Below are 72089 nucleotides of genomic sequence, written 5' to 3'. Positions count from 1 at the left end.
CATGTGTGATGCTAGTGATCATGCTGTAGGAGCTGTTCTTGGACAAAGAAAAGACAAGAAGTTGCTTGTTATCTATTATGCAAGTCGCACATTGAATGATGCACAATTAAATTATGCAACTACGGAAAAGGAACTGCTAGCTATTGTTTTTGCTTTTGACAAATTCAGGGCATATCTAATTGGAGCTAAAACAATAGTCTACACAGATCACTCCGCCATCAAATACTTGCTGGAAAAGAAAGATGCAAATCCAAGACTCATTCGTTGGGTACTTCTATTGCAAGAGTTTGACCTAGAAATTCGCGACAAAAAGGGGACCGAGAACCTCGTTGCTGACCATCTTTCCAGGCTTGAATTGGGGGAAGAAGACACAAGCGAGCTACAAATCAATGAAAGCTTTCCTCATGAGCAACTTCTTCTAGTGGCAAATGCTCAAACCCCCTGGTACGCTGACATTGTTAATTATCTTGTTTGCAAAATTCCTCCTCCCAATTTTTCTTACCAACAAAGAAAAAAATTTTTTCATGATATCAAATTCTACTATTGGGAGGAGCCATTTTTGTTCAAGTATTGTAGTGATCAGCTCTTCAGGAGATGTATACCGGAAACTGAAATAGAAAGTGTCCTTAAATTCTGCCATTCAATGGAGTGTGGAGGCCACTTTGGAGCAAACAAGACAGCTGCACGTATACTAGAAAGTGGTTTGTATTGGCCTAATCTTTTTAAAGATGCTTATAACTATGTTCGTCTTTGTGATCGTTGTCAAAGGTTAGGTAACATTTCGAAGAGACATGAAATGCCCCTGAACAGCATCCTTGAAGTCGAAATCTTCGATGTATGGGGTCTGGACTTTATGAGACCTTTTCCACCATCATATTCAAATCAATACATTCTAGTGGCGGTGGATTATGTGTCAAAGTGGGCAGAAGCTGTTGCTCTTCCAAATAACGATGCCAAAAGTGTGATGAGCTTCATCAAGAAAAACATTTTTACAAGGCATGGAACTCCCAGGGCGATAATCACGGACGGAGGTAAGCATTTTTGTAATAGATATTTAGACTCCCTTCTTGCAAAATATGGTGTCACTCATCGTGTAGGTACTCCATATCATCCTCAAACCAGTGGACAAGTAGAGGTCACTAACAGAGAAATCAAAAAGATCCTCGAAACCACTGTTGGACAATCGAGAAAGGATTGGTCCAAAAAGCTAGACGATGCTCTATGGGCCTACAGAATGGCATTCAAAACGCCTATAGGTATGTCTCCATATCGCATGGTGTATGGTAAGGCTTGTCATCTTCCTGTAGAGTTAGAACATAAGGCGTTTTGGGCCATTCAATTTTTTAACTTTAATGCAAAGGAGGTTGGTCAAAAGCGATTGCTATAGCTAAACATGATGGATGAAATGCGCCTTCACGCTTATGAAAATGCCAAAATATACAAAGATCGCACTAAACAATGGCATGATAAGCGCATTATCATGAGAGATCTAAAGGTAGGCCAGCAGGTGTTGCTCTATAACTCTAGACTTCGGTTATTTCCTGGTAAGTTGCGCTCTAGGTGGTCTGGACCATTCACAATCAAGGAAATCTTTCCTCATGGCGCGATTGAGATAGTGGATGGTAAGTCGAATCGAAGTTTCAAGGTAAATGCTCAACGTTTGAGAAGCTATTATAATGAAACCTTTGAACCCATCAAGACTACAATTGGTCTTGCTTAGCCTAAATTAAGATAAGTGCGTCGAACTTAACGACGTTAAACAAAAGTGCTCATGGGAGACAACCCATCTATTTTTATTAAATTTTCGTCCATTTATTTATTTTTATTCCCTATTTTATTTGTCAAAATCCCAAATTTTCTCCATAAGTGTTCTTTTGTTTAGTTAAGAGTTTTTGTAGGAAAAAGTGGAAATCCAGAACCAAGCACGCCCTAGCCGTGCTGGGTGGCACGCCCGTGCCATGAGATGAGAAGCCAGCCCACCCAGGTGTGCCCCGAAGCACGCCCGTGCATTTTTTCCAAGGTGTTGATACTTGAAGGTCAGAGAAGAGCACGCCTCAGGCGTGCCCATCAGCACGCCCGTGCCATAGAAAAGAGATTAACACACTTGAAGGTCAGAGGAGAGCACGCCCTAGCCGTGCTAAGTGGCACGCCCAAGTCGTGCTACGAAGCAAGTCTCAACAAAGAAAAAATGCCCAAGTCGCGAGAGCGACATTCACAAGCGCGAGCGCGACAATTGGAAAAGAGAGTCAGAAGATTTGCAAGAAAAACTCGCGAGCGCACCTTCCATATGCACGGGCGCGAGCTGAAGTCGCGAGCGCGACATTCATATACACGGGCGCGAGCTAAAGTCGCGAGCGCGACATTCATATGCGCGGGCGCGACAAGCAGATCTGAGTGTCAGAAGCAATTGGACCAGAAGACGCGAGCGCGATATTCATATGCGCGGGCGCGAGGAAGCACCTTTGAGAGGCAGAAAGTTTACCAGCAAAATACGCGAGCGCGACTTTCATATGCGCGAGCACAAAAAGAACTTGAGAGGCAGAGAAGAGCACGCCCAAGCCGTGCTATGTAGCACGCCCGTGCCAGGTACGCCACTTTTGTTGTTTTGCAGGTCAGAGGGGAGCACGCCCAGGCCGTGCTCATCAGCACGGCCGTGCCACGATCAGACCAACTCATTTATTGGCGCCCCTATTTAAAGAGCACGCCTCCAAACCTTCTCTTTTCCATCTCGCACGCCCTAGCCGTCAACTCCTTTCTCTCAAACTTTCTCTTTTCTTCTCCCTTTTCTCTCAAATCAAACACTCTCCACCCAAAATTTTCACATAATCAACTCCAACAATGCCTCCTAGATACAAACGTAGCAGACCCGCATCATCCGTTGCTGCTCGGAAGCATTCGACCACGCGATCCTCCACGGCTCCTCAACCTCCTTCACCTCCTGAAATTCCATTCGAATTTGCCTCATCCGATCAACAAGAAAGGTACACAAAATTATCTCTTCGGCCTATTTTACCGAATAGATTTATCGATGAGGCTGCCTTAGCGCAAGTGGGTCTTAGGGATATTGTGTTAGACCCTCTTAAGAGAATAGGATGGGGGGAATTTATTGATATGAAGGACTTAGTCTATGCCCCTCTAACTCTAGAATTTCTGAGTTCCTATCGCGCTTTTATTCCGTTATTGCCTAATTCACCACCAAGCAGGGTTAACTTTAGGGGTCTTAGTCAAGACTTTGAACTAACTGTGAATGAAATTAGCCACATTTTTGGGTTTCCTATAGACAATAGCCAGATACAAATATCTAGTGATTTTAGTGCGCGTAATACTTGGCAAAATTTGACAGGTGAAGTGAATTACAATCCTAGATATTCTAAAGCATCCAAATTAAAAAAACCTTCATTGCGCTACATTCACAAATTCTTATCTAATTCCATTTTGGGAAGGAGTGAAAGCGATGGGGTGCTAAGTTTGAACGAATTATATTTTCTGTGGGCTATTGAGAATGGGGTTTTATTGAATGTTGGTTATTGGCTCTGCCAAAAATTTGGAAAGGTGGCTGGAGCCGACAAGGGGCCCATAATGGTGGGATGTTTTGTAACTCGGATTGCTAGATACTTACAGGTTTGGAACCCGACTAGGCCAATTTATGATTGTGTAGGAGGAGGGCGTGGTACTAGACTGGACCTAGATGTTATGATACATATGAAACTGATTGAAAAAGTCGGGGATACATATCAAGTAGTGGGCGCCCCAGAAGCTAATCCTGATGATACAGGAGCAGAAGCAGCCGGTGGAGCTAAAATGGAAGAGGATAATCCTCCTCCTTTTCCTTCTTCTTTTGGTGCAGGTACTTCCGGTGTCGGTCCATCGTTCCAAGGCACAGCCAACATGTCGAACGATGAAGTCCTTGCAAGAATGATGTCTCGGATGGACCTCTTTGACACGCGCCTTAAATGTATGGAAACGATGATTGCAGACCGTTTCCAGTCCATCGAGATTATGAACGGCAGTCTTGATTCTCGGATGGACACCATGCAAGGCCAACTCCAGACCATCCTCTAGCTTCTGCAGCCACCTCCACCACTAGAGAATTGACAGATTTCTCACTTTTCTTTATTTTATTTTTGTTTATTTGTTCTAATACATTGTCTTGGTTGCTTTCACTTTAGTTTATTTATTATTTGAATTTTTATAACTTTTTAGTAGTTTGTTTTGTTCTTAATGTTTAGTTGCTCTTTTAGCTAAGACTCTTCCCACACCCGTTCTATTGTATTGTTCAATACAATGTTGGTAAGATTTCTTCTTCTCTCTTACTGCTTTCCTTCTAGTAATGCAATAAGTTTGGGGAATTTATGCACATTGGGACAATGTGATTGATTGAATTGGGGGAAGGGAATTTTGGCAAAAATTTTTGTTTTTGTTTAACATTTTTGGAATGATTAGAAGTAAGCTTGAAAGTTCTCATGTAACACCCCTTCCCGGTCCACCCGTAAACCCGAATGAACTGGACCGAGACGCTACAAACTGATTGACTGTATGGTCTGACATGCTGAAGTCATAATGTATATTGAATATAATAGCATGCTGATGTTGTATACAAAAATAATGTAATTTATATTTACAAAACATGATACTAGTTTACAAAATGGAATGGGCCCAACTGTGTGCCCTGTACATGCCATAAAAAGGGTAGACAAAGATACATAGTAAAATGAGTAGCTACCCTGAAGACTGAGTCTTCTACAGATGAATTGCAGCAGTTGTAAGCCGACTCTCTACGGTCCAATCTCAAAACCTGCGAGTTAAACAGGTAACTCGCTGAGCAAATAAAGCTCAGTGGATATCTCAACATATAAAGAAACAATTAAACACATACATGTATAGAAAGAACCATGTAAACACATATGGCACATATAAGCACACAAATCATGATACTTTCATGATACCTTGATTATCTTTTGTACTGTTTATAATACTGTATAATTCATGAAATGTTATGTCAAGATATCTGTATGGCTCCATAAGGTTATAGTGAAACCGAAGTGATAAGAAAAACTATATGAAACTGGATGAATACTGTATGCTTGGCTGCTATGGCCCATATATAATCATATCCACTCAACGGCCTGTAGTCGGAGTATCAAACTGTATGAGGTGCAGATCTGCTATCCTATGTCACGACATAGTCTTATCTACATGGTTTCTACCTAACCTCAATGGAGCATAATGTTAGTATGTCAATAATATCACACAACATCATAGTCATAGTTCATAACTTCATAATTCATAATGTTTATTTGATTTCACATCATTTGCATGCTTGCATGTTGTTTTGATACATGTTCTAATGTTGTATTTGATGTTAAAATGATTGGAGGCATATAAGTGAAGTAAAGGAATACAATTGCATTGAAAAAGAAGTCCAAAAATGCATGAAAACACAAGTCGCGAGCGCGCCTTGCAAGGTCGCGAGCGCGTAATGCACCAAATGAGAGACAGTGAGTTATCGGGCACAAGTCGCGAGTGCGTACTTGAAAGTCGCGAGCGCGAGAAGTGCCAAATGAGAGACAGTGAGTTCTCAGGCTAAATTCGCGAGCGCGCGATGAAGGTCGCGATCGCTTACAGGCCAAGGGCCAAGTATGCGAGCGCGTACTTCAAAGTCGCGAGCGCGAGATGTGCCAAATGAGAGTCAGAGAGTTTGCGTGCACAAGTCGCGAGTGCGTACTTCAAATTCGCGAGCGCGAGAAGGCAACGCGAACTCGTCATGCAATTCGCGCGCGCGCTTCCAGCCTGCACTGTCTGTACTCTTTTGGTCATATCTCTCAATATACAACTCCAATTTGAATGATTCAAAAACCCATGTAAAGCTAACACATAGAGGAACAAATAACTATTCTATGACACTTCCTAATTCCATCATTAAATGGGGTCAAAATAAAGATGAAGTTACTGGTAAAATTTCCAGCAAAACCTGTTTCAACATAACTCACTATTTACTTCATTTATTCAATACTTCCCCTGTTTTCCCCTGTTTTCTCACCATTACCAGTCCTCCCACTCAACATAAAGCAATATTGTCTCAATAGCAACACACCACACAAATCTCATACAAAGAAAATGGAAAATAACAAGAGATATCAAACCTTTACTCCAAAGCTTGAGCTCCTCTTTAGCTTCTTTTCTCTACACTCTTTGAACTCCCTTCACCTATAAATAAGAATTCTTATGAATTCTAAAACAATAGCACCAAATGTTTCACTTATGAACTTCAAGAAGGTTTACTTACTTGGATAGAAGAAAAATTGAAGTTAAGGCTTAACTACCATGAAAATTGAAAGTAAGGTGGAAGAGGTAAGGAAGAAAATGAAGAAGATGAAGATAAACATGAAAATGGGAAAGTGAAAATGAGTATTACGGGTAGGCCATCAAAAATCAAAGGATTTTATGTAAAACTTCCTAACTGGTACCTCAATTGTAAACAGGCTACAACTTAATACCCAAGCTCAATCTTTTAATGCAAATCAATCCTCACCTATATGCTTGATCTTTTTCTCTCACTAAAGTAACTCCACTTAATAACCCATTCTACCCCAACTGGGTTTGGTTCAACTCGACTCCATGAAATGACTCGACTCAGTAGGATGTCACAATTCTCCCCTCCTAAATAAAAACTTCGTCCCGAAGTTTACCTGTTGTGAACAACTGCGGATACTGTTGTCGCATGGTGTCTTCAGATTCCCAAGTTGCTTCTTCTGTCTTATGATTCCTCCAAAGAACTTTTACCAATGCTATTTTCTTGTTCCGCAATTCCTTAATTTCTCTGGCTAAGATCTGAACTGGTTCTTCTTCATAAGTGAGATCCGGCTGAATTTCAATCTCTTCTGCTGATAACACATGTGATGGGTCTGATCTGTATCTCCTTAACATGGATACATGAAAGACATTATGAATTCGATCTAAGGTTGAAGGTAACGCTAGGCGATAGGCTAATGGTCCTACACGTTCAACAATCTCGTATGGACCAATGAACCTAGGGCAAAGCTTACCCTTTCGTCCAAACCTTAGGATCTTTTTCCATGGTGAAACTTTCAGAAATAACTTATCACCCACCGAGTACTCAATATCCTTTCTCTTTAAATCAGCATAAGACTTCTGTCGATCACTTGCTTCTTTCAGCCGTTTCCTGATGATTTCCACTTTCTCTTCTGTTTCTCTAACCAAATCTGGACCCAAAATCTTCTTCTCACTCAGTTCTGTCCAACACACAGGTGTCCTACATGGTTTACATACAATGCTTCATATGGTGCCATCTTGATGCTTGATTGGTAGCTATTGTTGTAGGCAAACTCCATGAGAGGTACATATCTGTCCCAACTGCCTTCAAATTCTATAACACATGATCTCATCATGTCTTCTAGAATTTGAATGACTCTCTCTGATTGGCCATCTGTTTGAGGATGAAATGCAGTGCTGAAATGCAATCTCGTCCCTAATGCTTCCTGCAGTTTACCCCAAAACTTCGATGTAAACCTTGGATCACGATCAGATATAATGGATGATGGAACTCCATGTAGTCGAACTATTTCTCTCACATAAATGTCTGCTAACTTGTCCAGAGAATAGTCCATCCTGACTGGTAGAAAGTGTGCGGACTTAGTTAATCTGTCCACAATCACCCATACTGCATCATGCTTCCGCTGCGTCTGAGGTAATCCAGTAACAAAATCCATCGTGATCTGATCCCACTTCCATGTTGGCACTGTTATTGGATGAAGCAACCCAGATGGCAGTTGATGTTCTGCTTTTACTTGTTGACATGTTAAACATCTTGTTACAACATTTTCGATATCTTTCTTCATGCCCGGCCACCAATAGCCTTTCTTCAAATCTTGATACATCTTGGTACTACCTGGATGCATTGTATATGGACTATTATGAGCTTCATGCAGAATCTTTTGTCTAAGCTCCCCTATTTGTGGTACAACAACTCTGTCTTCATAGAATAAGACTCCACTGTTATCCAATCTGAATTTCCCACCATGATCTTCTTGTACTTGTTTCACCCATAGTGCTGTTTGTGCATCTTTCTTCTGTGCTTGTGCAACTTCTTGAACCCAAGATGGCTGTACTTGCATCTGTGCTAGAATAACTCCCTGCTGTTGCAAGTCCATGCTAATTCTCATTGCTCTCAAAGCAAATAATGATTTCCGGCTAAGGGCATCAGCTACCACATTAGCTTTGCCCGGATGGTAATTAATGACATAATCATAATTAGCCAGAATCTGCATCCACTTCCGTTGTCTTAAATTCAAGTCCTTCTGTGTCGGTAAATACTTTAAACTTTGATGATCTGTGTAAATGTAACACTTTTCACCGTACAAATAATGCCGCCATACTTTGAATGCTAGAACAATGGCTGCCAACTCTAAATCATGGGTTGGATAATTCAATTCATGTGGCTTCAACTGTCTGGAGACATAAGCTACCACTTTCCTGTCTTGCATGAGTACACATCCTAACCCAATATGAGAGGCATCACTGTAAATCTCAAAGTCTTTACCTGACACTGGCTGAGTCAACACTGGTGCTTCAGTCAACTTTTTCTTCAAAGTGTCAAAACTCTGCTGACATCTATCATCCCATTGGAATACAACTGCTTTCTTCAATAATCTTGTTAAAGGTGATGCAATGATGGAGAATCCCTTTATGAACCTTCTGTAATAACCGGCTAAACCCAGAAAACTTCGAACTTCTGTGACGTTTCTGGGTGGTCTCCAATCAACAATAGCTTCAATCTTTTTAGGATCCACTCTGATACCCTCCGATGACACCACATGTCCTAAGAAAGAAACTTCTTCCAGCCAAAACTCACACTTACTGAGCTTGGCATATAGCTGTTTATCCCTCAGTGTCTGAAGTACAATCCGCAAATGTTTATCATGTTCAACCCTGTCTCTAGAGTAGACCAAAATGTCATCTATAAACACCACCACAAACTGATCCAGATATGAATGAAACACGCGGTTCATGAGATCCATGAAAACCGCTGGTGCATTTGTGAGACCGAATGGCATGACTAAAAATTCATAGTGACCATATCGGGTCCTGAATGCAGTCTTAACGATATGTTCTTCCTTTATCTGCAACTGATGGTATCCCGACCTAAGGTCGATCTTAGAAAACATACCTGCACCTTTTAACTGATCAAACAAATCATCGATTCGAGGCAATGGATACTTATTCTTAATTGTCAGTTTGTTCAGCTGTCTGTAGTCAATGTACAGTCTGAATGATCCATCTTTCTTCTTTACAAATAATACCGGTGCTCCCCAAGGTGATACACTGGGTCTGATAAAGCCTTTATCCAATAACTCCTGTAGCTGAATCTTTAACTCTTTTAGCTCGGCTGGTGCCATTCTGTAAGGTGCAATTGATACTGGTGCTGCTCCAGGATAGACATCTATGGTAAACTCCACTTCCCTCCTTGGTGGTAACCCTGGTAACTCTTCTGGGAATACATCTGGATAATCACACACTGTTGGTATATCTTGCACTTCTGACTGTTCTTTCTCTGCTTGTAATGCACATATCAAGTATGCTTCACAACCCTTCTGAATTAATCTCTTTGCTGCCATGGCTGATATCACATTACCCAAAAAATCTCGCCGCTTCCCGACTACTGTAATCTCTTCCCCTACTGTTGTATATAGTGTCACCCTTTTCTTTGCACAATCAACTATAGCCTGATGTCTGGATAGCCAATCCATACCCAAAATAACATCGAATTCTCTAAATGGCAATTGGACATCCTTGACCACTGTATGAGTTTTTACTACATCTCCTAATGGATTTGTAACCAACATACCCTGATTCACATATGCAACTTCTAACCCTTTAACCCAAGGTTTAGGTACACTAATGTATGAATGAGATGAGCCAGGATCAATTAAAGCATAAACTGTATGATCACATAAGGAAAACTCACCAACTATTACATCTGGAGCTTCCTTATCTTCTCTGGCTCGCATAGCATAAACCCTGGCTGGACCTCTAGTCTCAGGTCTGTCCACAGTCTCTGACTGCTGTCTCTGCCCTCCGGAGCTCTCACCTCTACCTCTGCTTGCTATGAACTGTGTAGGAACTTTTGCCCTCTTCGGACAATCCTTCTTCTGATGGTCTGATGCTCCGCATATCCAACATTTACCAGTCACCAACCAACAATCTCCACCATGTCGTCTGCCACAATGCTCACAAGGTGGAAAAGTATAACCGACTGACTCTGCACCTCTACTGGTGCCTCTACCAGTCCCTCTGCCTGAACCTCGACTACCACCGGCAGAACTAGCAACAACTGATACCGCTGGCACGTTAGCACCCCTAGCTGTGCCTTGGCTAAAGGAAGGTCTAGCACTAGCTGAACTACTAGCACCTCTGAATCTCTTGCTTTCTGACTGATAGGTACTGGGTGCACTCTGAGTCTGATCTCTCCTCTGCTGAGACCGCTGGCGTTTGGTACACTGACTGGCCTGGATGCGCTCTATCTCCTGAGCTGCCTCTACCAGAGCTGAGAACTCTCTGAATCTAGAAGCTACCACTCCCATTTATCGTTCAGGCCTTCCTGAAACTTTTTACACCTCTCGGCTTCTGTAGCCACTATCCCTTTACCATACCTGCTGAGTCTGGTAAACTCTCGCTCATATTCGGCAACTGACATTCTGTTCTGCCTCAGGTATAAGAATTCTTTCCTTCTCGCATCTAGGTAAGCCTCTGTGATAAACTTTTTCTTGAATTCATCCAAGAAGAATTGCCATGTACGCTGCTCTGCTGATACCCGCTGCTGAACAGTAGTCCACCATGTATATGCTTCATCTATGAGCAATGATGTGGCACAAACCAACTTGTCCTCTGGTGTCCATTGTAATTGTTCCAGAACTCTCGATGTCCCATCTAACCAATACTCAGCTCTTTCTGGACTATCATCCTTGTTAGCACTGAATTCTTTCGCCCCATATTTCCGAAGCTTCTCTAGTGGGGGCTTTCTTTCTCTTTCTACTACTATTGGTGCTTGAGGCATCACCCCTGCAATCTGTCGAAAAGTATCTGCAAGTTGCTTTAACAACACCTCTTCACCTGGTGCTACTGGAGCCTCACCCTCCACTGCTCTGGAGGCGTGTGACTCACTCTCACCTTCTTGTGACATCCTCCTAAATGAACAACAACTGCTTAGTTCATCAGGGTAGACATGGCATGTACACTATACTGACTTATGAATGCAAGCCCGGGGAAACTAAACCTAGGGCTCTGATACCAAAATTTGTAACACCCCTTCCCGGTCCACCCGTAAACCCGAATGAACCGGACCGAGACGCTACAAACTGGTTGACTGTATGGTCTGACATGCTGAAGTCATAATGTATATTGAATATAATAGCATGCTGATGTTGTATTCAAAAATAATGTAATTTATATTTACAAAACATGATACTAGTTTACAAAATGGAATGGGCCCAACTGTGTGCCCTGTACATGCCATAAAAAGGGTAGACAAAGATACATAGTAAAATGAGTAGCTACCCTGAAGACTGAGTCTTCTACAGATGAATTGCAGCAGTTGTAAGCCGACTCTCTACAGTCCAATCTCAAAACCTGCGAGTTAAACAGGTAACTCGCTGAGCAAATAAAGCTCAGTGGATATCTCAACATATAAAGAAACAATTAAACACATACATGTATAGAAAGAACCATGTAAACACATATGGCACATATAAGCACACACATCATGATACTTTCATGATACCTTGATTATCTTTTGTACTGTTTATAATACTGTATAATTCATGAAATGTTATGTCAAGATATCTGTATGGCTCCATAAGGTTATAGTGAAACCGAAGTGATAAGAAAAACTGTATGAAACTGGATGAATACTGTATGCTTGGCTACTATGGCCCATATATAATCATATCCACTCAACGGCCTGTAGCCGGAGTATCAAACTGTATGAGGTGCAGATCTGCTATCCTATGTCGCGACATAGCCTTATCTACATGGTTTCTACCTAACCTCAATGGAGCATAATGTTGGTATGTCAATAATATCACACAACATCATAGTCATAGTTCATAACTTCATAATTCATAATGTTTATTTGATTTCACATCATTTGCATGCTTGCATGTTGTTTTGATACATGTTCTAATGTTGTATTTGATGTTAAAATGATTGGAGGCATATAAGTGAAGTAAAGGAATACAATTGCATTGAAAAAGAAGTCCAAAAATGCATGAAAACACAAGTCGCGAGCGCGCCTTGCAAGGTCGCGAGCGCGTAATGCACCAAATGAGAGACAGTGAGTTATCGATCACAAGTCGCGAGCGCGTACTTGAAAGTCGCGAGCGCGAGAAGTGCCAAATGAGAGACAGTGAGTTCTCAGGCTAAATTCGCGAGCGCGCGATGAAGGTCGCGATCGCTTACAGGCCAAGGGCCAAGTACGCGAGCGCATACTTCAAAGTCGCGAGCGCGAGATGTGCCAAATGAGAGTCAGAGAGTTTGCGTGCACAAGTCGCGAGCGCGTACTTCAAATTCGCGAGCGCGAGAAGGCAACGCGAACTCGTCATGCAATTCGCGCGCGCGCTTCCAGCCTGCACTGTCTGTACTCTTTTGGTCATATTTCTCAATATACAACTCCAATTTGGATGATTCAAAAACCCATGTAACGCTAACACATAGAGGAACAAATAACGCTTCTATGACACTTGCTAATTCCATCATTAAATGGGGTCAAAATCAAGATGAAATTACTGGTAAAATTTCCAGCAAAACCTGTTTCAACATAACTCACTATTTACTTCATTTATTCAATACTTCCCCTGTTTTCCCCTGTTTTCTCACCATTACCAGTCCTCCCACTCAACATAAAGCAATATTGTCTCAATAGCAGCACACCACACAAATCTCATACAAAGAAAATGGAAAATAACAAGAGATATCAAACCTTTACTCCAAAAGCTTGAGCTCCTCTTTAGCTTCTTTTCTCTACACTCTTTGAACTCCCTTCACCTATAAATAAGAATTCTTATGAATTCTAAAACAATAGAACCAAATGTTTCACTTATGAACTTCAAGAAGGTTTACTTACTTGGATAGAAGAAAAATTGAAGTTAAGGCTTAACTACCATGAAAATTGAAAGTAAGGTGGAAGAGGAAAGGAAGAAAATGAAGAAGATGAAGATAAACATGAAAATGGGAAAGTGAAAATGAGTATTACGGGTAGGCCATCAAAAATCAAAGGATTTTATGTAAAACTTCCTAACTGGTACCTCAATTGTAAACAGGCTACAACTTAATACCCAAGCTCAATCTTTTAATGCAAATCAATCCTCACCTATATGCTTGATCTTTTTCTCTCACTAAAGTAACTCCACTTAATAACCCATTCTACCCCAACCGGGTTTGGTTCAACTCGACTCAACCCGACTCCGTGAATTGACTCGACTCAGTAGGATGTCACAATTCTCCCCTCCTAAATAAAAACTTCGTCCCGAAGTTTACCTGTTGTGAACAACTGCGGATACTGTTGTCGCATGGTGTCTTCAGATTCCCAAGTTGCTTCTTCTGTCTTATGATTCCTCCAAAGAACTTTTACCAATGCTATTTTCTTGTTCCACAATTCCTTAGTTTCTCTGGCTAAGATCTGAACTGGTTCTTCTTCATAAGTGAGATCCGGCTGAATTTCAATCTCTTCTGCTGATAACACATGTGATGGGTCTGATCTGTATCTCCTTAACATGGATACGTGAAAGACATTATGAATTCGATCTAAGGTTGAAGGTAACGCTAGGCGATAGGCTAATGGTCCTACACGTTCAACAATCTCGTATGGACCAATGAACCTAGGGCTAAGCTTACCCTTTCGTCCAAACCTTAGGATCTTTTTCCATGGTGAAACTTTCAGAAATACTTTATCACCCACCGAGTACTCAATATCCTTTCTCTTTAAATCAGCATAAGACTTCTGTCGATCACTTGCTTCTTTCAGCCGTTTCCTGATGATTTCCACTTTTTCTTCTGTTTCTCTAACCAAATCTGGACCCAAAATCTTCTTCTCACTCAATTCTGTCCAACACACAGGTGTCCTACATGGTCTACCATACAATGCTTCATATGGTGCCATCTTGATGCTTGATTGGTAGCTGTTGTTGTAGGCAAACTCCATGAGAGGTACATATCTGTCCTAACTGCCTTCAAATTCTATAACACATGATCTCATCATGTCTTCTAGAATTTGAATGACTCTCTCTGATTGGCCATCTGTTTGAGGATGAAATGCAGTGCTGAAATGCAATCTCGTCCCTAATGCTTCCTGCAGTTTACCCCAAAACTTCGATGTAAACCTTGGATCACGATCAGATATAATGGATGATGGAACTCCATGTAGTCGAACTATTTCTCTCACATAAATGTCTGCTAACTTGTCCAGAGAATAGTCCATCCTGACTGGTAGAAAGTGTGCGGACTTAGTTAATCTGTCCACAATCACCCATACTGCATCATGCTTCCGCTGCGTCTGAGGTAATCCAGTAACAAAATCCATCGTGATCTGATCCCACTTCCATGTTGGCACTGTTATTGGATGAAGCAACCCAGATGGCAGTTGATGTTCTGCTTTTACTTGTTGACATGTTAAACATCTTGTTACAACATTTTCGATATCTTTCTTCATGCCCGGCCACCAATAGCCTTTCTTCAAATCTTGATACATCTTGGTACTACCTGGATGCATTGTATATGGACTATTATGAGCTTCATGCAGAATCTTTTGTCTAAGCTCCCCTATTTGTGGTACAACAACTCTGTCTTCATAGAATAAGACTCCACTGTTATCCAATCTGAATTTCCCACCATGATCTTCTTGTACTTGTTTCACCCATAGTGCTGTTTGTGCATCTTTCTTCTGTGCTTGTGCAACTTCTTGAACCCAAGATGGCTGTACTTGCATCTGTGCTAGAATAACTCCCTGCTGTTGCAACTCCATGCTAATTCTCATTGCTCTCAAAGCAAATAATGATTTCCGGCTAAGGGCATCAGCTACCACATTAGCTTTGCCCGGATGGTAATTAATGACATAATCATAATTAGCCAGAATCTGCATCCACTTCCGTTGTCTTAAATTCAAGTCCTTCTGTGTCGGTAAATACTTTAAACTTTGATGATCTGTGTAAATGTAACACTTTTCACCGTACAAATAATGCCGCCATACTTTGAATGCTAGAACAATGGCTGCCAACTCTAAATCATGGGTTGGATAATTCAATTCATGTGGCTTCAACTGTCTGGAGACATAAGCTACCACTTTCCTGTCTTGCATGAGTACACATCCTAACCCAATATGAGAGGCATCACTGTAAATCTCAAAGTCTTTACCTGACACTGGCTAAGTCAACACTGGTGCTTCAGTCAACTTTTTCTTCAAAGTGTCAAAACTCTGCTGACATCTATCATCCCATTGGAATACAACTGCTTTCTTCAATAATCTTGTTAAAGGTGATGCAATGATGGAGAATCCCTTTATGAACCTTCTGTAATAACCGGCTAAACCCAGAAAACTTCGAACTTCTGTGACGTTTCTGGGTGGTCTCCAATCAACAATAGCTTCAATCTTTTTAGGATCCACTCTGATACCCTCCGATGACACCACATGTCCTAAGAAAGAAACTTCTTCCAGCCAAAACTCACACTTACTGAGCTTGGCATATAACTGTTTATCCCTCAGTGTCTGAAGTACAATCCGCAAATGTTTATCATGTTCAACCCTGTCTCTGGAGTAGACCAAAATGTCATCTATAAACACCACCACAAACTGATCCAGATATGAATGAAACACGCGGTTCATGAGATCCATGAAAACCGCTGGTGCATTTGTGAGACCGAATGGCATGACTAAAAATTCATAGTGACCATATCGGGTCCTGAATGCAGTCTTAGCGATATCTTCTTCCTTTATCCGCAACTGATGGTATCCCGACCTAAGGTCGATCTTAGAAAACATACCTGCACCTTTTAACTGATCAAACAAATCATCGATTCGAGGCAATGGATACTTATTCTTGATTGTCAGTTTGTTCAGCTGTCTGTAGTCAATGCACAGTCTGAATGATCCATCTTTCTTCTTTACAAATAATACCGGTGCTCCCCAAGGTGATATACTGGGTCTGATAAAGCCTTTATCCATAACTCCTGTAGCTGAATCTTTAACTCTTTTAGCTCGGCTGGTGCCATTCTGTAAGGTGCAATTGATACTGGTGCTGCTCCAGGATAGACATCTATGGTAAACTCCACTTCCCTCCTTGGTGGTAACCCTGGTAACTCTTCTGGGAATACATCTGGATAATCACACACTGTTGGTATATCTTGCACTTCTGACTGTTCTTTCTCTGCTTGTAATGCACATATCAAGTATGCTTCACAACCCTTCTGAATTAATCTCTTTGCTGCCATGGCTGATATCACATTACCCAAAAAATCTCGCCGCTTCCCGACTACTGTAATCTCTTCCCCTCCTGTTGTATATAGTGTCACCCTTTTCTTTGCACAATCAACTATAGCCTGATGTCTGGATAGCCAATCCATACCCAAAATAACATCGAATTCTCTAAATGGCAATTGGACATCCTTGACCACTGTATGAGTTTTTACTACATCTCCTAATGGATTTGTAACCAACATACCCTGATTCACCTGTGCAACTTCTAACCCTTTAACCCAAGGTTTAGGTACACTAATGTATGAATGAGATGAGCCAGGATCAATTAAAGCATAAGCTGTATGATCACATAAGGAAAACTCACCAACTATTACATCTGGAGCTTCCTTATCTTCTCTGGCTCGCATAGCATAAACCCTGGCTGGACCTCTAGTCTCAGGTCTGTCCACAGTCTCTGACTGCTGTCTCTGCCCTCCGGAGCTCTCACCTCTACCTCTGCTTGCTATGAACTGTGTAGGAACTTTTGCCCTCTTCGGACAATCCTTCTTCTGATGGTCTGATGCTCCGCATATCCAACATTTACCAGTCACCAACCAACAATCTCCACCATGCCGTCTGCCACAATGCTCACAAGGTGGAAAAGTATAACCGACTGACTCTGCACCTCTACTGGTGCCTCTACCAGTCCCTCTGCCTGAACCTCGACTACCACCGGCAGAACTAGCAACAACTGATACCGCTGGCACGTTAGCACCCCTAGCTATGCCTTGGCTAAAGGAAGGTCTAGCACTAGCTGAACTACTAGCACCTCTGAATCTCTTGCTTTCTGACTGATAGGTACTGGGTGCACTCTGAGTCTGGTCTCTCCTCTGCTGAGACCGCTGGCGTTTGGTACACTGACTGGCCTGGATGCGCTCTATCTCCTGAGCTGCCTCTACCAGAGCTGAGAACTCTCTGAATCTAGAAGCTACCACTCCCATTTGAATCTCATCGTTCAGGCCTTCCTGAAACTTTTTACACCTCTCGGCTTCTGTAGCCACTATCCCTTTACCATACCTGCTGAGTCTGGTAAACTCTCGCTCATATTCGGCAACTGACATTCTGTTCTGCCTCAGGTATAAGAATTCTTTCCTTCTCGCATCTAGGTAAGCCTCTGTGATAAACTTTTTCTTGAATTCATCCAAGAAGAATTGCCATGTACGCTGCTCTGCTGATACCCGCTGCTGAACAGTAGTCCACCATGTATATGCTTCATCTATGAGCAATGATGTGGCACAAACCAACTTGTCCTCTGGTGTACATTGTAATTGTTCCAGAACTCTCGATGTCCCATCTAACCAATACTCAGCTCTTTCTGGACTATCATCCTTGTTAGCACTGAATTCTTTCGCCCCATATTTCCGAAGCTTCTCTAGTGGGGGCTTTCTTTCTCTTTCTACTACTATTGGTGCTTGAGGCATCACCCCTGCAATCTGTCGAAAAGTATCTGCAAGTTGCTTTAACAACACCTCTTCACCTGGTGCTACTGGAGCCTCACCCTCCACTGCTCTGGAGGCGTGTGACTCACTCTCACCTTCTTGTGACATCCTCCTAAACGAACAACAACTGCTTAGTTCATCAGGGTAGACATGGCATGTACACTATACTGACTTATGAATGCAAGCCCAGGGAAACTAAACCTAGGGCTCTGATACCAAAATTTGTAACACCCCTTCCCGGTCCACCCATAAACCCGAATGAACCGGACCGAGACGCTACAAACTGGTTGACTGTATGGTCTGACATGCTGAAGTCATAATGTATATTGAATATAATAGAATGCTGATGTTGTATACAAAAATAATGTAATTTATATTTACAAAACATGATACTAGTTTACAAAATGGAATGGGCCCAACTGTGTGCCCTGTACATGCCATAAAAAGGGTAGACAAAGATACATAGTAAAATGAGTAGCTACCCTGAAGACTGAGTCTTCTACAGATGAATTGCAGCAGTTGTAAGCCGACTCTCTACGGTCCAATCTCAAAACCTGCGAGTTAAACAGGTAACTCGCTGAGCAAATAAAGCTCAGTGGATATCTCAACATATAAAGAAACAATTAAACACATACATGTATAGAAAGAACCATGTAAACACATATGGCACATATAAGCACACACATCATGATACTTTCATGATACCTTGATTATCTTTTGTACTGTTTATAATACTGTATAATTCATGAAATGTTATGTCAAGATATCTGTATGGCTCCATAAGGTTATAGTGAAACCGAAGTGATAAGAAAAACTGTATGAAACTGGATGAATACTGTATGCTTGGCTACTATGGCCCATATATAATCATATCCACTCAACGGCCTGTAGCTGGAGTATCAAACTGTATGAGGTGCAGATCTGCTATCCTATGTCGCGACATAGCCTTATCTACATGGTTTCTACCTAACCTCAATGGAGCATAATGTTGGTATGTCAATAATATCACACAACATCATAGTCATAGTTCATAACTTCATAATTCATAATGTTTATTTGATTTCACATCATTTGCATGCTTGCATGTTGTTTTGATACATGTTCTAATGTTGTATTTGATGTTAAAATGATTGGAGGCATATAAGTGAAGTAAAGGAATACAATTGCATTGAAAAAGAAGTCCAAAAATGCATGAAAACACAAGTCGCGAGCGCGCCTTGCAAGGTCGCGAGCGCGTAATGCACCAAATGAGAGACAGTGAGTTATCGATCACAAGTCGCGAGCGCGTACTTGAAAGTCGCGAGCGCGAGAAGTGCCAAATGAGAGACAGTGAGTTCTCAGGCTAAATTCGCGAGCGCGCGATGAAGGTCGCGATCGCTTACAGGCCAAGGGCCAAGTACGCGAGCGCGTACTTCAAAGTCGCGAGCGCGAGATGTGCCAAATGAGAGTCAGAGAGTTTGCGTGCACAAGTCGCGAGCGCGTACTTCAAATTCGCGAGCGCGAGAAGGCAACGCGAACTCGTCATGCAATTCGCGCGCGCGCTTCCAGCCTGCACTGTCTGTACTCTTTTGGTCATATCTCTCAATATACAACTCCAATTTGGATGATTCAAAAACCCATGTAAAGCTAACACATAGAGGAACAAATAACTCTTCTATGACACTTGCTAATTCCATCATTAAATGGGGTCAAAATCAAGATGAAGTTACTGGTAAAATTTCCAGCAAAACCTGTTTCAACATAACTTACTATTTACTTCATTTATTCAATACTTCCCCTGTTTTCCCCTGTTTTCTCACCATTACCAGTCCTCCCACTCAACATAAAGCAATATTGTCTCAATAGCAACACACCACACAAATCTCATACAAAGAAAATGGAAAATAACAAGAGATATCAAACCTTTACTCCAAAAGCTTGAGCTCCTCTTTAGCTTCTTTTCTCTACACTCTTTGAACTCCCTTCACCTATAAATAAGAATTCTTATGAATTCTAAAACAATAGCACCAAATGTTTCACTTATGAACTTCAAGAAGGTTTACTTACTTGGATAGAAGAAAAATTGAAGTTAAGGCTTAACTACCATGAAAATTGAAAGTAAGGTGGAAGAGGAAAGGAAGAAAATGAAGAAGATGAAGATAAACATGAAAATGGGAAAGTGAAAATGAGTATTACGGGTAGGCCATCAAAAATCAAAGGATTTTATGTAAAACTTCCTAACTGGTACCTCAATTGTAAACAGGCTACAACTTAATACCCAAGCTCAATCTTTTAATGCAAATCAATCCTCACCTATATGCTTGATCTTTTTCTCTCACTCAAGTAACTCCACTTAATAACCCATTCTACCCCAACCGGGTTTGGTTCAACTCGACTCAACTCGACTCCATGAAATGACTCGACTCAGTAGGATGTCACATCTCATGCCTAGTAATGAGTGTTAAATATAGTCGATTCTAAATTCTAGCATATTTAAGTTTTGAATTTGAATTTTTGACTCAATCATGTTCATTGATCTAAACTATTTGTTTCTAGACTTTTAAAACACTGATTTTTATGAAAGTTATGATATAAAGGTGTGTTTTACTCTAAAGTATTTTAAACCTTGGCATTCCTAGAACAAAAATTAGAACTTCCTTCGAGGCGAGAAATTTAAATGTTTACATCTTGAAAGAGATGATTTAGGCAATTTTTGTTGACACCTATATAGCCTAAACTACCTAAACAAAAATATATGACCTTTGAAACCCACTTTGAAGCTTTAAACTGTACAATTTTCTTCTTCACCATAAATAAACCAGGCCATTAAAGCCAAATTCAAATCTCTTACCCTAAGTACAAAGGATTGTATGATTAAAAGATTCGACTTTTAATTAGAATATAGCAACAAAGAGGGAGAATTCATCAATCAATACTAGCAAATAAAGAAAAGAGGAAAGAATCAAGAAAGAGGCACATGCAAAGCAATCAAAAGAATGCAAGAAGAATGGTAAAGCAAGTAAGAATAGTGCCAAAATATTAAGAAAATACCTTGCACAAGATGCCTCTAGCTAGTAAGAAAGCTTCAAAACCAACACTCCCTAGAACTAGTAAAAGTTTAATTAAAATAGAATCTTGAATATTATACATTCTTTTGTACTCTTTGACTACCCTTTTATCCTTTCTTTTGATTAAGCAAAATTTGCACCAAGAAAGCCCCATTACAACCCAAAATAAAGACCTTTTGATCTTTTAATTGTATGCATTTAAATCGTGGAGAAAGAATGACTAATTCTGCATATGGGAATGCCACTGTTGCACTATCAATTGTCTTATTTTTGAAAGGTTGAAAATTCTTTAGATAATTCATGTCCTATTTATCATAAATTGAATAAATATTAGTGTTGACAATCTCTTTAAACTTATATTTTACTCAATGAATGTGTTTTATTCAAAAATAAAAGTCAAACTTAAGTATGATTAGCATGGAGAACGATTGAGTTTATTCACTTGTTTACTAATCATGATATCATGAAAGATTATGGAAATCATCTCCAACCATGTTAAACTAGTGTCATCAAATTATTTTTCCTTTAGTTTTGTTGCTTGAGGACAAGCAATGGTTTAAGTTTGGGGAATTTTGGTAAGTGTAAATTTTATAGTGTTTTTAATATAGTTTTTATTAGAATTTTAGTAAGTTTTTACTTCTTTAATTTAATTTTAAATCACTTTTAGTATAATTGTGTTTAAAAGCTTCCTTGGTCTTTAATCCGCTTGATCTAAGAAGAAAATTGCAGAAATTTGGCGCAAAAAAGAACTTTAGAATGCAAGGCACTCAGCTTCTAGCACGCCCAGCCCGTGCTGGAAGGCACACCCGTGCTAGAAGCCAAGTAAACCAAAGGAGAGACAGAAGAGAGCACGGCCAGGGTGTGTCAAAAGGCACGGCCGTGCTACAATGGGACCAGGGCGTGTCAAGCATAGCACGCCCATGGCAACTCTAGACAGACTTCCAGAGAAGAGCACGCCCTGCCTGTGCTCTGTAGCACGCCCGTGCCTCAGTACTTCACTAGCCCGTGCTACCTAGCACGCCCCGTGCTTCACTAGCCAGACCTCCAGACTACAGCACGCCCAGCCCGTGCCATGAAGCACGCCCGTGCTGCCCAGGCGGAACCAGCGTGAATTTAACACGCAAATCAAGCCTTTCTCACATGGGCCGACTTCAGGGAGTTTCCTAAACACACTAAACAAGACCTGGACCTATTCTTGAAGAAAAAGGAGTCCTAATCAAGAAGAAATCAAGAGCCTAAACAGTTATGATCTCCTATAAAGGATTTTGTGCTAAATAAGGATTCTACTTTCCTAAAAGGAGTCAGACTTGCCTTCAGGATCTCTATATAAAGGGAGGAACTTCTCATAGTAGGGGATCTCGTTTTTTTTTTGTGCAACACTTTACATAATTCTCTTCTTCTCAAAGATTTCAAGCTTCAAATAATTGTGCTAAGATTCAAGGAAGCCATCAACATAGTTGTGATACAGTTTTTATTCTAAACTCTTCATCTTGTTTCTTTCTTTATTATTGTCTTTAAATATAATGAATGATTCAAGTATGATTGAGCTTAATTTAATTACTATGTCTAGCTAAACTTTTATACTAGGGATTTGATGTAATTTAATTCGATTCCAGCTTATAATATTAGATTTATTTTTCTTTGTTCTTGTTATAACTTATTATTGTGCTTAAGGCTTCCAGGTAGAAAAATTCCCCTGGATTGAATTATTTCAATAATCACATTCGGGAGAAGGGTTATTGATATGAACAAGGTAATAATTTACTTGAGAATAATAACTTGATGTGGAAACTATATGGTTTGACTCAAGGGGGGCTTTCATAAGTTAATAAAGTATTAAGTTGTGAATTCATAAAACAACCATAAAACCTAATGATCTGATTCATGTTTAATTTCACTATTAAGATAGGTGATTAAATTGGATTAGAATAGCTAACAATAAATTGGGAGAGCTTGTTAGTAACCTTAGGGTTGTTTTCTCCTACTTGAACAATTAAACTTGATTAATGAACTAATAGAATAAGCTGGATAGAATTAAATGAAATCAAATTCCCTAGTAGCTTAATCCCCTGATTTCTTTTCACCTAAATTTTGTGTTTGATCTCTTTTACTTTGAATTTTATTTACTTTACAGCGAATTCCTTTTATCATCGTCTAAATAATAATAGGTTAACATAATTTTGGTAATTGATAAACAATCCCTGTGGATATGATACTTTCTTACTCTATATTACTTGTTGCAATTTCGTACACTTGCGAAAACCACTGTCACACCAAATGTTCTTTTCTGTGCTTGCAGGTGCCTGCTCAGAGGTATCAGGAGGTGTGCCAGCGGTTCGGCTTCGCCCGGTCTTACATCGCTCGACTCTACGCTGACCGCGACGAGAGGGTATGTATCTCATATGCGTTACTTTCTTCTTCTTTTGTCTGCATACCCTTCTTACATATTTCTGCTCTTACAGGATTTGGAGATTAGGAGGTTACGGAGGCACCAGTCTCGCCAATCTAGCGCCGTTACCCGATTCCAGCTGGAGGTGGATTGACTTCGGACAAGGTTAGAGGTGGAGGGGATTCCGCTAGACTTCTCCGGAGAGGATGATGATGGTTCCTCATCCGATGACGTACCGCCATCTCCACCCCCTTGGGCAGCTGCTGGTCCAAGCCGGAGGCGTCGCTAGCCAGGCTCCTGTTTTTTGACCATTTTTGAAACATTTTTGTAGTTTGTAGGATTATATGTACAGTTTTATTAATTTTATGACATTATTTTACATTTTTACAGTATATTTGCTTTTATTACAGTATCGTTTATACGTGTATTTCTTACAATTTGTGAGATCTGATTCCTGCATAAACAAAATACAAACACAAGAACACAAAATAGTGGTATCCCACTTATTCACAAGAGTGGTCCACCTTGTTAGTGATCAATGAACCAATTTATTGTAAATGAATAAATGGAATGAAATGAAATAAAAGACTAAATAAGGAACTTAAAGTGAAACACGACAAAAATCAATTAGAAACAGAAGTGGATCGTAGTACTTACCTGACAGGGCGGTCCACTCGGTGAATGCGGACGTAATGGCTCAACCATCCTTTCTCGGTTAATGCAATCATAAAGGCTCAACTTCCTTATTGTACAAACTGTCCTTCTTATTAACGCAGGCATAAATGTCCACCAACTGGAGCGACCTATGCATAAATGCTCTTCCAACCACTATTGACGGTAAATATCAGGTCTGATAATGATGGTGCTTCGTTCATGAAACCCTTTACACTTCTATAAATGAAGGCTTCCTTTTACGGCCTCTTCACACCCAGCATTCAAAACAAATCCATTCCTTAGATAATCCTTTTCCATGGCTTTCAGGAACCAAGTTTCATCCTTCTCCAATCCATCCCGACGACTTATGGCAGATTCCCCCTATGGACCAACTCGCCTGGTTGAAATATTTCAAAGACCTAAAACCCAACCATGGCTTCTTGTCTTTGCTCATTACGCACTTCAATCCTAACACCATGGTTTTCCGGTTTGAAGACGCTGAAATAACTCCGACCTATGAGGAAATGTGCGCCGTGATGGACCATCATCCTGCACAAAAAGAAACTCCGGCCCTGCCCCCAGGACCCAGATATGATCTAGCCGAAATTGCGACCCTGTGCCCAGTTTACCTTCCTGACGGCATAAACACTGATCAAGGTCTTCCTTTAGAGCCTTTTCTGAGTAAGGTTCTGGCCATGGATCTAGATCCCTCTTGGATTCAAGCTTGTTGCTTCTTGCTGTTAAATGTGTATGCCATGAAGAACCGTCAACCTGGAGTTGGAGACTTTCGTCTTCTGACAGTTATTCGTGACATGCAACTGTATCATCGTACCGTATTCATGATGATCATGGGAGAAACGATGTGCTGGGTCAGGGATATTGCCCTTCACATCACCAACTTCAATGTTCATCATCGTGGTTGTCCAATGTTGCTGCAAGCCTGGGCTCTACACAAGTTAAGCCTACTTCTTCCGATCCCAGCTCGTTTAATTCCAACCTACGGTCCTGCCAACTTTCAGTCTCGGACTCAAGGACATTTCGACTTTGGGGATAACCCGACAATTCGGTGGACTTGTCCTTGGTGGAGGATCAGGCTGGTCACTATTGGAAGCATGAATCTCAATTATGTGCTGTACGCCAGTCTAAACCGTTCCATGGTCTATTTTCCTGACAGGATCAGCCGTCAATATGGAACAATTCAGCGTGTTCCCAGGATCCATAACTTTGAGAGCGGTCTAATGACACTGCATCTGCTGACCAATTTAGCTAACCGCTAGCGAAGCCGAAACACCAGGTACCTAGGTGAAGGAGTGATGCAGGACACTGTGACACCCGAGTATGTGAACTGGTTTTTTACCCCATGATGATGTTAAGTTCTGCAAGGATCGATGTCTGATGGTAGCCCTTACTGAAATAAATGTTGTTATTGCTTTCTCTGTCTTCTTTTGAGCTCGAGCTTTGAGCTCCTATTTAATGTATCTGCTTTCTTTGAATCAATGAATTTGCTGATTCTGCTTTTATTAATTCCTGCACACATGGATAACACCAGACAACAAAACTTTTCTTTGGAAATTATTTGTCGTGTTAGTTATTCGGGCCTCCTGCCCTTGGGTTAATAAAGAAATGCTCATAAAAATGAATTATTTGATATAAATACAGAAGCTTACACTTGGGGAGAACAAGAATGGTATGATTATTTATTACCTGCACAGATCAAACAAAAACAACATATGCAACTTCTTTATGTATGCATGAACCTACATGAGTACTAAGGTTTTATCCATGGTTTTATTGATCTTTCCAAGGAAATCGTCGAGAAAATGGCACTTGACCTTCTGATCGCTGTCTAAGAGAATCCAATACCCGGGCAGGACCAACAGCTACACATCTTCAAAATAAATTATGAGCAAATGCTGACCACATAGGCAGAGAGGAATGTCTCGTAATCGACGATCATGCCCCAGAAACAAAAGGGAAGAAGAATTTGAGAATCAAGCTCTTTATTGCACTTACTTCTTTCAACATTATACAGAAGTGAAGAGAAATTATTTCAATACAATGGTTATTCATTCTAACTACTCATTTGCCTATTCTCCTTCTAATCAGGTTGATGACATTGAGCAACCAGTTGCAAGCATGTCACAAATGCATGGCATAGATTTCGCATTTAAACTAAGCACCATGCATTAATCTCGAAACTCTTTATTTTTATTATTATCATTTTTTTATTATTTTTATTATGCTCTAACTTTTGCCTAGGCCGCCCTTTCGGGTTTTCAACCTAGCGAGCTCATTTCTCGCCTAAGCCGCCCTTTCGGGTTTTCAACTTAGCCCTTTCTTTTCTTTTTCTTTTTTTTTTTTTTAATCGGAATCATCATTTCAGACATTGAATCTCTTCATTTGATCTTGACTGACAATCCGATTGACAGGCTTCCCTTCCGAAGTGACCAATTCAGCAGCACCCTTATCCGACAGCTTCTGGATTTTGAATGGTCCATGCCAATTGGGTCTGAATTTCCGTCTAGGGTGACTCTGGGTTCGTGGTTGTTGACGCGTGTTTTTTATGCCCCGCCTGATCCAATGATGATACGAGGATGAATGGGTCAATACCATCTAGAAGTCTTTTAATCCAAGGATTTAAACAAAAATAATAATAATAAACAAATAAATAAATAAAAGTAAAAAATAAAAATAAAAATAAAATTGCATCACAGCAGCTGTGTGATGCAGCTGTGCAGCATAAAAATATATAATTAAAAAAAAAAAAAAAAAAGAGAAAAGAGGAAAAACGCGTAGCTACAGTAGCTGTGCTACTGTAGCACGCGTTCCCAAAAAAAAAAAAGGAAAAACGCGTAGCTACAGTAGCTGTGCTACTGTAGCACGCGTTCCCCTAACTTAAAAAAAAAAAAAATATGCTACAGTGCACTGTTACAGTGTTTTGTACTACACTGCTACAGTGCAATGCTACAGCACTGCTACAGTGCTTTTGTACTACACTGCTACAGTGCTTTGTACTACTGCTACAGTGCTTTGTACTACACTGCTACAGTGTCCCAACCTCTATAAATAACCCTCTCTCTCACAATCTACACTACACAATCTACAATCTATAATTTCTATTACACTTCATAATATTTAAATTTCTTTTCAAAAATTCTTATGAATTAATTTTGAAAAGAGATTGCTATTAGATATTAATTTTAGGTGAATTAAAAATATAAAAAAGAGAAAATAGCAAAAATAAATATAAAGAAAACTCACTTAAATCCTTGGATTTAAAGCTTCTAAGAGATTAAAAAGACTTTTGATCCATTCATAATCCTCAATCTGAGTATCAGGTAATTTTCTTAACATTTTTTTTACATATTCTTGTATTTTTATTATTTTTATGCTTTTAGTAATTTATGTTTCTTTAAATTATAGTGTATTTATATTTGGTCATTTTATATTTTCCTAAGTTATATTTAAGTTGTATTCTTTTTACGCACTGTTTATTACTATTCATTATACTGATTATATATTTATCCGTATGAATTTTATTATTTTTTTTTTGGTTGAATGCAAAAATGAAATTAAAATTAAAATTAAAAAATTAAAATATGAGTTAAATATTGAGTAATAATTATGAATGGTTTTATTTTTATTAGTTTATGGACTTAATTTTTCATTCGATTTATATATTTTTAGATCCGGTTTAATTATGTGTTTATTTATTTCATGTGTTTATTTATTTGGACTTTACAATTTATGTTTAAAATAAAAAAAAAATTAAATTTGTAGATTCATTAATAATTTGCATATTCAGAAAATAAAAATAATTATAATGCTTAGAATTAAGTTTGTAAATTTATTTATGCTTAAGATTAATTTACATGTTTATTCATAATAATTTGCATGTTTAAGTGTTAAATAATAATTATGTGCGATTTTGTTTTTTTTTAAATTTTTATATTTAATTTTGAATCGATTTATATATATATTAGATTCGGTTTGTTACCCGCCTTGAACCATAAGGCAAGAGCGGGTCTTTTATTTATTTGATTTATTCGTCGGTTTGTTGCCCGCCTTTAACCATAAGGCAAGAGCGGGTTATTTATTTATTCCATTTAATATTTTTAATTCGGTTTGTCGCCCGCCTTGAACCATAAGGCAAGAGCGGGTCTTTTATTTATTTGGTTTAATTGCTTTGATTTAATTGCTTTAATAATTGCTATGTGATAATTAGATCTGATTGGGACGATTAAATAATTTTCCAAATAGGAAGTCGGTCCGATTTATTTGGGTTAGGTTTAAATAAATAAATAATTTGGCTTTTCTAACTAAAATAAATTAGAAATCATAGGTTAATAATAGAGGCCGGTTTTCCGGGCGTCGGCTTCCAACGGGCCGGCGTACCCAATTCCCTTACCCAGAATCACATTGGTGTGCCTGACCAGTATTTTAAAATAATTTGGCCTTAAAACAAAATTGGGTTTAAAATGAAGTCATTTTTATAAAAACGGTTCCATTGCCTAAACAATGGGTGGCGACTCAAAATTGTTTATAAGACCGATTTATCGGCACTGCATAAAATAAACACATTTTATCAAAAATCACAAAAGGGATGTTTTCGGGTCCTTCGGGGGGATTTTCGACGAAAACAGTGGTCTAACAGTCTGATCAGCACTGAATCTCCACTTTTCAAAGTCCTTGGATGTACTCGCTTACTGTAGAAACAAGCAATCATTCTCTTTTTTTTTATCATTTTTCATTCATTTCATTACTATTATTATTATTATTTTTTTTTTTGATAACATGCCATTCCTACAGCGCTGTTACTCAGGATATCCATATGTTGAAGAAGGAAGTCATCTTTGGGCGAGGCTGTATTCGACACAGGTTGTTAGTCTCCCCCTTTCTTGAGCATAGGGACTATGTTCGCTGACCACTCAGGGTAATGCATTACCTTCCCAGAAACTTGCATCTAGCTCTTTCTGAACCACAGCCTTCATCTTGTTTTGCCACTTCTAGTTTGAGCCGTCTCCTTTTCCGCTCTACTGGCTTGATATTTGAATCGGTAGGGACGACATATCCTGTAATCGGCTTATTGATCCCTCGGTATATCAGCATAACTGTAGACGTTCTTGGAAATCGTTTTTGAGCTCAAGCTTAAAGTCTGATCCAATTTCGATTATTTTTTTGAGATTTTGGGCGGTGCTTAGGTTAAATGCAAAATGATGCAATGCATTTATGCCAAATATGCGTGTGGTATAATCAATGCCATGAACATAACAATCAAGAGAAGTAAGAAAACAAGTAATCAAAATTCATTCCCATTGATTGAAATAGTAAATGAAGTTCATTCAAATTGTTCTTAAAGCAATATTCAGAAAAACAAAAAGAAAGATTAAGAGCTTGTTCAATTCGCCCATCAGCTAACTTTAATGGTTTTCGGGCGCCGGCTTATTATGCTCAGGAGGCTTGGTGATCTTCCCGCTATCTATCAAATCTTGGATATCATGTCGGAGCTTGAGACAATTATCAGTAGAATGACCTTTACACTGATGATATTCACAGTCTTGATCAACGAACCTACCCTGAATAGGCTTAGATGGATTAATTGACAACTTTGACAATACGCCATTCTTAATGCAGGATCTCATGACTGCGCTTAAAGGCATGCCCAAATCAGTGAATTCCCTTTTCTTTTTCTCCTTAACAGCTCTAACTGTATTGCTACTCCCTAATTGGTTTGTAGCTGCATGACCAACATTTCTGTTATGATTACTGCTGGAAGACCGGTAGTTACCAAACCCTCGGCTCTTCTTTTTCTTTTTGTTGTACAGTTCTTCAAAATTCAATTCAGCCCTCCGTATCCCCAGATCCAGGCCGTCATATCTTTTCCTATAGTTCTTGTACGATGTCTGAGGAAATCCTCGCAACACATCCTCTTCGCCGTATTAGTTCATCTGAGCAACACGAATGGACTCCGACAAATGGGACCTCGGGTCATCATTCTCCGCGAACAGGGTATGTTTCGAATAAGTAGAATTTGTGGGCTTCAAGACATACTCTGTCACATGAAAATTGATGACTGGATCTTTTTCTTTCGAAACAGATATCCTCTCCACCTTGTCCTTTAGTTCTGCTATTTGCTTAATTAGCTCATTCTCAGTCGGACTAGCATTATCAGCTGATGCTTGATGACCCATGATGTGTTCTGGAGCCTCTCTTCCCTCCACTATAGGCTGATTACCTGAAGTAGGAGGCACTTGGTTCTGGGCTCTATCTTGAGCAAGGGCAGCAGCTATTATTTTAGAAATGGTCCTTTTCTGGGCTGGAGAGAAACCCTTCTCATTCACAGTGTTATCAGCCATCCCAACCAAATATGAATCAGAAATTGAATCCGAAGAACTTGAATGAATCACAGGACTAAACGGAGCAAGCTCGGGGATTGGGATACTCTGACCAAACGTTGACCAGGGCGCCAGTGCCAAGCTCTCGAGGTGATTTTTCGGGAAGGATCAATTCTGGCTGATAGATATAAACATCTAAGTTAAAGTAGGTCCTGCATGTATGCATGAGAAATAGCAGCACATAGAATGAGAAATGCAGTTCTAATGTGCTAATGACCGGTATGGAAATAATATCTCGATTTCAACGACTGGACCCAAAATTCGGTGTGAATAACATGGCAGTGACTTATTTTGTATTCAAACATTTTCGGCATTATCTGTCGTCGATCGTCCCTTTTTGGAATTTACAGTCGACTATTTTCTCTCAAGTCCCTAACTTTTGCCTTGGAATGAAAGAATCTCCAAGCGAGATTTTTATTATTATTATTTTTTTTTGTGTCCGTAATTTTTGCCTTGGAATGGAAGAATCTCCAAGCGGGATTTTTCTTATTTTTACTTTTTTTTTTTTGTATCCTTACTTTTTGCCTTGGAACATATGGTCCCAAACAGGATCTCGTTTCGTTTTGTTACAAATTTTGTAATCTCTTGCTCACTTATTTTCAGATAATACGAGAAATGTGACAATACAAAGGAATCGCAACCCCCTTATAACTCCCTTTTCTTTTGGGTATTGATTCACTATAAGTGATTGCATTATATTATTCAAAACGAATTTGAGGTCCAGTCTCAAAATCAAGGTCAAACGTCCATACCAAAAATTAGCTCTTATTAATGCATGGCTGAAAAGAAAAATGTTACATGGTGCATGAATGTCACAACATATGTACAGTTTATATCAAACAGGGGAACGGGAGTTGGGAAATGCATGCCTTCCAACCTTATTTCTCCCACACACGGATTCCGTTGGTATAAAATTCCGACATCTGTTTCCTAGGAATTGGTCTAATCTCGACAACCAACAGGGGGTTTTGAGATTGACGATATCAACTCTCGGAAATGAATGCGGCACAACAACAGGAAACAAAATCGGGTGCACCTTAGGGGAAGTAACTAAGGCTTTTAATTATGTGCATTGGCTTTAGTCTTATTGGGCTTAACAAAGTCTGGGCTCCGCAAACAGGATTCGGGCTTTGTTGGGCCTACTCCTTTTGATGCACCTTTGAGGTACTAGGCTTGCGGCTGGTAGTAATGTTAATTCTCGGATGGATGCACCTAAATCGCATGGTCTAGGCTAGATCCACCGTCAAACTTAACACCAGTACCGAAGGGTAGTATGGGTAGAATGAGGTGAGAAGAGAGAGATGCGAATGAATGCAAAAATCCTAGAAAGAAAAGGAAAGCAATTAAACATATACGGACGATTAAAAATTTTCCAACGGCTTTTCTATTCGATTTTAACTTTAGAAAATGTAGGTTTTAGAGTCAACTCCTAATTGCAACCACTTATTTATTTGTTAAAAACAACTGGGGATTAGTGGGTGCAAAATCCCCAGTGAAGTCACAAAACTATTTTCGCCGAAATCCCGAAAAACCCCGGAAGGATCTTGAAAAACATTTCTCTCGATTGGTTTGTGTTTTTGGAAAAAGGTGAGGAAAATCTTTTTGGATACGCAATGCCGATAAATCGGTCTTATAAATTATTTTTGAGTCGCCACCCATTTTTTCGGCAATGGGACCGTTTCCAATTTTAATTTTATTTAATGACTCCATTTTAAACCCCCTTTTATTTAAGGCCAAATTATTTAGAAAAACTGGTCAGGCGTACCAAGTACGATTCTAGGTAAGGGAATTAGGTACGTCGGCCCGTTGGAAGCCGACTCCCGAAAAATCGGCCTCTTTTAACTTACGATTTCTAATTGATTTTATTTTAGAAAAGCCAAATTATTTAAACCCATCCCGAATAAATCGAACCGAGTTCCTATGTGGAAAATTAATTAATCGTCCCAAGTAAATACATTCATTACATTCATTCATAAATTAATCATCACATCCATCATTCATCCACCATACATATCAAATAAAATTAAAAGACCCGCTCTTGCCTTATGGTTAAAGGCGGGCCACAAACCGAGTTTAATAATATAGTTAAAAGGAAATAACAATTATTAAATCTCAAAATACCATAATCACAACAAATTAATTGACTTGGTTTGATTAAAACTCAATTTGTCCATTATTGATTATTTCCCGGATTAAGCTTAGAAATCTATTTAATGAAATGAAATTAAGACAAAATAATAAAAGTAATCTGGAACTGGAAGACAGTCGCGTCACGCGGCTGTTCTATGGAAGAACAGTCGCGTGGCGCAGCTCTTATCTTTTATTCTGGGGTTCGTAATAGTTGCGTCACGCAGCTGTTCTAGGAAGAACAGTCGCGTGATGGAAATCTGGTTATGGTCCTGTAGACTAGAACAGTTGCGTCACGCAGCTGTTCTATGAAGAACAGTCGCGTGACAGAACTCCTAGCTACGTGACGGAACTGTTCGTGGCTTATTTAAAATACTCAGACATATTGATTATTTATTCACGGCGGAACATTAAATACAAGTATAAAACAAAATAGATGCTGAGCACGTGAACAGCTGCGTCATGCAAGTGGTCCAATCCAGGCTAAGGGCTTTTGGACATGAACAGTCGCGTCACACAGGTAGTAGCTGCGTGACGCGGCTGCTCTGGTCTGCAACTACCTTTCAAACTACTCTTTTTTACATGTTCTTTTTGTCAAAAGTAATTACAATCGATCCAGGAGAGTTCAACAGTGGGCAAACTTACGTTTTATCAATAACAGATCAACTAGACACTATGAAAATGAGATGTTAAGAGATAAAATACTAGAAATGAAAGATAAAGCTTAGATTAGTTACCTTGCCCTCAGATTTGAGGATTGCATACGCTGAGATTAACTTAGAGACGTTGTTTCACGATTCCAGAAGTGCAGTCACTAAGTCTTTTCACAAAATAAATCGTTTTCTTTTTTCTTTCTTTCCTCTCTTTTCCTCTTCTTATCTTTTTTGTGTTTTTTGATGTTGAATCTAAAATATCTATGACTCGATCTTCCCCATGTTTACTCAGTTGAATTCTTAAGGAAGAACTCTAGTCGTTAACCTAAAAACTTAAACTCAGAATGCGATATTTTTTAGAGGAAATGAGAGCAAAGTGTCAAAAGTCCCGTTTTTGCTGCAAAGTGTTGTATTTATATGGCTAGGGCAACAGAGGATAGTCGCGTCACGCAGGTAGTACCTGCGTGATGCCTACCTGCGTGACGCACCCGTAAGCTGCGTGACGCGACTTACTTTTCGTACAGTTGCCGCGTATCCATACAAACAGTACAGGCCGCTACACGGGCGCGTGCCAGAGGTGTCAGCCCTGTTAGAGCTGCGTGACGCAGCTAAGAGTGCCGTCACGCAGGTAGTAGCTGCGTGACGCAACCCTAACGCGGGTCAGGCTCCTCCGGGTGGTTTGGTTCAAATTTTGGTTCAAACACTTCTAGTTGATCGTGATACCTTGTTCCTTATCCTCATATCATCATTGGGTCAGGTGGGGCATAAAATTACGCGTCAACAGATACTGATGGCCTTAGTGGACAAGCACAAGACGGCCTTCACCACGGATTTCGGAACCTTTTGCTATAGAGCAATGCCGTTTGGACTGAAGAAAGCCGGGGCAACATACCAGAGAATGGCTACAACATTATTTCGTGATATGATCCATAAAGGGTTAGAAGTATCTGTAGATGACATGGTGATCATGACAAAAACACAGGAAGAACACGCAGAGATGTTGGAAAAGTTCTTCGCACGGGTCAAACAGTACAACTTGAGGCTCAATCCCAAGAAGTGTGTATTCAGAGTAAGGAAAGGGAAGTTGTTAGGTTTCGTTGTAGGACCTAACGGGATTGAGGTTGACCCCGATAAAATAAAAGCTAATCAGGACATGGAACCGCCAAGAACAGAGCGTCAGGTGAGAAGCTTCCTAGGTAAAATTCAGTACATCAGCAGGTTTATTTCGAGGTTATCCATCACTTGTGCTCCAATTTTCAAGCTACTAAAGAAGAATCAGCCAGTTAAGTGGAATGAGGACTGCCAGAAAGCCTTTGATCACATAAAGAAATACTTGATGAATCCACCGGTGCTTAGTTCACCAAGACCAAGAGAACCATTGATCTTGTATCTGTCTGTAGAAGATGCAGGAGTTGGAGCAATGTTGGTACAGCCGGACGCCGTTGGAGTAGAAAAGGCCATCTACTACATTAGCAAGAAACTACTACCTATAGAGGAGAAGTACAACTTGGTGGAGAAAACATGCATGGCAGTAGTGTGGTCGATAAAGAAGTTGCGGCCTTACTTTGATTCCTTCAAGGTCACTTTTGTCTCCAAAATTGATCCTCTGAAGTATTTGCAGAGAACGCCTACTCTAGAGGGACGGTTGTCTAAGTGGTTAATTCAAATGTCTAGCGTGGATGCAGAGTTTGTAACGAAGAAAATGATCAAAGGTCGGGCTGTAGCAGAATTCTTGGCAGAGAATCCAATTACAAGTGATGAACCTTGGGAATTGGAGTTTCCAGATGAGCACTTACAATGTATCGAGACAGGGGCTTGGAAATTGTACTTTGATGGATCAGCCAACAGAAATGGAGCCAGAGCTGGTATTGTAATTGAAGCACCTAATGGCGAGGTTACCACGATGTGCAAAAGACTGTTGTTCCCGGTCACTAACAACATGGCGGAATATGAAGCATGCATCATGGGAATGGAAACTCTCCTTGCATCCGGTGCTAAGGAGGTCGAGGTAATAGGAGATTCCTTATTGGTTATTGAACTTGCCAACGAGAGATGGAAGGTAGAGGAAGAAGGACTGAAGCCCTATGTCGAGTACTTGTTGAAGAAGGCAGCACTATTCGACAAGATCACTTTCACTCACATAGGAAGAACCTATAACAGAATTCCAAATGCCTTGGCAAAATTAGCATCGGCTTGGCAGGATTTGAGTAAAGTTTCGAAGAAGCCGTTTATCATTACCACAGCCAATATCCCATGCTATAAAGAACATTTTGTGAACCAGGTAGGGTCAGAGGAAGAACCATGGTTTACGGATATTCTGAGGTATATGAAAGACGGTACTTTTTCTGATGATGCTACAAAAGAAGACCGTGCAGTTCTCAGAAAAATGGCTTTGAATTATGTTCTAGCCGATGGTGAACTCTACAGGAGAGCTTAGGATGGGATGTTGCTGAGATGTGTGAGTAAGAAAGAGGGAGAAGACATAATGAGGAAGGTGCATGAAGGAGTTTGTGGTACTCATCTAAGTGGCAAGAGCCTAGCAAGAAAAATCATGAGGCAAGGTTATTTCTGGATGCAGATGGAAGGTGACTGTGTTCAGTATGTGCGTCATTGCAAAGCTTGCCAATATCATGACAATAAAAGCCACTTACCTGCTGTTGAACTCCACCCGACAACTCCTTCCTAGCCTTTTTTCTGCATGGGGTATAGACGTCATCGGCAAAATCTCGCCAGCAGCATCGAACGGCCATCAATATATATTGGTTGCAGTTGACTACTTCTCTAGATGGATTGAGGCTCAATCTTACAAAACCTTAACCGCCAAACATGCGACTAGATTCATTGAACAGAACATTTTCTGTCGCTATGGTGTTCCCCATCACATAGTTGCAGATAATGGTTCTCATTTTCAAGCAGATGTTGGCCAATTGCTTTATAGATATAAGGTTGAGCATCACCATTCTTCTCCTTATAGCCCTCAGGCTAATGGTGCGGTAGAAGCTGCGAATAAGGAGATCAAAAGAATCCTGTCGAAGATGTGTGAAAGGTACAGAAGCTGGGCTGAGAAACTTCCTTTCGCGCTCTGGGGCATCGCACTACATTCAAATCAGTAAACAGAGCCTCTCCTTTCGAACTTGTATACGGAATGGAGGCAGTGTTACCAATAGAGCTCGAAAAGAAGTCTCTCAGAGTTTTGGTAGAAGCTGGTCTGACCGAAGAGGAATGGATCAAGAAGAGATATGAAGATTTGGCGCTCTTAGACGGAAAAAGACTAAATGCTCGATTCCAGGATCAGATGAGAAAAAGAAGAATTGCTCATTTCTACAATAAACGAGTACATCCAAGGGCATTAAAGAACGGGGATTTGGTTTTGATCAGATTATTGGATCACGAAGCCCAGAATCACCCTGGTGGGAAATTTAAACCCAACTGGCATGGACCGTTTAGAGTTCACAAGTTACTAGCAAAAGGCGCCACTAAATTAGTCACCATGGAGGGAGAGCCTGTCAACCGAATTGTCAATCAAGATCAAATGAAGAAATTTTATGCCTGAAATGATGATTTCGATTAAAAAAAAAAAAGTTAGCTAAGTTGAAAACCCGAAAGGGCGGCTTAGGTAAAGATTAAGCTCGCTAGGTTGAAAACCCGAAAGGGCGGCCTAGGCAAAAGTTAGAGTAAGAATAAGAATGATAATAAAACAAAATTTTCGGGATCAACGCGTGGTGCTTAGTTTAAATGCAGAATCCATGCCATGCATTTGTGATAAATTTGTGATTGGTTACTCAACACCATCAACTCGACTCGAAGGAGAATAGGAAACCGAGTAGTTAGAGCAAGTGACCATTGTATTAAAATAAATTCTTTTTACTTCTGTATAATGTTGAAAAGAAGTAAGATTAATAAAGGATTTGAATTTCAAAATTTTTCTTTTTGTTCCGGGGTTATGATCGAAGAATGCAAGACCCTCCTCTCTGCTTATTTAAACAAAGATTGACTCATTTGGTCTAAAATGTTCAGGCTGTTGGTCCTGCCTAAACAATGAACTCTTTTAAGACATTGATCGGAGGGACGAGCACCACTTTCTCAGTGATTTCCCCGGAAAGATCAATATAAAATCATGAATAAGCCTTAGTACTTACATAGGTTCATGCATACATAAAGAAGTTACATTTGTTATTTTTGTCTGATTTATGCAGGTAATAAAATAGTCACCCCACTCTTTGTTATTTCCCAGTGTAAGCTTTTATCTTTATAGAATAATTTCTTTTTTATGAGCTTTCATTTGTTAACCCAAGGGCAGGAGGCCTAAATAACTAACGCAACAAATGATTTCGAAAGAAAAAATTTGTTGTCTGTTGTTGATTCATGTCTGCAGAAAGCAGGAATTAATAAAGACAGAATCATCGGGATCATTAATTAAAAGGAGAGCAGATACATTCAAATAAAAGCTCATGGCCTGAGTACAAAAGAAAAGCAACAAACAACAATTTATTCTAATGGGGGCCTATCAGCAGAGGCCAATTTTCACAAGAGCATGATATCATTATGGGGTAAAGAACCAGTTAGCATATGCGGGTGTCACGGAGACCTGCATCGTTCCTTCATCTAAATACATGGTGTTTCGATTTCGCCAACGGTCAGCCAAATTGGTCAACAGATGTGGTGTTATCAGACCACTCTCGAAGTTATGGATTCTGGGAACACGTTGTATCATCCCATACTGACGGCTGATCCTATCAGCGAAATAGGCCATGGAACGGTCTAGACTGGCATACAACACATAGTTGAGATTCATACTTCCGGTCATGACCAGTCTAATCCTCCACCAAGGACAAGTCCACCGAATTGTAGGGTTATCCCCAAAATTGAAGCGTCTCCGAGACCGAGATTGAAAGATGGCAGCCCCATAGGTTGGAATTAAGCGAGCTAGAACCGGAGGAATCAGCTTAATTTGTGCAGAGCCCAGGCTTGCAATAGCAATGGACAACCGCGATGATGAACATTGAAGTCGATGATGTGAAGGGCAATATCCCTGACCCAACACATTGTTTCTCCCATAATCATCATAAATACAGTATGATGGTACAATTGCATGTCACGAACAACGGTCAGAAGTCGGAAATCTCCAATTCCAGGTTGGCGATTTTTCATAGCATACACATTCAACAGCAAGAAGCAGCAAGCTCGGATCCAAGGGAGATGTAGATCAGTAGACAAAACCCTGTTCAGGAAAGGTTCCAAGGGAAGGCCTTGATCCACATTTATGCCATCAGGAAGGTAAACCGGGCACAAGGCCACAATCTCAGCTAGATCATACCTAGGACCTGGGGGTAAGGCCGGAGTTTCGTCTTGATCAGGATGATGATCCATCACGGCACACATCTCCTCGTAGGTCGGAGTCACTTCAGAGTCTTCAAACCGGAAAACCATGGTGTTAGGATTAAAATGAGTAACGAGCCAAGACAAGAAACCATAGTCAGGTTTTAAATCTTTGAAATATTTCAGCCAAACGAGTTGGCTCATAGGAGGAATTCGCCATAGATCGTCCCGGATGGATTGGACGAAAGATGAGACTTGGTTTCTGAAGGCCATGAAAAAGGATGATCTAAGAAACTGATCTGCTTTGAATGCTGGATATGAAGGAGATGTGAAGTGAAACCCCCATTTATAGAAGGGTAAAGGGACCGATGAGCGAAGCATCATCATTGTCCGACATAATGTCTACTGTCAATGGTAGTTGGAAAGATATTCATGTATGGACTGTTGGGGTTGGTGAGCACTTAAACCCGCATTGATCAATAAGAAGGACGGTTTGTACAATGAGGAGGTTGAATCTTTATGACCGCGTTAATCGCCCTGTCAGGTAAGTATTACGATTCACTGTTATTTAGTAATTGGTTTTTATCGTATTTCATTTTAAATCCATTATTTTATTCTTTATTTATTTCATTTTTATTTCATTTATTCATTTACAATAAATCGGTCCATGGACCACTAAAAAGGTGGACCGCTTTTGTAAATAAATGGGACACTGTTTTCTTTTCGTGTTTTTGTATTTGAGTTTTATTTTTACAGGAACAAGACTTCACAGTTGTAAAACATAAACACATACGACAATATAATAAAAGCAAAATATTATGGAAATATAAATAATATCATGAAAAATAATGATAAAACTGTACAGTACTCCTAAAAATAATAAAATAATATAAAATTACTAAATGTTCAAAAAATGTCCACAAAAATGGCTGAGATGCGGAGCAGGACTACTGCTGCCTACGGCTCAGACCAGCAGCCGCCTGAGGGAGTGGAGACGATGGACCATCATCGGAAGAAGAGCCATCCTCATCCTCCTTGGAAGAGTCGAGCGGGATGCCTTCAACCTCCAGCCTCGTCCGAAGCCGCTCTACCTCCGCCTGTAGTCGGTTCACAGCGCTAGACTGACGAGACTGATGCCTCCGCAGCCTATTGATCTCCAGGTCCTACAGAACAAAGATGTGTAAGGAAAGATAAAAATAATAATAAGGAAGAAGGATAAGACACAAGAAGGCTGTACTTACTCGCTCATGTACATCAGAGTAGAGCCGACCGATGTAGGATCAGGCAAACCCGAATCGCTGGCAAATCTCCTAGTACCTCTGGGCCGGCACCTGCAAACAAGAAAATCCATTAAAAGGCTATTCAGGTAAAGTGTTCTTAACTTTGTAAATTCGATTTATAACTTATATGTGTAGTATGCTCAGGGTCCAGCTGCACCTGAGGAGGAGCCTGCTGAAGATCAGCAGGAATGACGATGCCCGATCCCAAGCCTAGACCAAGGTCCAGCACCACCTCCATGTCCGGTGGGAATGGGACGTCACCTAATACTACACCGGCCAGTCCAGCCGGAGCAGCCGCACCACCCGCGTCAGCCGCTGCTTCCGCCCTGTAGTGAGCCGCAGTCTTATGTGTCTTCCGCTCCTGCATTAAGTTACAGAGAAAGCAATGGTATCAGTGATCTGAAACAGTGAAAATAATTGTGAAAGTAAATAAGGCAGAAGATCAGGAAAGTCACCTGGGTGTACTCGAGAATCTCAGGAAGCCGCGCCTGCATCCGAGAGGCGAAGTAAGAGGGGAAATCACCAACGGACAGAAAATCATTTCGCCGAGAAGCCCCTGTACTCCACCTCCAGATCCTCTCGGGTCAAGCCCTCTAGGAGACACATGTGCCGAGGAGGGGCATGAGGCACCCTCCGCTGTGCTGGTGCTACCGGAGTGTCTTAGACCCTCTCTCCGAGGAAGTACCGATCAACCCAGTACCCCCGCATCAGCAACCTCGACCAGGTGTGCAACTCAGCCACCTCCCGGCCCGGGTAGGTCCTCCAGGCCACGCAATCCCACGGAGTCAGGAACAGCGACAAAAGAATAAGAAATCAGTGATTGGTGTACATTCAAAAAAAAGAGAAGAAAAAAAAAAGAGCTAAGCTAAATGTTCAGAGATTCTTTTTGTACTTACGTCGGACAGCTCCTGGTCATTAAGGAAGCTCCGCCAGTACTCGGGATCCTCGCCACTAGCATAAGTGTGATGGCAATGGGCCAGATAATGAGGAATCCTCCTAGACTCGACAGGAGAGTCGCCGCTCGGACCACCCAGATAGATACGGTACTCGTATGACCATACCTGCAACAGAGAAAGAAATGACATCAGTTAGTTGAACAGTTGAGAATGATAAAGAAGAAGCTGAAGAGTGAAAGAATGTTACCTCTAGAGGCCGGATGAACAGCCAGTTTGACTCACTGCTACCACGGGTCCAGACATCCAGACCGTGATAGAGATGAGCCAAACCTAGTGTGGCCCAGTCGAAGGACCCGACCTGGCTCAAATCCCTCAGACATGTCAGCACCGCCGGGTCTCCCTTATTCTGGGAGGTGCATAGCAGCTGGGATGAGATGATGTAAAACAAGAAGGACCGAGCAGCCTGGTCCCTCTCCTCTCGAGTGTATGCATGAGCAGCAGGTCGGGCCTCCACTGGCAACTCCCTCCAAGCAGCCAGTCTGGTCCTGATCCTCTCGGCCCAGAACCGGAAGACCATCTCATAAGACATTCATCCCTACACGGTGTACCGGGTCTATGTGGTGACACCGAGCAGAGAGCGGACTAGCTGAGCTCCGAGAGTAGCCGTCTGGTACCGAGCATCCAGTGGGGGAACTGGACCGGTGAAGCGCAGACCAGTGATGGCAGCATAGTCTACAGGCGTCAGGGTCATCTCGCCGAACCCGAAGATGAAGGTGTGCGTACAGTCGTTCCACCGCTCCATCAATGCATATCGCATAGCGGGCGGGAAACGGGGCTGTGTGCGGCATAATCCTACAGCGTAATCCCCAAAGCTTGCAGCGACGACTCGAGCTCGCATAGGTGGGTCCAGTAAATCCCAGAAGGCGAAAGCATCAGTGGCTGATCCACCCGAGCGGGCCTTGCCCAGATTAACCTGTAAGAAAAAAATTTCCAATCTCAATAAATATAGTACTAACAATTATTCACTTTCTTCTATGGCAGGAAAAATAAAAACCCAAATTTCGGTTTGAACCATAGCGGCGTCACGCAATTGTATAGCCGTGTCACGCGTCTACACAGCTGCGTCATGCAACTTAACCCTAGTTGCACACCTTGAAGCACAGCTGCGTCGCGCACCTCAGTACCCGCGCCATGCCACTCCACAGCTGCGTCACGCAACTGTTCGAAGTTTAGCGTCCTAAAAATAGATGCGCCACGCAACTCAAAAGCTGCGCCACGCATCTCGACAGTTGCATCACGCAACTGTTCAAGACTTTGCCTCGCTGACGAACAGTCGCGTCACGCAACTGTTCTTCCAACAGTTGCGTGACGCAACTGTCGAAGGTACGCAATATTTTGATTTAAGCCTAATTTCACTATATTTGTGTTATTCTCATGCAATTTTTAGGGCAAAATCAAGTCGCCTAGAGATACCAACAAGCAAATATCAACAAATCAAGTTCAAACACACGAAAAGGGGTCAATCCTAAAGTTCAAGGCAAGCTAGGGTTTTCTGGCCCCTCGAACAGTTGCGTCACGCAACTGTTCACACAAGAACAGCTGCGTCATGAAACTGTTCACGGAAGAACAGCCGTGCCACGCAACTCCTACCTGCGTGATGCTACTATTGACGCAGGCACAAACTATAAAAAACAGTCATATGCTACAGTTATGGATCAAAAGTGATAAAAAATGAGAAATTTTTACTTTCCTCAGATTGAAAGCTGTGCATCCGGCTCGTCTCATATCTGACCGGGAACTTAGTACCCGGCGACGGAAGGAGCTGCAACGGTCGTGTCCCGGGGGTCAGCGGATTCCGGCTCACCGGCACCGGCTCGCCGTCAAAGGTCAGAATATCCGGTAGGGCCCCGAGAGTCTCCATCTCCGGAGTGTAAGCAGAAGCGGGGATTTCTGAGACATCGTTTTCAGTTGAACAGTTTAGAGAGTTTTCAATCAATTAGGGTTTATGAATAAGTGAAAATGAATTGGTTAAGAAGGAAGTTACTTATAGTAAGTATCTGGGCCCAAGCCCATTTCTCCAAGCAACGGGTCCAAGCCCACTCTTCCGAGCCCAAAAAGAGCAATGGGCCCGTTATCTCTTTTCGAGCCCAACAGGCCCATGCGGCCCATTTAAAAGCCCACGACGGTCCACTTCAACAATTTGACGTCGATGTGCGGCTCGTACACTTCATCGATTTTGTCTACTCACCACACAGGGGGCAGGAGCATCAAATTGCCCAGATTACCCTCAGGTAAGTTTTCTTTTAAACACTATATCATAAAGGGTATACTTAAAAATGCAGACAACAAATTTTTGTTAAACCTTTTATGCCGAAATTTTTGCTAAAATTTTTGCAAAATGATTGAACCAATCTTTGACAATAAAATAGTAAAAAAATAAAATGTGCTTACAAAAGCGGATATTTTGGTTCTAGGCCGAAATTCCGGACTGGGGACAAAAGTATAACCTTTTGCCTTAATGTGAATTTTTTTCAATCAATGCATGGGAACATGTGATGTTCCAATATTTTTCTAACAGAAGGCAAGGTCTGTTTGAACACGGATATTGCTCTTTTTCTTGTGAACAATTTTTCAGGACAATCGGTGATGGTTTTTCGAAGCCGATAGGTCTTACTGATTAGTGATGGTGCATTGCGAAGCTAATCAGAACAATTTCAAAACAGTGATGATATATTGCGAAGCTGTTTGAAATCTCTTCCCCAGTCAATGATGATGAATTGCGAAGTTGACCAGGGTAAAACCGACATCTTTTGGGCCGATCAAACCGAGCCTCGAGGATGCCTTTTCTAAACCGACTGGAGCCCACAAAGCCGATCAAACCGAGCTGAGTAGGTGGCCAGATCAAAGTCCTTCAAGCTGATCAAACCGAGCTTTGAAGACTTTGTCATAAAACCGACATCTTTCGGACCGATCAAACCGAGCCTCGAGGATGTCTCTTCAGATTCAACGGGAGCAAACAAAGCCGATCAAACCGAGCTGAGAAGGTGACCAGATATTCAAACCCTTCAAGCCGATCGAACTGAGCCTCGGAGGTGTTTTCAAAGCCAATCAAACCGAGCTTTGAATTCTTTCACATATTCGACGGAAGCCGACAAAGCCGATCAAACCGAGCTAAGAAGGTGTCCAGATGATTAATTCAGCATCTTTCCAACCCGATTAAACCGAGCTTCGGGAGTGATTGCCTGATAGAAGGCGCGTCAATGGACCACTTTAACATTAATTGTTTATACAATTAATGATAAATTGGGGGGGGGCAAACTGTTGACGCGTAATTTTATGCCCCCACCTGACCCAATGATGATATGAGGATAAGGGATAAGGCATCACGATCAACCAGAAGTGTTTAAACCAAAATTTGAATCAAACCGGCCCAAAGGAGCCTGACCCGCATTAGGGTTGCATCACGCAGCTATTACCTGCATGACGGCACTCTTAGTTGCGTCACGCAACTCTAACAGGGCTGACACCTCTGGTGCGCGCCCGTGCAACGACCTGCACTGTTTGTATGGATATGCGGCAATTGTACGAAAAGTAAGCTGCGTCACGCAGCTTACGGGTGCGTCACGCAGCTTATACCTACGTGACGCGACTATGCTCTGTTGCCCTAGCAATATAAATACAACATTTTACACTAAAAACGGGACTTTTTTGCACTTTCTCTCATTTTTCTCTAAAAATCCTAAAGCTTTAAACTAAGTTTTCGATTAAAACGGCTAGGGTTTCTTCCCCAAGAACTCAAGTGAGTAAACTTGAGGAAGATCAAACCATTAACCATTTAGTTTTGAAATCAAGAAGCATAAAAATATAAGAAGAGAAAAAGAGAGAAAGAGAGAAACACTTGGTTCTGTGAAAAACTTGACAATTACATTTCTGGAATCGTGAAATAACGTCTCTAAACTAATCTCAGTGCATGCAATCCTCAAATCTGAGGGCTAGGTAACTATTCTAACCTTTCTTTTTCATTTCTAGTCTTTTGTTTCTCAAAAATCTCATTTTCATAAGTATTTAGTTGATTTGTGATTGGTAAAACGTAATTTTGCCCACTGTTGGACTTTTCTGAGTTGTGTTTAATCACTTTTGACAAAAAGAACACGTAAAAAAGAGTAGTTTGAAAGGTAGTTTCGGACCAGAGCAGCCGCGTCACGCAGCTACTACCTGCGTGACGCGACTGTTCATGTCCAAAAGCTCTTAACCTGGACTGGACCACCCGCGTGACGCAGCTGTTCGTGTACTTAGTTTCCATTTTGCTTGTATATTTGTATTTAATATTTTGTTTTGAATAAATAATCAACATACCTGAGAATGTTAAATAAGTCACGAACAGTTCCATTACATAGCTAAGAGTTCCGTCACGCGACTGTTCTTCATAGAACACCCGCGTGACGCGACTGTTCTAAGTTCCAGAATAAATGGTAGAGTTCCGTCACGCGACTGTTCTTCATAGAACACCCGCGTGACGTGACTGTTCTAAGTTCCAGAATAAATGGTAGAATTCCATCACGCGACTGTTCTTCATAGAACACCCGCGTGACGCGACTGTTCTGAGTTCCAGAATAAATGGTAGAGTTCCGTCACGCGACTGTTCTTCATAGAATACCCGCGTGACGCGACTGTTCTAAGTTCCAAAATAAATGACAAGGGTTGCATCACGCGACTGTTCTTCCTAGAACAGATGCGTGACGCGACTGCCTTTAGATTTCAAAATATTTTGTTTATCTCATTTTAATTTTATGCCATTAAGTAGATTTTTTAATCTTAATCCGGAAAATGACCAATAATGGGCAAATTAAGTCTTAATCAAACTAAATCAATTAATTTATTGTGATTGTGAGATTTTAAGATTTAATATTTATTGTTTCCTATTAATTATATTATTAAACTCGGTTTGTGGCCCGCCTTTAACCATAAGGCAAGAGCGGGTCTTTTAATTTTATTCGATATGTATTATGGATGAATGGTGGATGTGATGATTTATTTTTGATGAATGCAATGAATGTATCTAGTTGGGACGATTAATTAATTTTCCACATAGGAACTCGGTTCGATTTATTCGGGTTGGGTTTACTTAAATAATTTGGCTTTTCTAAAATAAAACCAATTAGAAATCGTAGGTTAAAAGAGGCCGGTTTTCCGGGCGTCGGCTTCCAACGGGCCGACGTACCTAATTCCCTTACCTAGAATCGTACTTGGTACACCTGACCAGTTTTTCTAAATAATTTGGCCTAGAATAAAAATGGGTTAAATGGAGTCATTTAATAAAAAATAAAATTGGAAACGATCCCATTGCCGAAAAAATGGGTGCTGACTTAAAATGTTTTATAAGACCGATTTATCGGCATCGCGTATCCAAAAAAGATTTTTATCACCATTTTCCAAAAACAAATAAACAACTATGAATAAAGAGACGTTTTTCGAAATCCTTCTGGGATTTGGGATTTCGGCGAAAACACACATGAAGCAATCGGCAAACTTCTTCAAGCATTCAATGACCTGTTCCCTGTTCACACAGTCAGATGCAATGTATGTATGTTCATTTTCTTCTTTGCCAATTATTATTTTTTCTTTTTCATTTTTTATTTCGTTTATTTGATTTTCATTATTTTTGCTTGGAAATGCTTGGAAAGATAGACACGCGGGGTAGCTAATAATTTGCAAGCTCTTATTGATTAGGACGGAATCGTCCTCAAAAATTACATCAAATTTGAAGTCTGGATTTTCTAGATCCGACACAGACGACTCAGAATTGGAGCTGGACTCTGACTCAGTTTCAGACTCGAGGTCAGACTAAGACTCAATACAGGACTTGATTACGGACTTTGACTCGGGAGGGGGTTTATCAGCAGCGTGCTCCTCCTCGGCGTACCAGTTGGTGAGAGGCCCTTTGTACGACTTGATCAGGCTCAGCAGGTCTTGGTTCCCATCATTTCCTGTAATGACTGCAACCTCGTCAAAGAGACTGGGCTATATGAAGTTTTCCACTTCCAGTTCAGTTATTGCCTCTGGCTTGTTGTCCCAGGCATCAGCAAATATTTCCAGGACACAGATGTCATTCATTTATAGGAATAGTTCGAAAGGATCGATCAATTCCTGATCAGCAATGATAGCATTTATCCCGTGATTTGGTGAAGGATTAGTGCTAATGTTTGGCTTATTCCTTGGAATAATTGAACCGTTGTCCACCAGGTCTTGGATGCAATTCTAAAGCATCCAGGACGCTTCAGTCTTGTGCCTGTTACCCTGATGATACTCACAGTATTCGTCAGCTCTGTAGTTCCTTGGTAATGGGTTGGGTGGCGGCCTTGCTTCCAAAGGCTTGATGTAGTTTGCCTTGACAGCCTCTCGGAATACCAAAAGGATTGGCATCCCGAGATCAGTGTAAGTCCTCCTCGACTGGCTGCCATTTCTCATATTCCCCACACGTAAAGGATTCGTGGAGGTGATACTTGCCATTTCGTGAACTTTGCTAGCTTGGCTAGCCTTCTTATATTTTGAGGTACCCGAGTCTTCTTTTAGTTGACCCATTTGGATTAAATCCTCTACCTTGGTTGCAGTAGCAATGAGCGACTGAAACGTTGGTAGGTAATGAGTTTGCAGTTATTGTTGGTAGACAGGCAGCAGATTTTTGATGATTATGTCTACCTGTTCTTGTTCTAAAGGCCGATTGATCATTTGGGCGGCCTTGGCCCTCCACCTTTGTAAGGAACGAGAAAAAGGATTCGTTGCTCTTTTGTTTGGTGGTTTCCAGTTCTCTCCGAGTAACATCCACCTCTATATTATAATGGTACTGCGTGTTAAACGCATTGCACATGTCTTCCCAGGTCTTCATTGTAGACCGATCCAGGCTGACAAATCATCTCAAAGCAGCACCGGTGAGTGATTGTTGAAACAACTGAGCAAGGTGCTCGCTGTTCAGTCCGAACGGGTTTAGGGCACCAACATACATTTTCAGGTGCGTTTTGGGACAAGTGGTTCCATCAAACTTGTCCATGTTGGGCATTTTGAACTTTGTTGGCAATCTTGCTTTGGGGAACAAGGACAAGGAGTCCATGTCCACTATTTCCTTGTGCGTCTTAAGGGCAGTAATAGACCTTTCCAACAATTCCAGTTTTTCTCTCATTTTCTGAGCTTCCAACTCAGAAGCAGTTCTGGAGGGCATGTCATCCAGGGCGGGGTTTGAGGACGTCGGTGTAGCACTAGGTCCCTGATTGGAAGCAGCAGGATCACTTCCCCCAGCTGAAGCCCCATTTCCATTACCACTACCTAGTTCAGCTATTAGGGCAGTTCTCTGGGCAGCCAATGCCTCATTCATTCTAGCCTCCATTCTGGCTTCGAGTTGTTCAATGAGGTTTTGGATGTCAACAAGTGATGCCATTGGTGCAGTTGAAGTTGGTGAGGTTGGTGAAGCCGGTGAAGTTGGTGAAGCTAGTGAGGTTGGTGATAGCACTGTAGGTGTGACTGGAACTTGGATAGGCACTCGAACAACGGGTACCTGTAAGTATAAGGGTAATTGGATTAGGGTATAGTGGTTCGTGTATCAGGGTAGCTGATGTGAGGTAGATCGACTCTTTGTCCAACTGTGCATGACTAAAAAAAAAAAAATAAAAGAATGTTTTGTGTTTTTTTTTTTGTGTTTATTCAATGTTTATGATATGTCATGAATGCGCATAACAACACGTCATAATCCGTTTTAATGAGATGCTTCAAGCATTGGGTACATACAGCCCTGAAGGATAGGTGCTATAGGCTATGACACAAATAGAGAATAGGCTTATAAAGGGACCCTTGAACCTTGAGCATGGATATACCTAACCACATGTGAAACAAGGAGTTTCACGTGGGTCTGACAGTACGCATACTCATGGGCCACCCCCAAAAGGATTAGGGATGGTTTGCGGTAACAGGGAGGACGCTTTAGCTGTCCGTCGACATAATCAAGGAGACCTGCCGATCAGCGCTACTTGCTATCCAGACTCAGAAGTTTGAACAGAGAGAGAAGAAATTCATTTGAAATTCGTTTTTTATGCAATGGAGAAAAAGATTCTCAATCGTGCAAATAAATCAACAAATTTAAATGATTTAAAGTAATTTTCAATTAGGTCCAAATTCTCCTTATTAAGCATTCTTAAAGAAAGAATACTTAATCTTTGTTAGGGTACTCGCAAAACAAAGCATAGTAAAATAATACCCTGAAGAAGGGCTGGTTAGTTTACACAACAATCGTAGTCCACTTTATGTAAAATGATTACATAAGTAGTCCCCAGTGAAGTCGCTAAACTGTGAACCCCTCCCCCGAAAATAGGCATATAATGAATATGACTAAGGGCAGAAATGCACGTGAATGTATGAGTCGCCACCTTATTTAATTACTTTTGGAAAAAACCCTAAGTTGACTCCAATTTTAATTAACCTAATTACTATATTAATTATCCCAATGTTTAAGGCATAGTTTGTGAACCCGAGGTGGATCCCAAGACCATGTCATGTTGATGAACTAACCAATGAATGAATGCTTTGCAAGGTAAATGATGTAATTGGACCAATGAAATGTTTAAGTGATTTCGACTTGCCGCTCGGGGTTGAATCCCAAACATGCCTACGTACTTCCGTTTAAATGGAAGATCAAAGTCGACGTAGTTCGATAGGCCTTTTTTAAAGGGCTTTGAATGGGTATGCTTAATGCATGAGTGTGTGTATGCTTCGTGCACTTTGTTTAGGCATTTTGCCAAAGAATTGATTGATTTGATTAGGCGTTTGTTGCCAAAAGTGTTGATTTAAGGCTTTTAGCCAAAAAGATTGATTTAGGCAATTTGTTTGCCAAAAGTTGATGTGATTTAGGCAATTTATTTGCCAAAAGTGATTATTTGAAGGCTTTTAGCCAAAATGGGTTGATTTAGGCAATTTATTTGCCAAAAGTGTTGATTGGGCGATTGTCGCTAAAATGATTAATTTAAGGCTTTTAGCTAAAAGATTGATTAATTCAAGGCATTTTGCCAAAGCTTCAATTTAAGCGATTTGTCGCTTAAAATGGTTAATCTTATTTATAGGCAATTTGTTTGCCAAAAGTGATCAATTGAATTGCAATATAGGCAATTTATTGCCAAGAGAAAAAAAAACGTGTTTAATTAAGGCTATTTAGCCACAATTATTGATTAATTGGACTTAAGCCGGACTGTTCAAAATAAAGGCAATCATACCATAGTCATTAATTGACTAGATACTTTAGCCAATATTATCGGATTTAGGCTTTAACACCACGATTATTAATTAACCGGGCATTTAAGCTTAATCATATTTAATTGAGGCAGTTTATTTGCCAAATTGATGACGTGAATGCGTTTATGCAGCAGTTTAATTCAGAATTGGAGTAGAAGAGAATATGCACAAAATGCTGAAATTAAATGAGCAGGGTTTTATTATTACCTGAGTTAATCGGCAGCCGCTTCTTAGCTTCAGCTTGAAAATTCCAGATTAGGCTCCTTGTTTTGGGAATATTTAATAAAATTAATTCAATTAAGTGACCAGATATCACAACAGCAGAGTAATAAAAGCCTACACTAAATGCAGAAAAGCAGTAAAAGAATCGCAAGGAGCGTAGGGGAGAAGAGAGCGTCCGTCAACACAGACCGAGTGAGTAAAAAAGTCGCATCGGGGCTGTTTATATAGGGAAAACCGGGCTGGACGGCGGGCGCCGCCGCCGTGGACGGCGGCTGCTGCCACCCTATCCTGTCCGCTCGCTAGTTTTTCGTTCCAAAGGCATTTTCGGGAGTTCCGTACCTCCGAAAAATATTCCGGGACCAATTTCGCGATCCTCGTAATTTTCCGGATGTTTCAAGTACCATATTGGCATACTTTCGGTGAACTTTCCGAATGGCCTCCGGTCCGGCCGGACTGTTTGCAGTTCAGAAAAACAGGCTTTTTGAGCCTCAAAATTTGAATATTCACACCATCGCTTCTTCTGTCACTGATAGGTACAATAGCAAAGGTTTTCCTAGCCTTGGTGGTTGCAAGACTGGCGAAGACAATAGATACTGTTTGACCTGATCAAAGGCTTTCTGACAATCTTCGTTCCATTTGACGGATACCCCTTTCCTGAGTAATTTGAAGATCGGACCACAAGTATCGACCAATTGATTAATGAACCGGCTGATGTACTGTAGCCTTCCCAGGAAACCCCGAACTTCCTTTTCCGTCTTCGGTGCTGGCATTTCCAAAATGGCTTTGGCTTTTGAAGGGTCAATCTCTATGCCTTTCTGGCTGACCATATGCCCCAGAAATACTCCGGATGTAGCTCCAAACAGACATTTTGCCGGGTTGAGCTTTAAATTGTACTTTCAAAGCCTAAGGAAGAACTTCTCAAGTGCTGTGGTATGTTCTTCAGCTGTTTTTGATTTAACAACCATGTCGTCCACATACACCTCAACTTCTTTATGAATCATGTCGTGGAAGATAGTTGTTGCCATTCTTTGATAAGTTGCCCCGGCATTTTTGAGCCCAAAAGGCATGACCCTATAGCAGTAGGTTCCCCACTCCGTGATGAATGTCGTCTTCTCTTTGTCTGGCAAATGCATCATTATCTGATTGTACGCGACAGCGAGATCAGTCAAGGAGACCATCTCGTGTCCAGCCATTTGGTCAACCAACAAGTCAATATGAGGCAAAGGAAAATCGTCCTTCGGACATGCTTTATTCAGATCCCGGTAGTCGACACACATTCGCACCTTTCCATCCTTCTTAGGAACTGGCACTATGTTTGCTAACCATATTGGGTAGGCAATAGGCTCTATGAACTTGTTTTCCAATTGCTTAGCTACTTCCTCCTTGATTTTCAAGGACCATTCTGTTTTCAGCCTCCTTAGCTTCTGTTTTACCGGCTTAGCCTCGGGGTACACTGGAATCTTGTGTACTGCTATTGCTGGGTCAATTCTCGTGATGTCACTAGCCTTCCACATAAAGCAATCGGCAAACTTCTTCAAGCATTCAATGATCTGTCCCCCATTCACACAGTCAGATGCAATGTATGTATGTTCATTTTCTTCTTTGCCAATGATTATTTTCTCTTTTTCATTTTTTATTTCATTTATTTCTTTTTCATTATTTTTCCTAGGATATGCTTGGAAAGATTGACACGCAGGGTAGCCAATGATCTGTAAGCTTTTATTGATACAGACGGAATCGTCCTCAAAAATTACATCAAATTTAAAATCCGGATTTTCCAAATTCGATACAGAAGACTCGAAACTGGACTCTAACTCGATTTCAGACTCAGGGTCAGACTCAGACTCAGTACAGGACTTGGCATCAGGTCTAGACTCTAGGTTTGGCTCGGGAAGGGTTTTGTCAGCAGCGCGCTCCTCCTCGGTATACCAGTTGGTGAGAGGCCCTTTATTCGGCTTGATCAGGCTCAACAAGTCTTGGTTCCCATCATTACTAGTAATAACTGCAACCTCGTCAAAGAGACTGGGCTGCATGAGATCTTCTATCTCCAGCTCGGCTATTGCCTCTGGCCTGTTGTCCCAGACATCAGCAAATATTTCCAGCCCGAGCAGCATTTTCTTAGCTGTCAGGCAGTAGAATGGTTCCTGGAAGCTACAATAAGGAATTGTTTCTCCCGGTTTGCAGAAATGACCACTCAAAGTCAAAAAGTAAGGCTACATCTGTATACCCTTCTTCTTTCTTCTCCTGGTCATTACATCGACCTCTTCAGATAAGTCATTCAGGTCCAGGACACAGATGTCATTCATTTCTAGGAATAGTTAGAAAGGATCGATCAATTCCTGGTCAGCAACGATAGCATTTATCCCGTGATTTGGTAAAGGATTAGTGCTAATATTTGGCTTACTCTTTGGAATGATTGAACTGTTATCCACCAGGTCTTGGATACGGTTCTTAAGCGTCCAGCATGCTTCAGTCTTGTGCCCGTTACCCTGATGGTACTCACAGTATTCATCAGCCCTATAGTTCCTCGGCAATGGGTTGGGTGGTGGCCTTGCTTCCAAAGGCTTAATGTAATTTGCCTTGACAGCCTCTCGGAATAGAAAAAGGATTGGAATCCCGAGATCAGTGTAAGTCCTCCTCGACTGGCTGTCATTTCTCACATTCCCCACACGTAAAGGATTCGTGGAGGTGATACTTGCCACTTCGTGAACTTTGCTAGCTTGGCTAGGCTTCTTATATTTTGAGGTACCCGAGTCTTCTTTCAGTTGACCCATTTGGATCAAATCCTCTACCTTGGTTGCAGTAGCAATGAGCGATTGAAACGTTGGTAGGTACTGAGTTTGCAGTTGTTGTTGGTAGACAGGCAGCAGATTTTTGATGATTATGTCTACCTGTTCTTGTTCTGAAGGCTGATTGATCATTTGGCCGGCCTTGGCCCTCCACCTCGTAAGGAACCAGGAAAAGGATTCGTTGCTCTTTTGTTTGGTGGTTTCCAGTTCTCTCCGAGTAACATCCACCTCTATATTATAGTGGTACTGCATGTTAAACGCATTGCAAATGTCTTCCCAGGTCTTCATTTTAGTCCAATCTAGGCTGACAAACCATCTCAAAGCAGCACCAGTCAGAGATTGTTGAAACAACTGAGCAAGGAGCTTGCTGTTCAAGCCAAACGGGTTGAGGGCACCCGCATACATTTTCAGGTGCGTTTTGGGACAAGTGGTTCCATCAAACTTGTCCATGTTAGGCATCTTGAACTTTGTCGGTAATCTTGCTTCAGGGAACAAGGACAAGGAGTCCATGTCCACCACTTCCTTATGTGTTTTAAGGGCAGTGATTGACCTTTCCAAGAGTTCCAGTTTTTCTTTCATTTTCTGAGCTTCCAGCTCAGCAGTAGTTCTGGAGGGCATGTCATCCAGGTTAAGGGTAGGGTTTGAGGATGTCGGTGCAGCAGCAGGTCCCTGATTGGAGGTAGCAGGATCCCTTCCTGCAGTGGAAGCCCCATTTCCATTACCACTACCTAGTTCAGCTATTAGGGCAGTTCTCTGAGCAGCTAATGCCATTAGTGCCATTATGGTTTCCAGTTGTTCCATAAGATTTTGGATGTCAGCAAGTGATGCCATTAGTGCAGTTGAAGTTGGTGAAGTTGGTGAAGCTGGTGAGATTGGTGATAACACTGTAGGTGTGACTGGAACTTGGATAGGCACTCGAACAGTGGGTACCTGTTAGGATGAGGGTAGTTGGATTAGGGTACAGTGGGTAGTATTGTGTATCAGGGTAGCTGAATGTGAGGTAGATCGACTCCATTGTCCAATTGTGCATGACTAAAAAGAATATTTTGTGTTCTTTTTTTTTTTAATGTTTTTAATGTTTATGAGATGATATGTCATGAATGCGCACAATATCACGCCATACTCCGCTTTAATGATATGATTCACATCATTGGGTGCATACAACCCTAAAGGATAGGTTCTATAGGCTATGACACAAATAGAAAATTGGCTTATTAAGGGACCCTTGAACCTTGAGTAAGGATATACCTAACCACATGTGAAACAAAGAGTTTCGCGTGGGTCCAACAGTACGCATACTCATGGGCCACCCCCAAAAGGATTAGGGATGGTTTACGGTAACAGGGAGGACGCTTTGGCTGTCCGTCGACATAATCAAGGAGACCTGCCGATCAGCGCTACTCGCTATCCAGACTCAGAAGTTTGAACAGAAGAGAAGAAATTCATTTGAAATTCATTTTTTATGCAATGGAGAAAAAGATCCTCAATCGTGCAAATAAATCAACAAATTTAAATGTTTTCATTAAATTTTACAATTAAGTCCAAATTTCCTTATCAAGTATTCTTAAAGAAACAACACTTTATTCGTGTTAGGGTACTTGTACAAAACAAAGCACAATAAAATAATACCCTAAAGAAGGGCAGGTTAGTTGATGCAGCAATTGTAGTCCACTTTATGCAAAATGATTACATAAATCCCCAGCAGAGTCGCCAAACTGTGAACCCTCCCCCGAAGGCAAAATTGTGCTAGAACGAGGTATGCTCACATGTGTGTTTTATGAAGTCGCCACCTAGTTTATTTTTATAAGGGAAAACTAAGAAAGACCCTAAATGACTCCAATTTTAATTAACCTAAGTCTAGGTTAATTATCCCAAAGTTTAAGGCACAATCTACGAACCCGAGGTGGATCCCGAGACTATGTCATGCTGATTAACTAACCTAAGTGTAAATGCTTTGCAAGATAATTTGATACAATTGGACCAGTAAAGTGTTTTGGTGTTTTCGACTTGCCGCTCGGGGTTAAATCTCGAACGTGCCTACGTACTCTCGTTTGAATGAGAGATCAAAGCCGACATAGTTCGATAAAGCCTATTCAAAGGCATTTTGAAGGGGTATGCTTCATGCATGAGTGTGTGTATGCTTCGTGCATTTTTTAGGCATTTTTGCCAAAGATTGATTGATTTGTTGTTTTAGGCATTTGTTGCCAAAAGGTGTTTGATTGGGCAATTTATTGCCAAAAATTGATGTTTGGGCTATTCATCGCCAAAATGGTTGATTAAGGCATTTGTGCCAAAAGTTGATATTTGATTAGGCAATTTGTTGCCAAAGATTGGTTAGGCGATTTTTCGCCAAAATGATTAAGGGCATTCGTGCCAAAGGGGTTTTGTTGGGCGATTTGTCGCCAAAATGATTAAGGCATTCGTGCCAAAAGATGATATGTAATTTAGGCAATTTATTGCCAAAGAAAAGGTTATATTTGGGCGATTTGTCGCCAAAAAGTGGTTATTTGGATTATAGGCAATTTGTTGCCAAAAGCGATTGATTAAACCGTAGGCAATTTGTTGCCTAAACGTGATTGATTAAACTGCAGGCAATTTGTTGCCAAAAACGTGATTGATTAAGGCTTTTAGCCACAATTATTGATTAATTGGGCTTTTAGCCGAACTGTTCAAAATAAAGGCAATTACACCGTAGTTATTTATTAACTAGGCACTTTAGCCAATATGTTCGAAGTTTAGCATTAATACCACGATTATTGATTAACCGGGCATTTTAGCCTAAACTTATTTACTTAAGGCAGTTTGCTGCCAAAATGACGATGGTGTGAATGCAGTCATTTAATTAGAGTTTAAAGTAGAAGAGAATATGCACAAAATGCTGAAATTAAATGGGCAGAGTTTCGTTATTACCTGAGTTAATCGGTGGCCGCTTCTTAGCTTCAGCTTGAAAATTCCAGATTAAGCTCGTCGTTTCGGGAATATTAATTAAAATTAATTTAATTAAGTGACCAAATATCACAACAGCAGAGTAATAAAAGCCTACACTAAATGCAGAAAAGCAATAAAAGAACCACAAGGAGCGTAGGAGAGAAGAGAGCGTCCGTCAACATAGACTAAGTGAGTAAAACTGTCGATTCGGGGCTGTATTTATAGGGAAAAACAGGCTGGAGGGCGGGTGCTACCGCCGTGGACGGCCGGCGCTCTCGCCGTGGCCTGTCCACTTGCTAGTTTTTCGTTCCAAAGGCTTTTTCGGGAGTTCCGTACCTCCAAAAAATATTCCAGGACCAGTTCCGCAATCCTCGTAATTTTTCAGACGTTTCAAGTACCATATTGGCATACCTTCAGTGAACTTTTCGAATGGCCTCCGGTCTGGCCGGACTGTTTGCAGTCTGGGAAAACAGGCTTTTTGAGCCTCAAAATTTGAGTATTCACAGGCATCCGGAATTCTTTTATGGATTCTTCCTATGTGAGTAAAGGTGATCTTATCAAAGAGTGCTGCCTTCTTCAACAAGTACTCAACATAGGGCTTCAACCTTTCTTCTTCCACTTTCCATCTCTCGTTAGCATGCTCGATAACCAATAGTGAATCTCCTATCACCTCGACTTCCTTAGCACTGGATGCAAGAAGAGCCTCTATTCCCATGATGCATGCTTCATATTCAGCTATATTGTTGGTGATCGGAAACAACAATCTTTTGCACATTATTGTGACCTCACCATTAGGTGCTTTTATTACAATACCGGATCCGGCTCCATTTCTGTTGGCTGATCCATCAAAGTACAATTTTGAAACCCCTGCTTCAACACACAGCAAGTGTTCATCTGGAAACTCCAATTCCCATGATTCGTCATCTACAACGGGATTCTCTGCCAGGAATTTGTGAATACCTAAATTTTGAGGCTCAAAGAGCCAATTCTTTCGGACTGCAAACAGCCCGGTCGGACCAGAGGTCATTCAAAAAGTTCACCGGAAGTGTGCCAATATGGTACTTGAAATGTCCGAAAAATTACGAGGATCACGGAACTGGTCTCGGAATATTTTTCGGAAGTCCGGAACTCCCGGAAAAGCCTCCGGAACGAAAAAAAGGCACGCGTGTCCGCCCGCGAGGGTGGGCATGCCCACCCTTAAGGACGGGCGCGCCCGCCCAGCATGGGCAGGCACGCCCGCCCAAACTGGGCGGACATGCCCGCCCAGCATAGGCGGGCACGCCCGCCCAACCTGGGCGGACATGCCCGCCCAGCATGGGCGGGCACGCCCGCCCCCCTTAGGCGGGCACGCCCGCCCTCGAGGGTGGGCAGGCGCGCCCGGAGTGCGTTTTTTCCTATAAAAAGAGGCCCCGGGGCTCCATTTAGACACAAGTCTGTGTTGACGGACCTCTCTTCTCCCTTTACGCTCTTTGCGATTCTTTTATCGCTTTCTGCATTTTTTTATTTTATTTATTTTAGCTTTCATTTTTTTTCTTGCTTTATTAAGTGGCCATTAAAACTCCATTTTAATTAATATTTCCCTTAACGAGGAGCTTAACCTGGAGCTAAGAAGCGGTCGGAGATTAAATCAGGTACGTAAACTAAACTACGCCTATTTAATTTTAGCACTACATGCATGCTTCTTTTCTACTCCTCTTTATTCTATAACTGCATGAATGCATCCATATCATCCACTAGGCAAATAAATTGCCTCAATCAAATAAAGATTAAGCTTAAATGCCCGATTAATTAATAATCGTGGTATTAAAGCTTAAATCTGACATTATTGGCTAAAGAAGCCTAGTTAATCAATAACTATGGTGAAATTGCCTTTATTTCGAACAGTTCTTGGCCTAAGTCCAGTTAATCAATGATTGTGACTAAAAGGTCCTACTTAAACACGTTTTTTTTTATGGCAATAAATTGCCTATATTTCAATTTAATTAATCACTTTAGGCAAACAAATTGCTTATAAGTGAAAAGTTAATCTTTTATAGCGACAAATCGCTTAAATCAATAATTTGGATAAAAAGCCTTTAAATAATCACTTTAAGCAAATAAATTGCTTATAAGTGAAAATTAATCTCTTTTATAGCGACAAATCGCTTAAATCAATTTCTTTTGGCTAAAAGCCTTGAACCAACCTTTGGCAACAATTGCCTAAATCAATTCATTTTGGCTAAAAAGCCTTAAATCATTCAATTTTGGCGACAATCGTCTAAACAATCAATCTTTTGGCAATAATAAGCCCAATTAATCTTTGGCAAGCAAATAAGCCCAACTTATCTTTTGGCAAGAATAAGCCCAAATCCTTTCTTTTGGCAAAAAGCCTCAAATCAACATTTTGGCACCAAGTGCCTGTGACAATCAATTCTTTGGCAAAATGCCTAAACAAAAATGCACAAAGCATACACACACTCATGCATAAAGCATCCCATCTAAAGCCCTCTAGAAGAGGCCTATCGAACTATGTTGACTTTGATCTTCCATTCAAACGGAAGTACGTAGGCACGTTAGGGATTTAACCCCGAGCGGCAAGTCGCAATCATTCAAACTCACTTAAGCATTCCATTGGTCCAATCATCTTGCAAAGCATTCATTTTTGGTTAGTTTCATCAGCATGACATAGTCTCGGGATCCACCTCAGGTTCGCAGATTATGCCTTAGACATTGGGATAATTAATCTAGTAATTAGGTTAATTAAAATTGGAGTCATTTAGGGTTTTTCCTAGTTTACCCTAAAACAATTAAACAAGGTGGCGACTCATATATTCACGTGCATTTCTTCCCTTAGTCACATGCATTCATATGCCTATGATATTTTGGGTAAGGGGTTCACAGTTTGGCGACTCTGCTGGGGAATTTATGTAATCTTTTTGCATAATAGTGGACTACAATTGTTGAATAAACTAACATGCCCTTCTTTAGGGCATTACTTTACTATGCTTTGTTTTGCAGGGTACCTTGACATAAATCGAGTGTTCTTTCTTTAAGAATACTCGATGAGAGGAATTTTGAACTTAAGTGACAAATTTGATTAAGACATTTAAATTTGTTGATCTATTTGCACGATTGAGAATCTTTTTCTCCATTGCATAAAAAAAAATGAATTTCAAATGAATTTCTTCTCTCTCTGTTCAAACTTCTGAGTCTGGATAGCAAGTAGCGCTGATCGGCAGGTCTCTTTGATTATGTCGACGGACAGCCAAAGCGTCCTCCCTGTTACCGCAAACCGCCCCTAATCCTTTTGGGGGTGGCCCATGGGTATGCGTACCGCTGGACCCACGTGAAACTCTTTGTTTCACATGTGGTTAGGTATATCCATACTCAAGGTTCAAGGGTCCCTTATAAGCCGATTCTCTATTTTGGGTCATAGCCTATAGAACCTACCCTTTAGGACTGTATGCACCCAATGATGTGAATCATATCATTAAACGGATTATGACGTGTTGTTATGCGCATTCACGGCATATCATAAACATGGGGTAAACACAAAGAAAGTTTGAAATACCCTTTTACTTTCAGTCATGCACAGTTGGACAAGAGAGTCAATTCACCTCACATCAGCTACCTGATACACCGACCATTGTACCTAATCCAGCTACCCTTATCCTTACAGGTGCCCACAATCCGAGTGCCTACCCAAGTGCCAGACACACCTACAGTACTATCACCAGCTTCACCAGCTTCACCAGCTACACCAGCTTCGCCTACAACTCCAACAACCCCATCTGCACCAATGGCATCACTTGCTGATATCCAAACCCTCATTGAACAACTAGAGGCTAGAATGGAGGCCAGAATGGAGGCCAGAATGAATGAGGCACTAGCTGCCCAAAGGACCGCCCTGATAGCTGAACTGGGTAATGGGAATGGTAATGGAAATGGGGCTTCCGCTGGGGGAAGTGGACCTGCTGCCTCCAACCAGGGTCCTGCTGCTGAACCTACAAACCCCGCCCTAAACCTGGATGAGATGCCTTCTAAAACTGCTTCTGAGCTGGAAGCTCAGAGAATGAGAGAGAAACTATAGCTCCTAGAGAGGTCCATCACTGCTCTCAAAACCCACAAGGAAGTGGTGGACATGGACTCTTTGTCCTTGTTCCCTGAAGCCAGGTTGCCAACTAAGTTCAAGATGCCCAACATGGACAAATTTGATGGAACCACTTGTCCTAAGACTCATCTAAAAATGTATGTAGGTGCTCTTAACCCATTTGGATTGAGCAGCGAGCTCCTTGCTCAGTTGTTCCAACAATCTCTTACCGGTGCTGCATTAAGATGGTTTGTTAGCCTTGACCGATCCAAAATGAAAACATGGGAAGACATCTGCAATGCATTCAATTCACAGTACCACTATAACATGGAGGTGGATGTCACCCGAAGAGAGTTAGAGACCACCAAGCAGAAGAATAATGAGCCTTTCTCCTCGTTCCTTACGAGGTGGAGGGCCAAGGCTGCCTAGATGATTAATCAGCCTTCTGAGCAGGAGCAGGTCGATATAATAATAAAAAACCTGCAGCCTGTTTACCAACAACGGTTGCAAACCCAGTACCTACCAACATTCCAGTCGCTCATCGCCACTGCTACAAAGGTGGAAGATCTGATCCAAATAGGGCAACTGAAAGACGACTCAGGGACCTCTAAGTACAAGAAGCCTAGCCAAGCTAGCAAAGTCCACGAAGTGGCGAGCATCACTCCCACCAACCCCTTACGAGTAGGGAATATGAGGAATGGAAATCAATCAAGAAGAACATACACTGACCTTGGAATGCCGATCCTTTTGGTTTTCCGAGAGGCTGTCAAGGCCAACTATATCAAGCCTTTAGAAGCAAGGCCACCTCCCAGTCCACTACCAAGAAACTATAAGGCAGATGAATACTGCGAGTATCATCAGGGATACGGGCACAAGACCGAAGCCTGCTGGACACTCAAAAACCGCATCCAAGACCTAGTAGACAATGGCTCGATCATTCCGAGGAGTACGCCTAACATTAGCACTAATCCTTTGCCAAATCATGGGATAAATGCTATTATAACTGAGCAGGAACTAATCGATCCTTTCAAACTGTTCCTTGAAATGAACAACATCTGTGTCTTGGATTTGAATGACCTGACCGGAGAACTTGATGCTATAACTAGGAGCGGAAGACAATATGAACCGTTAGTTTTGGACAAAATTCAAAATAAACCCTATCAGAGGGCAGAGGAGCCAAAGGAGGACCCGGTGCTGTCACAATTAAAAAAGACACAAGCTAGGGTGTCAATCTGGGAACTTTTGGCATCATCCTTTCCTCATCGCCAAGCTCTTTGCAAGGCTTTGAGTCAACTCCAGACGCCTGTGGAAGTTAGCCCTGAAGTGCTAGTATCCACCCTCACCCAATCATCTAAAACACGAAGCATCGGTTTCTCTGATGACGATTTGCCCAAAGAGGGAGGCAATCATAACAATGCTCTTTATGTCACTGTTCAGACTCAAGACAAAATCGTGCCCATGGTTCTCATTGATAATGGGTCGGCGCTGAACGTCTGCCCACTGAGAGTAGCCAGCTGTCTAGGGTTGGAGGAAACTGACTTCACTCCCTCGGACCAGATAGTGAAGGCCTATGACAGCACCCGGAGGGAAGTATTGGGGGTTGCCACGCTGAAGCTAACAGTTGGGCCGGCTGTGATGGAAGTCCCCTTCCAGGTAATTGATGTGCCGACTAGCTTCAACCTACTTCTGGGCCGGCCATGGATACACCACACTAAGGCAATACTCTCGTCCTTGCACCAAAAGGTCAAGTTTCCATATGAGGACAAAGTTATCACCATTCAGGGGGATGACTACAGCCAGCTCAAAAAGCCAAAGGGCCAGCCTCTCTTTGAGGTCAACCCTGAGACCGCCAACCTACCCCTCTCGGGATTTCAATATGATACTGTGCAGTTCATAGAAGGAAAGACTGCAAACTCTCGAATTCTCTTTGATTTCGGGACGGTGCAAATAAACTGCATAGTGCCCTTAATGCTTAAGATGTCCTATCTGCCAGGAATGGTTATGGCCAGATCCGGGAAAGCATACCCCAAACTGCAAGCCTGGGAGTGTCCAGTGAATGAGGGAACCTTCGGACTGGGTTATGAGCCCACTGACGAAGAGCGTGCTGAGAAAACCCGAAGAGGAAGGAAGAAAAGTATACATATGCGGCCTTACCTATTGACTCTGAACAGCTACTTCTGCAAACCTGGAGAAGCAGTTTCTTACTGTGGCTTCCGGGAGCCCTTTTGCTGCCCAACTGTTAAGAAGATGCTGCCTGGGATAGAAATATTCTCGGATGTTTGGGGCAACAAGCCCGAGGTAGTAACCGAGCTGGAGACAGAAGACTTCATGCAGCCTAATCTCTTTGATGAGGTTGCAGTTATCACCGGAAGTGATGGGAATCAAGACTTGTGCAGCCTAATCAAGCCGAGCAAAGGACCTCTTGACAACTGGTACACCGAGGAGGAGCGCACTGCTGACAAACCCCCTCCCGAGTCAAGCCTAGTACTAGAGTCTGTAATAAAGTCCTGTACTGAGTCCGAGTCTGACCCCGAGTCTGAAACCGAGTCGGAGTCTAGTTCCAGTTCCGAGTCATCTGTGTCGGATCTAGAAGATCCAAATTTCAAATTTGATGTATTCTTTGAAGACGATTCCGTCATAATTAATAAAGGCTTGCAAATTCTTGATTACCCTGCGTGTCTAACTTTCCAAGCATTTCCAAGCAAAAACAATCAAATAAATGAAATAAAAAATGAAAAGGAAAAAATAGTAATTGGCAAGGAAGAAAATGAATATACATACATTGCATCTGATTGCATGAACAGGGAACAGGTCAGTGAATGTTTGAAGAAATTTGCTGATTGCTTCATGTGGAAAGCAAGTGACATCACTGGAATTGACCCAGCAATAGTGGTGCACAAGATTCCAGTGTATCCAGAGGCTAAGCCAGTGAAACAGAAGCTAAGAAGGCTAAAAACAGAATGGTCCTTGAAAATCAAGGAGGAAGTTGCCAAACAGCTGGAGAACAAGTTCATAGAACCTATTGCCTACCCGACATGGTTAGCGAACATAGTGCCGGTTCCTAAGAAGGATGGAAAGGTGCGAATGTGTGTGGATTATAGGGATTTGAATAAAGCTTGCCCGAAGGATGATTTTCCCCTGCCACATATTGACTTACTGGTGGATCGAATGGCTGGACACGAGATGGTCTCTTTGACCGATCTTGCTGTCGGGTACAATCAAATAATGATGCATTTGCCAGACAAAGAGAAGACGGCATTCATCACGGAATGGGGAACCTACTGCTATAGGGTCATGCCCTTCGGGCTCAAAAATGCTGGGGCAACCTATCAAAGAATGGCAACGACCATCTTTCACGACATGATTCACAAGGAGGTGGAAGTGTATGTGGATGATATGGTGGTTAAGTAAAAAACAACCGAAGAACATACAACAGCACTTGAGAAGTTCTTCCTTAGACTTCGAAAGTATAATTTGAAGCTCAACCCGGCAAAATGTCTGTTTGGAGCCACGTCCGGAGTATTTCTGGGGCATATGGTTAGTCGGAAGGGCATAGAGATTGACCCTTCGAAGGCCAAAGCTATTCTGGAAATGCCAGCACCAAAGACCGAAAAAGAAGTCCGAGGTTTCTTGGGAAGGCTACAGTACATCAGCCGTTTCATCAATCAGTTGGCCGATACCTGTGGCCCAATTTTCAAGCTACTTAGGAAAGGAGTGGCAGTCAAATGGGATGAGGATTGTCAGGCAGCTTTCGACCAAGTCAAGCAATACCTGTTATCCCCGCCAGTCTTACAACCACCAAGGCTAGGAAAGCCTTTGCTACTGTACCTGTCAGTAACAGAAGAAGCAATGGGGGCCATATTAGCTCAACAAGCAGAGGATACAAGGATAGAAAATGCCGTGTATTACCTTAGCAAGAGGATGCTGGAATATGAGTTGAAATACAACAAGATAGAGAAGTTGTGTCTGGCTCTAGTCTGGGCCTGTACCAAGCTGCAACACTACCTCTCGTCTTACACTACACACGTAATCTCTGAATCTAACCCCTTGAAATTCCTTATGGAAAGGCCGGTTCTTGACTGTAAGATGGCAAAGTGGGTGTCAGTGCTTGCGGCTTATGATTTAAAGTTTGTACAATGTAAGGCAGTAAAAGGCGGGGCCTTGGCTGACCAATTAGCAGAATTACCGGTCGAAGACCAAATGTCGGAGGTAGAGTTCCCCGACGAAGACCTGTTAAACTTGGAAAGTCAGGTCTGGGAGATGTACTTCGATGGAGCTTCGAACTACCATGGAAATGGGATTGGAGTTGTATTCAAAACTCCTTGTGGAGAATACATCCCAATTGCAGTTAAACTAGACTTCGACTGTACCAATAATGAGGCCGAATACGAAGCCTGCATCAAGGGGTTAGAAGCAGCCTTGGAAAAAGAGATAAAAGTCCTCAGGGTTTTCGGAGATTCCAACCTGATAGTCTCCCAGGCTCTAAGGAAGTGGAAAATCAAGGAAGAGCGTTTGGTTCCTTACCTACAACGCTTAGACGAATTGGCTCAACAGTTTGAGGAATTATCTTTCCACTACCTGCCGCGAGCCAAAAATCAATTCGCTGATGCCCTAGCCACTTTGGCCTCCATGGTTAATGTGGGGAAAGGCCAAGTCATTCGGCCCCTGACAGTTAGGCTTCAGAAGCAGCCAGCACACGTCATGCATTTGGTGGATGACAAGCCTTGGTTTTGGGATATACAGAATTACCTTTGAAACGAAGCCTACCCGGAGGGATCCACCAAAACTGATCAACGGACATTGAGACAGTTAGCGTCGGGATACTTCCTTACCGGGGGAGTTCTGTATAAAAGAAGTTGGAATGGCATGCACCTAAGGTGCGTTGATGAAGAAGAAGCCCAAACCATTATGGATTCCGTGCATAATGGGGAATCTGGGTCACACATGCACGGGATAGCCTTGGCTCAGAAAATCATGAACCTAGGTTATTACTGGTCAACTATGAATGCAGATTGTGTGAGGCACGCGCGGAAGTGCCATGAGTGCCAAATTTTCGCTAAGCTGCAAAAACGGCCTCCAGTTAATTTAAATCCAATTGCTTCACCGTGGCCTTTTGCAACTTAGGGCATAGATGTAATTGGAAAGATCCACCCGAAAGCCTCTAATGGCCACCAGTTTATCCTGGTCGCTGTAGATTATTTCACTAAATGGATTGAGGCAGCTTCCTTTTCGATGTTAAACGCCAAGAAGGCAGCACAGTTTGTACGTACCAGCATCCTTTGTCGGTATGGAGCACCATTCGAGATCATTACTGATAACGGGTCTCATTTTCAAGGAGAATTCGCTGACCTCTTAAAGCATAAGAAGATTCAGCACCATAAGTCCTCACCCTATCGCCCACAAACAAATGGGGCCGTCGAAGCCGCGAACAAGGCTATAAAAGTCATTTTGCAAAAGACGATTCAGAGGCATAGGGCATGGCATGAACAACTACCAAATGCTTTATGGGGATACAGGACTTCAATCAGAACGCCTACTGGGGCAACCCCGTACGCCCTAGTGTATGGCATGGAAGCAGTATTGCCTATTGAGCTGGAAGTTCAGTCGGCGAGGGTTATCCGGGAAAGCCAGATCAGTGAAGCAAATTGGGCTGAGAATTATCATTTGCAGCTCTTGGGTATGGATGAAAACCGATTGCGAGCGATCCACCAAACTCAAGTCTATCAAAGAAGAATGGCAAGACATTTTAACAAGAAGGTCAAAGACCGGAAACTGGAAGAAGGTTGTTTGGTTCTGAAGGAAATTAGACAACCGGTCATAGATCCACGGGGGAAGTTCCGTCCTCATTGGGCTGGACCCTATGTGTTGAAGAAGATCTTGTCAGGCGGAGCCGTTATTTTGACTGATTTGGATGGCTTGGAATTCACTAATCCATGTAATTTAGATCAGTTAAAAAGGTATTTCGTGTAAATTGTAATCATTTGCATGATGTAAAACGAACTACATTAGACCTGATTCTCTTTGAAAAAAAATTATATATCGGAGATATGTAGGCAGCCCTCATTGGGCGCGGTCTAAACATTAATAAAAAAAAATCATTTCATAATTCATTTCTTCTTTGCCAAAAAAAAAAAAAAAAAAAAGTGAAAAAAAAAACCGCTAAGTTGAAAACCCAAAAGGGCGGCTTAGGCAAAAAGGGGGTAGCTCGCTAAGCTGAAAACCCGAAAGGGCGGCTTAGGCAAAAATTAGAGCTTGAATACATAAAAGTTGGCAAATGCTTGGAAAGTTCAAACGCCTAATGACAAAGTCAAATAATCCAGAATCAAGCAAGAGAGTCCAAAATAACTAAAGAAAGTGTAAAGCATACATCAAAAGATAAATCCAAAGTCCCCAAACGAAAGGCAAAACAAGAAAAAAAAAATCACAAAAGTTCATAAGAGTCTAGGTATCCCGTCGCCTCCGCGGAGCGGCATCCTCTGAGTCTTCTACTGAACTCTGCCCAGCCTTGCCTGTCCAAGGAGCCAGCACAATCTCCTCACCTATCCCAACCTCCTCTTCAGCATCAGCCTGAACCCAACCTTCGAGAACACTCAGCAGTGCAGTCCTCCTTGGTCTTTCAATCGGCCAGACAGCGGTAATGAACCAGGCCCGGTACTCGGGAGAAGTCTGAACGCTGGTAGGATCAGGTAAAGGTCTAACCATACAGTGATCTCTAACCCAAGCTTTAAGAACAGCTCGGGTAACACCAGCAGTAATCGCAGAATCAGCTGAAATGTCATCCATAATAGGGACAGTTTGATCTATCCCCATCTGCCTCAGAACGCGCGAAGCGCAGTACCAAGTACAGTGTGTGAGGCCTAGGAGATAAACCCGAGAATGGCGAAAGCTGACCTGAATAAAGCGGTTGATATTGTACCAAGGGACGAACCACAGTATCTCATTTGGACCCAATTCAACCAGCCATGAAGTCCATGTTTCAGTAGAAGGGTGGGAGAGCAAGATTTTCCGCATGCGATATTGAGAAGGATTGTAGGGAAGGGAGGTTGGAGCAGCCACTACTTGAAGGTGATCCCTCAACCAAACCTGAATAATGGATCTTTTCCATTATAAGAAAAAAGAGGAAGAAGAAGAATGAGGTAGGATAATGGAAAAAATACCTGGAGAATGATGGGGGAAACAGTCCAATCATCGAACCCTAAAGCAGCTCTGTCAAGGCTTCTAATGGTCTCTGCCAGCATGACACCGCCAATGCAGCCCATATCCTCCATTTGCCAAACCATGGGACGAAGCCGCAAGTCTCCAAAACCTGGGTCCCGGTTGAATAAGAAACCAGCCAATAAGCAGAAAACCAGGGCCCGCATCCTCAGCCTCATCCGGTCAGGGTCGTCCAAGCAAGTCTCTGAAAATTCATCAATCAGGGGCAGCAGAATCGCCTTCTGATCATCCACAATCATAGCCCTAGCCTGTGGCCGGCTAAACCGAAACAAGTTCTCAAATGACTTAACATACCCAACTTTCACCTCGTGCCTAACCAAGGGAGCATTGGGATCACACCCTATTGTGAACACTCAAATTTTGAGGCTCAAAAGCCTGTTTTCTTCCGGACTGCGAACAGTCCGGCCGGACCGGAGGCCTTTCAGAAAGTTCACCGGACATATGCCAATATTGTACTTGAAACGTCCGGAAAATTACGAGGATCACAGAACTGGTCTCGGAATATTTTTTGGAGGTCCGGAACTCCCGGAAAAGCCCCTGGAGTGAACTTGCCTGCCCCGGTGGCTCAGCCACCGGAGCCAGCCGCCGAGCCGGCGGCCCAGCCGCCGAAGGACCGGCGGCTCGGCTGCGGAAAGGCCGCCGAGTCGGCGGCCCAGCCGCCAAGCCGGCGGCCCATCCCGGCGGCCCAGCCGCCGGGAAGGCCACCGACCCAGCGGCCTATCCGGCCGGCCCAGCCGCCGGGCAGGTCGCCGACGGACCGGCGGCCCGGCCGCCGGGAGGGCCGCCGTGACCCGGCGGCCCGGCCGCCGGGAGGGCCGCCGAGACCTGGCGGCCTGGCCCTGGCCGCCGGGACGGCCGCCGGGCCGGCGACCCAGTCCGTTTTGCGCCGTCCGGTGGCCGCCGGACTGTTTCCGCCGGGCCACCGGAAACAGTCCGTTTTGCGCCTATAAATACAGGCCTCGGGCCTCCTGTTTTCCGCACTCAGTCTGTATTGACGGACGCTCCTTCTCCCTCTCGCTCCTTGCGATTCTTTACTGCTTTTTTTCATTTTAATTTATCTTTTGTTGCTTTCTTTCTTTGTTAAGTGGTCATTAAAATTAAATTAATTAATTTCCCTTAACGAGGAGCTTAACCTGGAGTTAAGAAGTGGCCGTCGACTAAATCAGGTACACAAAACTAAACTCTGTCTTTTTTAATTTTAGCATTTCATGCATGCTTCTTTTCTACTCCTCTTAAATTCTATAACCGCATAAATGCATTCATACCATTAACTAGGCAAATAAATTGCCTCAATCAAATAAATTTAAGCTAAATACCCGGTTAATTAATGATCGTGGTATTAAAGCTTAAATTCGACAATATTGGCTAAAAGCCTAGTTAATCAATAACTATGGTGAAATTGCCTTTATTTCGAACAAGTTTTGGCTTAAGTCTAATTAATCAATAATTGTGACTAAAAGGCCCTAATTAGACACTTTTTCTTATTATGGCAATAAATTGCCTATAATTCAATTTAATTAATCACTTTAGGCAAACAAATTGCCTATAAGTGAAAATTAATTTTTTTAAAACGACAAATCGCTTAAATCAAAAATTTGGCTAAAAGCCTTTAATTAATCACTTTAGGCAAACAAATTGCCTATAAGTGAAGATTAACCTTTTTGTAGCGACAAATCGCTTAAATTAAATTTCTTTGGCTAAAAGCCTTCAAACAATTTTTTTTGGCAAATAAACTGCCTTAAATCAATCAACTTTGGCGACAATCGCCCAATTAGCATCATTTGGCAAATTAATTGCCTAAACCAATATTTTGGCTTTAAAAGCCTTAAAACAATTCGTTTTGGCACAAATGCCTTAAAAATCAATCTTTTGGCAAGAATAAGCCCAAATTAAATTCTTTTGGCTAAAAGCCTCAAAATCAACATTTTGGCACCAAGTGCCTAAATCCTTCAACCTTTTTGGCAAAATGCCTAAACAAAATGCACAAAGCATACACACACTCATGCATAAAGCATCCCATTCAAAGCCCTGTAAAAGAGGCCTATCGAACTACGTTGACTTTGATCTTCCATTCAAACGGAAGTACGTAGGCACGTTCGGGATCTAACCCCGGGCGGCAAGTCGAATCACATAAACATCTTTTTCATTGGTCTAAATTATTTCATCTTCCTTGCAAAACATTCATTCTTAGGTTAGTTTCATCAGCATGACATAGTCTCGGGATCCACCTCGGGTTCGAAGACCATGCCTTAGACATTGGGCTAATTAATCTAGTAACTAGGTTAATTAAAATTGGAGTCACTTAGGGTTTTTCCTAGTTTACCCTAAAACAATTAAACAAGGTGGCGACTCATACATTCACGTGCATTTCTTCCCGTGCATTTCTTCCTTTAGTCACATGCATTCACATGTCCATATGACATTTTGGGGAGGGGTTCACAGTTTGGCGACTCTGCTGGGGAAGAGTAATGCAATCATTTTGCATAAAGTGGACTACCATTGTTGTGTAAACTAACCTGTCCTTCTTTAGGGCATTATTTTACAATACTTTGTTTTGCAGGGTACCTTAGCACAAATCAAGTATTCTTTCTTTAAGAATACGAGATGAGGAATTTAAACTCAAGTTGTACAAATTGATTAAGACATTTTAATTTGTTGATTTATTTGCACGAATTGAGAATCCTTTTCTCCATTGCATAAAAAATGAATTTCAAATGAATTTCTTCTCTCTCTGTTCAAACTTCTGAGTCTGGATAGCAAGTAGCGCTGATCGGCAGGTCTCCTTGATTATGTCGACGGACAGCCAAAGCGTCCTCCCTGTTGCCGCAAACCATCCCTAATCCTTTTGGGGATGGCCTATGGGCATGCGTACCGTTGGACCCACGCGAAACTCTTTGTTTCACATGTGGTTAGGTATATCCATGCTCAAGGCTCAAGGGTCCCTTTATAAGCCTATTCTCTATTTGTGTCATAGCCTATATAACCTATCCTTTAGGACTGTATGCACCCAATGATGAAAATCATATCATAAACAGATTATGGTGTGTTGTTGTGCGCATTCATGGCATATCATAAACATTTGGGTAAACACAAAGAGAGCAGAAAACACCTTTTATCTTCAATCATGCACAGTTGGACAAAGAGTCAATCTACCTCATATCACTCCCCTGATACACCAAACACTATACCTAATCCAACTACCCTTGTACTTTCAGGTGCCCCCTGTTCAAGTGCTAGCCACACCTACAGTGCTATCACCAACTTCACCAGCTTCACCAGCTACACCGGTTACACCTACGACTCCTGCAACTTTACCTTCACCAATGGCATCACTGTCTGACATCCAAAACCTCATTGAACAATTGGAGGCTAGAATGGAGGCCAGAATGAATGAGGCATTGGCCGCTCAAAGGGCTGCCCTGATAGCTGAATTGGGAATGGTAATGGTAACGGAAATGGGGCCTCGGCCGGAGGAAGTGGGCCTGCCGCTTCCAATCAGGGTCCTGCTGCTGCTGAACCTACAAACCCTGCCTTGAACTTGGATGACGTACCCTCCAAAACTGCTTCTGAGCTGGAAGCTCAGAGAATGAGAGAGAAGCTAGAGCTTTTAGAAAGGTCAGTCACTGCCCTCAAGACCCATAAGGAAGTGGTGGACATGGACTCCTTGTCTTTGTTCCCTGAAGCCAGATTACCAACTAAGTTCAAAATGCCCAACATGGACAAGTTTGATGGAACCACTTGTCCTAAAACTCACCTGAAGATGTATGTGGGTGCCCTTAACCCATTTGGATTGAGCAGTGAGCTCCTTGCTTAGTTGTTCCAACAATCTCTCACCGGTGCTGCATTGAGATGGTTTGTCAGCTTAGATCGGTCTAAGATGAAGACCTGGGAGGATATCTGTAATGCATTTAATTCCCAGTATCACTACAACATGGAGGTGGATGTTACCCGAAGGGAATTAGAGACTACTAAGCAGAAAAATAATGAACCTTTTTCCTCGTTCCTTACGAGGTGGAGGGCCAAGGCCGCCCAAATGATTAACCGGCCTTCAGAACAAGAACAGGTAGACATAATAATAAAGAATCTGCAACCTGTCTACCAACAACGGTTACAAACCCAGTACTTGCCAACGTTTCAGTCGCTCATTGCTACTGCTACGAAGGTAGAAGACCTGATCCAAATGGGGCAACTGAAAGACGACGCAGGAACCTCTAAGTACAAGAAACCCAGCCAAGCTGGCAAAGTCCACGAAGTGGCAAGCATTACCCCCACTAACCCGTTACGTGTGGGGAACATGAGAAATGGCAGCCAGTCAAGAAGAACATACACTGATCTCGGGATGCCAATCCTTTTGGTTTTCCGAGAAGCTGTCAAAGCAAATTACATCAAGCCTTTGGAAGCAAGGCCCCCACCAAATCCTTTACCAAGGAATTACAAAGCAGATGAATACTGTGAATACCATCAAGGGTACGGGCATAAGACTGAAGCGTGTTGGACGCTTAGGAACCGCATACAAGATCTGGTGGACAATGGCTCAATCATCCCGAGAAGTAAACCAAACATTAGTACTAAACCCTTACCAAATCATGGGGTAAATGCTATTATAGATGACCAGGAACTGATCGATCCTTTCGAACTGTTCCTAGAGATGAATAACATATGTGTCCTGGATCTGAACGACCTAAGTGAAGAGGTCGATGCTATTACCAGGAGCGGGAGACAGTATGAGCCACTGGTTTTGGATAAAATCCACAACAAGCCCTACCAGAGGGCAGAGGAGCCAAAAGAGGACCCGGTACTCTTACAATTGAAAAAGACACAAGCTAGGGTATCAATCTGGGAACTGTTGGCAGCATCCTTTCCTCATCGCCA

The sequence above is a fragment of the Jatropha curcas genome, chromosome 6 (assembly GCF_041381405.1).
Source record: "Jatropha curcas cultivar XTBG-Jc1 chromosome 6, XTBG_Jcur_1.0, whole genome shotgun sequence".
In the NCBI taxonomy this organism is placed as follows: domain Eukaryota; kingdom Viridiplantae; phylum Streptophyta; class Magnoliopsida; order Malpighiales; family Euphorbiaceae; genus Jatropha; species Jatropha curcas.
The sequence above is the reverse complement of the archived record's forward strand: the minus strand, read 5'-3'. Positions refer to the sequence as shown.